Below are 58,163 nucleotides of genomic sequence, written 5' to 3'. Positions count from 1 at the left end.
TCTTATTTTTGTTACAATTTTATTCCTTATTAATAAAAATTTTGGATAATAATGCCCTTATTTTAAAATCAATTTACATAAATCTGGCTTTTACAATTTTACTCAAATTAATTAACTTTTTGGACAAAATTACTCTTAAATTCAAAACAAATTGTAGCCTACCCAAGCCACCACCCCCAGCCACCTGCTGTTGCTGGAACGGCACACAGAAGGCCGCAAATGGCCGTTGTGCATTGATATGGCTATTTTTGTGGCCAAAGATCTGGCCGGAAATGGCTAGATTGTAACAGATCTAGCCAAAAAATGGTTAGATCTAATCTGATCGAAAAATGGCTAGATCTAATTTAGTCGTTTCCAGCCAAATCCATTGATCTAGCCAGAAAATGGACAGATCAATGGATCTAGCAAAAAATGGTCATATCGGCGCATAGAGGCCATTTTCGACCTTTTGTGTGCCGTTAGGTTGCTGGCTGACGATGGCTGTTGGTGGGGTAGTGGCCAGGTTGGTACGGGTGCATTTTTTATTTCTTCTTGAAGCGAAGAGTCCGCGCAAGGCAGTTTTATTGAGTTGAGGAAGTGAATGGATTTCCTTTTTCTTCCCTTGAAGTAATTCTTTTTGTAGTTCTTCTCTTTGTTATAGAGTCAAGGTAGTGGACTTAACACTTAACTAACATCACTGCCAGACTCAATCCATAGAATCCGTTTCGTCTCCAAGAAAGTCTTTGTTCTTTACCCAACCTCAAAATCAAATAGGAATAAATAGAAATAAATAAAAGAGGGTTAGGTTAAGGTGTGAAGGGGGGTTGCTAAGCCCCAGGAATCAAGTTCTTTGATTGCTTAGTAGAAGGGCCTTCCTATATTGAATCTTCCTATTCCATCGATTGGGGTTGTTTTTCTATGTTTTTAAATGTAGGGGGGTTATATAATAATCTGAATAATAATATTTAATTAGATGACAATTCGGTTATTTAAATAACATACCCACCGTTCTATTCTTTCCAACCAAATATATTAATATAATATACCTACCAATTTATTTCAACCAACCAAACATATTTCCCTAAACATTCCCAGTAATCTTCAAGGTAATCTTTCTTTCCATTAATATAACATTTTGAGGCTGTTTGGATCGGGTTGAAATGTTTTAACAAGGGTAATATTTGTTTATGAGTAGATAACCGTGTTTGGTTGTTTCGTACAAAAACATTATCGAAAAAAATGACAAACAGTGCCAAAAACGGGATAAATTGTCGGGAAGAATATTACCTGGGGGGCTATTATTAAAACATTCCTCCAGTAATCATAATTTATGTCCAATCTTACCCCTAAACAGTGGACTATGTGGATAAAAATATGATTTGGTTTATTAATAATTACAAAATAGCCAATTTGCACAAACATACGTATTTGTCCTCAATGTTTTCATTTTTCAGACAAAACTGCCTTGGTTTTTATCATTATTTTCAGAAAGGCCACGAAGATTGGTGTACCTACTTTATCCTCTCATATTTGCACATTGTGACCAATATGCCCTTGAACTTCATTAAAACTACAATATAAAAAGAAAAAAAAATTTAGAACCCCAAATCAAAGATTTCCTTGTGCACTAAACCTCCTTCGCTGCCACTGGAGTCTTCTTCTTGTTGATCTCATTCGCCAGTTCGTCAGTCCGATTGCCATTTTCGGTAAGTCCTTTACCCTCTTTCCTTTATATGTTGCATGATTTGTTTGGATTGCAATTTGAAACCCTAACTCCTCCATTTTGCCTCTGCCTTTGATCCACCAGCTCTGCCGTAGCAACGTCGGGTCTTCGTCGCCATCTGTTTGCTTCCAACAACATTCCAATTGCGGTTTTCGGTAAATTCCTCGCCTCCTTATGTTGTAGGAAGATTATTAAATTGAGAGGGTTGGTTTGTTTCGCTTTAAAGAGGGTAATATTATCGTGGAATAACCAATTTGATGCTGAAATAACATGAAAATAGTTCGAAATGGTAGTAGGTTGCTAGTTTAATGTTGTGATTTGTTGCGTTGCAGTTAGGGTTCCTTTGTTTTTTTCTATTTAATGTTTGGTTGGGTGTGTTTTTTTTTATGTGTCTTGCGGTTGAAATTGTGTGTATAAATTGCATTTTGGGTTACTATTATGGTTGCAACGTGATTCGTTTGGATTGTACTTTCAAACCCTAACTTCTCCATTTTGCCTTTGTCGTTGATCCACATCTCTGTCGTAGCAACGTCGAGTCTTCGTCGCCATCTGTTTGCTTCTAACAACATTCCAATTGCAGTTTTCGGTAAGTTCCTTGCCTCCTTATGCTGTAGGAAGATTATTAAATTGAGAGGGTTGTTTTGTGTCGCTTTACAGAGGGTAATATTTTCGTGGAATAACTGATTTGATGTTGAAATGGCATGAAAATAGTTTGAAATGGCAGTAGGTTGCTGGTTTAATGTCGTGATTTGTTACATTGCAGTTAGGGTTGCTTTGTTTTTCTTATTTTATATTTGGTTGGGTGTGTTCTTTTTTATGTGTCTTAGGGCTGAAATTGTGTGTATGAACTACATTTTGGGTTAGTGTTATGGTTGCAATGGTGGCTAGAATTTCATGTGTTTATGGTTGCATTTTTGGTCGATCTGTGCATGTAATGGTAGCTAATATACTATGTATATATGGTCAATTGACTTGTCAAGGTAATTGCAATGCTTAAATTGATTTATTGTTGGAATTTTGTTGCATTCGGTAATTATTTTAATAACATTGTGGTTGAAGCTTTGACATGTTTGGGTTACTTGTGTTTTGGGTGATGTTGCTTTTCTTTGGACTGTTTTAGTTGGCATCTAGGTAGATTTTTAGCTGCATGGTTGGGTTGGGTTTAGTATGGTGAGATGATGGTGTTAGTAGGTATAAATTTATGGGTATTCAGCATGTGAATGTGGCCATGTTTCCAAGCTTGAATAAGTTATTATTGGAAATGATGTTTTTAGTTGGTATAAATTTATGGGTATTCGGCATGTGCTCGTGGCCATGTTTTTAATTTTGAATAAGTTATTATTGTTATTAATTAAGTTTAGGGTTTTGGGTGTTAACGTCCTATTCTGAAAATAGATTTTGGTTGAGTACCTATTGTCATCAACCCTTGTGAAACTAGAAAGATAGCTTTCAACCTCTTCCCACTTCCCATCAAGTACGAGGTCCTCAAATAACTTTAAGTCAAAATTAATATCCACGTTCATGCATGAGCCTGCACACCTGATGGTTATGATTAAGTTACAAAATAAGCATAAGAATTTGAAGGTGTAAAACATGCATACATGAGTGGATGGGTTAGAGATGAAAGTTTAACATACATGCAAGCACTTTCTTTATAACCATCCTTATCAAAGAACTGTAAAATTAGAAAAACAAGCTATTGGGTAAGAGAATGCATCTATACAGCAGTCTTTCTCGGCTTGAAAGCCTGCAAACAAACCCAAGTCAGAAAATTTGATAAACAGAAATAACTGGGGGCGGGCAAAATTTTAGGGTAGAATTGGAATTGACGGGTACCCGAGTGTCGGTTCCGGTTCCAAAAAATTGGAATCGATACTGTGCAGTTCCGGTTCCGGTTCCAAATCAAAGGAACCAAAACCAGAACCAGGAACCATGACTAAATTGATATAATATTAAAGAATAAGGGTTTTTTTTTTGATATTTTACATATCATATAAATATATAAGAAAATTTTGATCTTAGTATCAAAATTGTTATTAATTTTCATTAAAAGATCAGTTTTAAAAAATATTTTTATTAATATTTAAGTTTCACTTATTACTTGATTAAGAAATTAATATACATTAAGATATTTATGTTAAATAATAGCTTTTAAATATTTATTATCAGTGAAAACAAACAATTAAATACTTATAATCAAGCATCAAACATAAACAAATATATTATTTAATGTTTTGCACTTAATTGTTAGGGGTGTAATTATAATTTTATAAGGGTTTATTTATCATTTTTTTTTAAAAAGGAGTAATTGATATTTTTCAGGGTACCCGGAACCAGAACCTGTATCCGGTTTCAAGTTTTTAGGAACTGAAACTGACGGTTCCACTTCTGGTTCCAAATCAAAGGAATCGGTCAGTTCCAGTTTCGGTTCCTTTGATTTTGGGCGGGTACTTAGACCCGCCCGCCCCTAGAAATAACTAATCACATAAATAATCAACCTTCAAATCAAGTTACGCTCTAGTTGAATGCTAAGAGAAATGATGGAGTTCAAATAATAAAAACTGTTTTGGGGTAGGTTTATCGTCTTTTCGTACTCACAATTTCTATAGAAACAAATGAAAGAATATCAGATTTTATTTTTGGGTAAATGAGGTAATTGTATAAAAGAATGAAAATATTATAACCTAGGAGACCAAACCTCCGCTACCGCTAAAAACCTTTGACATGCCCAAGGGACAACAAACTATACAACGAAAACAAAAAACTGTCTAAATATGTTGTGGTCCGTGAGGTATTAAATACTTTTCAGTATGAGAATCGGAATTCGTTGGTTAGAAAGATAATAAAAATATATTACAATCGTTATTGGAACATTTTTATTGGACAACCTAAGAATTAATCAAAATAGGTAAAGCATGCGTAGTTAAGAAACTAGATAAAATCAAATTCGATTGGATTCCTACGATCAAGATAAACCTAAAAATGTACATACTATAGAGCATGAGAATCAAATTGAAATATTTATTGTCCACAACACAATAATTAACAACAAATAATTAATTTAGTCCTAAAACAAAACTTGTAGTACAATAACCTTAAGAAAGCACAATAAGATAATACCAATTGAATTGCTAAAGAAGATAGTTTTGAGGGATTGATGTGAATTTTTTGTGATGTTTATGTTGGTTTGTGTGATGGATGAGAAATTTTAATGTGTGGGATGTTGAGAATTGTATGAGTGTTTGAGGTGAATTTTTGTTTGGTTGTGAGATTATTAAATTCTGATGTTTATGTTGTTTAGGGTTTGATATTCAGTTTGATTTCTTCCATATACAATTGCTTGTTATTGGTTTAAGGACTTGTACATACTTGATTGACTTTATTATGCTTTGATACATGAATTATGTGAAACAACTATGGCTCGTTTAACAGTCAGGCAGAAGATGCACTTGGTTGCCCTTTCAGTCTTCCATTTGGACATGTTGAAAACCATGTACACTTCGGCTAATGTACTTAATATACGGGGTAGATATGGGGCTGGTATATCATATGGCAGTGAGTCTGCATCTAGGTTTAAGGTTAGCTTGTTGAATTTACACACCATGCTTTTCCAAAGTGATGGGTTATGTTTTGAGAGCTGTAGGATGAATATGGCTCTATTTGATAAATTATGTAATTTACTGATGGGAATGAAAAATATCATATTTACCCCCCTTAATGTTTAGTCTTTTATACGTATTTGTTGCCTAAATGTACTCATTATTATTCTATTTTGATTTAGGATGCAAATGGAAGTGTTAATTGCAAAACGAAACTAATTAAGTGAATTTGGACAGTTTCGACATTGTTTTGTAATCTGGGAATAACGCTCTCATCCGAGCTCCGATTGAGATGATTCAAAATTCTGTGCAACGCTAAGAAATATATCTACAACTTTCATGTTTTGAGTTTTGAGAGATACTCACTGCATCAAGGTTTTAATCGAACTTGAAGTTGACATATCTGCACTGGACGTCCTGGAGCATTTTGCCTTGTCATGCAAATCAATTGGGCATTTTATTATTGGAAGATTTGAGGACATGTGGCACACAAGTTACAGCTCAGAATCACCACTTTCCTATTTTATTTTAGGACTCTTTCTTATTTTAAATTAATTAGAATCAAATTAGGATTAATATTATTTTAGGATATTAGAATATTTCTTTTAGGAGATTGAGTGGGATTCAAATACTTGAACTAGATTTTTGGCTAAGGGGATCAGATTAGGGTTTTTGAGGGGGACCACGCCTCTCTCTTCTCTTCTCTGGAATTTTTCTTTCTTTTTTGAGTTTTGATGATGGCCATGAGCGGCTAGAACTTTTGTAACTTGGTCGAAGGAAACGAAGGCCTCGGAATCAATAAACTGTGAGATCTAATATATTTTTCTTGGTGTTCAATTTTCGAGTTTGAGTATTGGATGTTTTTCTGTGCCTAATTTTATGATTGTTTCGTTTAATTACTAGGGAGGCCTACTAGTTTATTAATTGTTGCAATCTACCGCTAAGTTAGATATTAAATCCGTAATTGTTTGATCCCTCTAACTTGTGAAGCAATTAGGGTTAATAATTCGCTGCGTTAGGAATTAGTAATCTTAAGAAGAACATTCAACTAAATTAAATACAACCGCTTGTGTTTGTGTTGTTTAGCTTCATCGATTTCTCTAATTCTTAAGGCTGTCACTAGATTAAATCTTGAGCGCTTGTGTAGGGTTGTTTAGTGGTAAGATTAATTAAGATCGTCTGTTTCTTGATTAATTACAATTAAGGAGAGATAGGAAAATAGTTCCAACGGTGAATATTCAGGTATGAATTGATTTAATTTTGCATCAATGATCAGTTGTAAGATTCTGATGGTGGATGTTGACGGAGACCAAGTTTCGTTATATTAATTGATTTCAAATTGAATTGTTTTTGTTTTTATTTTTGCTAAGATTGTTTTTCTGTTTTACTCAAAACCCCCCAGCCTTATTCACATCATAGAAAATTCGGCTAGACACTCTTCGTGGGATCGACTCTTGCTTACCCTATTTACAGTTTAGTAGTTAGGTTAGGAAAGTTTTTAATCTTGGTTACTTACGACAGCACACAATTTACTTACTATACATGGAAACTTAAAATCAACTCGTCATTCATCTGTAGAAGAATTAGTAGGGACCTTTCTTCACATCCTTGCCCATAACCAAAAGACTCATGAAACGTCAAATGCGTAGATCCACTAAGACGGTAAGCCGCAATTTTCACTTAGTCTTGAACGCCATGTTAAGGTTGCATACCCTGCAGTTTAAAAAACCAGAGCTCATTCCCGAGAACTCAATCGATAACTGGTGGAAATGGTTCAAGGTACAGTATAATCACTCAGTTTAGGATGCACATGTAGTTCAGTAGCTTATTAAAATCAGACTTAGTGTTTTCTCTAAAATATTTTTCTTGTTCTGTGCTAGAACTATTTGGGAGCCTTAGATGGAACATACATAAAGGTTCACGTGCCTGCTGACGATATATCTAGGTACTAGTCAAGGAAAAGTGAAATTGTAACAAACGTCCTTGGTGTATGCACACCTAACATGTAGTTTATATATGTCCTCCCTCGGTGGGAAGGTTCCGCTGCAGGTGGTAGAGTTATTAGGAATGTCATTATTAGGAGAAGTGGATTAAAGGTCTCCCAAGATAATATAACAAAATAAATTGTATTTTTAATATTAGGGTCTGCCATAATAGTATAGTTATTAATTGTTATTGACTTGAAATTGTTTATTGTAAGGCAATACTATTTATGTGATGCGAGATACACTAACGGGGAAGGGTTTTTGGCCCTTTATCGAGGAAAAATATATCATTTGAGTGAATGGCGGCAAGGTCACCAACCGGCATCACCATAAGAATTTTTCAATATGAAACACTCTCAACCAAGAAATTATATTGAGCGATGTTTCGACATCCTGAAAGCTTGATGGGGAATATTGAAGGACACATCTTACTACCCCGTCAAAACTCAATGTAGAATCATTACTGCATGATGTCTTTTGCACAATTTAATCAGGTCTGATTTGCCCATTGACTCGGTTGAAGCGAAGCTGCAGGAAGAGGTGAACGATGAAGGGCAAGAGGATGACGATGGAGAATTGATCAGGCATGTTGAGCCTAGTGCCACATGGACTGCATTTAGAGACAATTTGAAGACTGAAATGTTCAATACTTGGATGGTTGCGCGGAATGCATGATTGTGCTTGTGTTTAGTTTATGTGTAGTGTTGTGACTTTTTAGTGTATGCCCTAGGAACCAATCGTGTCATCGGTTTCGAGGCATTATGTTTTGTATATATATGTGAATGTGTATAGTTTGTATATACATTTTATCTTATCAATAGAAGAAAGTGTTCTTATTTCACATGTGGTTTATTGCTCAATTTATATATATGTATTACATGTGAAATGTCTGGATGATACAAATCTTTAGAAGATCAAAATCGTCAAAGTATTCCCTACATAGGTAATATTAATTGGGCAATAATATTACATAGTAGGCATGCTGAATGCCTCCGTAGAATATCATGTGATGGTATTGGTGTGGGTGATTATAAAAGTTATATCACTAGGGCATTAGCATGGATACGCGGTTAGTGAACTGTTTATCGAATATGGCCATTTATGATGAATCACATGGACATTTAAAATGTAGTCAATGATTTATCATAAGATCGTACTAGGGTATTTTTAATCCTTAGACCTGAGATATCACGGTTGGATTCTGCATAAACGCATATGGTTCATATGGTGTATAAACATGAGGCTAATCATGCCATGTGTTAATAAGCCGATTTGGCCATGTGTTGTTTATGTGTGAGGACAAGTGATAGTCAAGATGGGATCCGTTGACTTGGTATAGATTGATATCAAGTTCCTAGACAAATGTCAAGATACATTGGAAAAGGGAAATCTCCGGCCGGGGTATATAAAATGTTACATGAAAGGTTGTTTCATGGTGACACGTTCCATATGTATTGAATTAAAATTAAGATAAGGATTTTGACATACCATGAATCCATTCTTAATTGGGATTAGACAACGGAAGGATTTGATTATACAACATGTATGATTGTAAAAGGTTCGTTGGAGTATATCTTCATTGTGACTTAGGGGTTATGGAGCATTGCTAGATGCCTACCATAATCAGTGGGAGTTTTGTTCATAAAGAGTTATGACAAAACATATCGAAATAGTCTGTGATATTGGGCCCACGGCTAGGCCACAGTGAACCTAAGAGGTCACACATAAAAACTAAGGAGAATGAAGAAATAGCCAAAGAGAGTTGATTATCCAAGGTTGGCTAGCACCTACCAAAGGTAATAAAGTTATTTATATTAATCATTTTCTTTATATTAAATTGGATTTTACAAGGGGTTGTAATTGTAAACAATTTAAGGGTTAAATTGTTATGTAAACAATTTAAGAGTTAAATTGTTAATTGTGATTAAATGTTAATCCAATGTTATAATTTAAAGAAGTTTAACAACTTCATAACAATTATGGAATTGTTTAAGGAAGTCCAAAACAATTATTGAATTGTTTACAAGGATTCCTATATAAAGAAAATGATATATGAATTTTTGTGTAGAGAGAAAAAATCTCTAAGAACCCTAAATCTCCCTCTTGGTCAAATCTCTTCTTCCCTTGGTGTGGATACTCTTTTGCTTAATTTCTCTTGAAATTAAGAGTCTCCAAGGTTGCTAAGGACTTAAGGTAACATGTTCTACCTTACTTATTTCAATTTGATTGAATTTTTTTTTTTTAAACTATGACTATACTTGTTATAGCATGATATGCTTGATTCTTCATGCATCCATCTTTCATGACTTTGTTAAATTTCTGTCTTTTTTTATTTGTCATGTATGAATGAACCAAAACACATATGCGTTGTTTGTGGACTTGTACTTTCACTTACATTTGTCGTAATGTGGATAGTTGAATGTTAATTGATCCCGTTCATGTATTATTCTTGTTGATTTACTTAAAATTATGAATATCACGCATATTAGTAGCTCGGACACTCTGTATAAACGAAGTTGTAGCCTAATTTTTTTTTCCTAATATCACTAATCTGCCTTTTTTTGTTTCAGCAATATTGAGAGGTCAACAACACAATCCAATGACTCTGAAAGGGTAGAAAGGGATAGGCAAAGACTAAGGGAAGTAAGCGACAATGGACAAAAAAGGAGGACGCTGTGTTGGTGGAGTGTCTGCTGGAGCTGAAAGAGCAACCACTATGGAGAACTGAGCGGGGGTTCAAATGTGGTTACCAAGCTGAGGTCGAAAAGATGATGTGGGAAAAGCTTCCTTATTGCGGTGTAAAAGCACAACCGCATATCGACTCGAGGATCAAGATGTTGAGGAGGCAATATAATGCAATCAACAACATGCTTGAGAAAGGTTGCGGCTTCAGGTGGAATGATGAGGAGAAATGCATTACATGTACCAAGGATGTCTTCGATGACTGGGTTTAGGTAAGTATGCTTGTGTTGGTTTATTTGTGTACATTTATTTTCTGAACTTCATGTTTATATGTACTCATACAAATGTAATATGTCTTATGATGGTTAACTTTTTTGTAGAGCCATCCTTTTGCAAGAGCATTGCGACATAAACTGTGAGTGCATTATGATTACTTTGTCACCATTTTCGGCAAAGACAGGGCCAACAGAGCTGGTACGGAGACATCAATTGATGCTGTTGAAGATTTGGATAATGAGACTACTGACAACAATGATGAACATATGGACATCGATGTTGATGTAGATCTTGATGTCGACAGGTAGACTAGTGCCCTGTAGAAGGATGATGTGGTTGATTCTACTTGTCAGGCGGTCGTTGCCACTAAAAGTAGAGTTGCAGTCAATAGTAAGAGGAGGAAAAAAGATGTTGGAAAAGCAACAGACTGGCAAGTCACATTGGGCAGGTTTGAGACTGCCTTGGCTGGGACTCGAGCTGAGCTGAAGGGTATTATTGATTATTTCAAGAAGGAGACCCGAGAGAAAAACCGTAAAGGGTAGGTGTATGCGGTCATGTCTCAGTTGGATGGGTTCACAGTGACTGAGATGTTGACAGCCACCATGGAGATTTGCAAGGAACCTCACAAGATAGATATCTTGTTTGGGTTACCAATGCACATGTAAAGAGATTTTGTGAAGATGCAGCTTGGAGTAAGTAATGAGTACTGCCCAACGTTTGATTTCTAGTGAAGTCTTGTAGTGGCGTTTTTTTTTTTTTTTTTTTGTGCACGAGATTATTAGTATGCCGACACAGCGATTGTCTTCCCGTATTTGTATTTTTCCTATATTCTAACTGCATCCAGGATGATATCTTTTGTTATGTTTTTGTCAAAACCATGTTTGTCTAGCAATTAAATGGTAATGCCCTATGTTTGCAGTTAGTACAGGAAGGTATGGATCACTAATATGGAATGTAAAACACTCTTAACTTTGGTAGTGATGTATAAAATGGTGTGTGCATGTCTATGCATTTAATGTTAGTGTTGCCTTAGTATAGTGAATGTGGCATTTTGATTTACTTATAGAAACTGACATTTAGTTCACCAAGAAAGTATGATAAAGGTATACTAGCATTTATGAAGTGTCAGTTCTCTAATTTTTTTTTTTTTTTTTTTTTTTTTTTGCCTCTTTGATGTGCTTTGTTTTATGGGTTGGTATGCAAGAACGATGGAAGGACCACCACGTTGCCCAATAGTGACGACCGAAAGCGCAAAAGTTCATGAACAATGTCAAGAGAGCCACACAGTCTGTACGGATAACAATGTGAAAGGTATTACGATTGGATAGTTATAGAGTTAATTTTTTGTATGGTTGGGAATAATGCTTATTAAGGTAGCTCATAATTGATTGATGTGCAGATGTAGGCGAGACCAGTCATTTAGTACATGAAGAATGTGAGGAGATTCCTTCTTAAAGGGCAGCAAATGCAAAGGTACCAACCTTGCACCTCGTAAACTGACTAATGCTTTCAGTTATGAAAGATGTTTAGAATTGTTTGCTAATGTAAATGAATGATGAACAAGTGTAGGTGCCACAAATCAACGAAGGTTAAGTAATTGATTGGCAAACAGAAGGGGAGGGGGGTTGTTGAGTAGCAGTATGTTTGACCTCCACATGGGGTATGAAATTGTTTTACAATTCAGATGCTTCAGGCCATATTTACATAATATGTTTACCTCATATGATTAAATGCATATTTTTTATCTGCAGGAAATTGTGGAGGAGTTTTAAAGGAGACAACTTGCACAATTTCATCAGCCTGGATTGCATGTAGTTTTTTATGTACACAAAAGAAGTCTACAAAGGGAACATGCTAAAGTGGATTGATGAATTGGACATATTCTCAAGAAAATGTGTTCATTCCTATAGTCCTCTGGTGAGTGAAGATATTGTGTCTATAGGCATTTGTTTTAAACTCACCAAACGCAGACACGGTTTGATTTCAGTTGCTTAAGACTTGACATTGATAATATGCATAAATTATGCTTACAGGGGTCATTTGAGTTTACTGATATTGTGCAACTTTAGTGGAGATGTGAACTTGAAAATTAAAACTCGATGCATGGTGCTGCTTGATTCGCTTGGATCGGAAAACAGAATGAGGCTGCAACCTCTGATTCGATGGTAAACTTTGATTATTTCACAATTATTTGTAAGCACATTTGAGCACATGATGAAATTGTATTGTTGGAGATGTGGTACTAGAATAGGTTTCAAATTGTCCAACTTTAATTATGCAGGTTTGGGAGGGATATTTATGATCAGGAACAATGCCCAAGCATCCAGCTTTGGTTAATAAACTACCTTTGCTAGTGCCTAAGGTGATAAAACAGTATATTGTGTTGGTTGATGGTAATTAGTGGTTGATATGTTCAATATTTCATGTATTTGTTGTGACCGATAAATGCACTCACCAGGTCCCTGAACAATGGAATGACATGGATTGCGGATATTTCGTACTGTATTATATAACCAAGTTTGTAGAAGCTGCCCTAAAAGATTTTTCAATCAACGATGGGTATACTTACTTTGTAAGTACTGCAGTCATTTAATTGATTAGGGTGATTTGTTTATTGTCTCTTCAATTATAATATGTGGGTTATTGTTGTTGATTTTTATTCTCCACAGATGACGCATGATTGGTTTACACTGGATGAATTTACAACCTTCCGTGACAAACTGTTGTGTGAAGTTGAGTAGCATAGGCTGCGTTTTATTCATTTATGTATGACTATTGTGTAATTTGTATTTGTGGATGTCAGATTGAGTTCACTTAAAAAATTGTGGTGATTATGTTCATTGTTGCAACGTGCGGAATTATGTATTATTATTGGTTCACAAATTTAAAGAGCATCGTTATTCTGCTTGTAGTTAATTTATTGGCACATTGCTTGAATTTAGCATAATGTAAATGCACAGGTACTCCAAAATATGTGATATTACAAATGTACCAATAATTCTCACACTTTTCACACATAGTTTTGGTCCAGGATAAGTGGAAACAGTTAACAAATTTTCTCAAATTTGGAAACTTGCATTTGAATTCCAACCATGGTGTAAACCAAAAAAATACAATTTCTCTTTTGCCTTGAAAAAAAAAAAAGGTTTCAATTGGACTAACGTAGAAATCAACATGTACAAACAATGATTTGTGGCAGTACACAAATCATAGTTCTAAATTGGGAGATGGGAACTATATTAGTTGCAATACCAGGGTGAAGTATTGAATGTATACCCAACAGAAATTACAATAGGTTTTTTTTTTAGTTTCAATAGTCTATGTAAATTTGTCAATAAATGACTTAACAATAAAATATTTGGCTAAAATAAAAGAAAAAGAATTTTGTTAATTGATCATTTCTTTTATTAACCAAACACATTAATGATTTATACTCAGTAATCATCTAAAGGGCATTTTAGTTAAATGTAATCAAGACATCTGCTCTTATAGCCAACTCAACAGATTAATTAGTAATACAAGTAATCATCCCAAGGGAATTCTAGTAAAATGGTATTTCAGGACATCTGTTATTACTATCAACCAAACACATTAATTATTAATACATCCCAATTGAACCAAGCACAATAATAATTTAAACTGATAATCTTATTAATAAGATAAAAAAACATTATATGATCCAAATGCCCCCTACTAATAATCTTCAAGGTAATCTTACTTTCCATTAATATAACATTCCTAGTAATACAACATTCTCTGAACCAAACATACCCTCGTGAGATTATCTAATGCCTCTTCTTCAGTTAGTCCAACTTTACCTTTTTGATTTGATTCTATTAGAATAGAAAACTATTGACAAATTTCAGGATATTTAAACATGATAATAGTGACATAATTACACCCCTCCAATTTGAATTGAAAACCTATCTAAGGGGTATACCCGTCGTCACAATGTTGATAAATCCGTGGATTTAGAAACTCATTTTGGACAATTGAACCTTATTAACCTGTTTCTTTTTAAGAACCTAAAAGATTTGTGAAAGAACAAAAGGCCTTGGACATGTAATGGATCTTGAAGTATTATTTCCGCATCTCCTTGCGTAAATCCACCCTTATGTGTGTCACTAAACGCAATGTTATCCGCCTGCATTTTGGCAAAGATTATAAAGAATTGAAACGAATATTTGTTGTGTTCCTTCAAACTTATGAAATCGAGCAGAATTTGCAATATCACATTGCCTTCTAATTAACTAAAACCAAATTGGCAACTAAAAATCTTCTGCCTATTTATCTTTGCCTTTTGCCATATCCATCTTGTTCAATATCACATTGCAAGCAAAGGAGAAATTATTAGGAACTTTTAACTCCTTCAACACTTTTGTCAGAAACTCAATGCAACTCCTACATCTTCTTCAAAGATTATGCATATCACAACAATTTACTTAGGGATGGCAATCGGGGTGGTGATCCACCCTCATCCTCGATTCGATCAATACGGGGATGGAGATGGGGATCCCCAAAATGGGGATAGAGATCCCTACAGATTGAAATAAAAATGATATCTAATTTTTTTTTTTAATGATATTCTATTATTATCAATTTTAATATTAATTTAAATCGTAGTTTATTTTTGGAAGTGAAAAAGATGAAATTCAACACTTAACAAAATATATATAACAAGTAAAAATGAAGTCAAGTTCGTATGGGAAAAAAAAATTAATATAATTCAATGAAATTTTAATACCTATTATTATAAATTTATAATAACGACTCAATCTCACTAATTCGGTTTACAAAATTGAGTTTTCCTTTCGTATGGTCATTTTTTTTTTTTTTTTTTTTTTTTTTTAGAACATCACTTAAATATTTATTAATTAAATGAATTAAATTTATTTAATAATAAATTTATTTCGGGGATCAAGGATGTGGCACTCCCTGAAATCAATTCAGGGATGTGTTTTCATCCCTATCTCAACCCCGTCCCTGAAATTTTAGTTTAAATCCCCTCCTCCCTAAACAAGGCGGGGACCCATCCCACGAAGGAAATTGCTATCCCTAAATTTAGGTAAACATTAATACAACTAATTAAATATTGAATCAATTATATATATAATTCTGAATTTCATGTACAAGTTCATTTAAAATTTAAATAAATAAATAAAGAATAAAGAATTCACTTGAAAATAAGTTTTTGCCAACTTGGAAAAAAGCATGCTAAATATCATTGTTTTAAAACCTGGACCGGAGGGCAACCGGTTTTGCTGCCCGGGTCACGGGTCAACAGATCGGTTGGATCGATGACATCAGCAAAAATTTAATTTTTAAAAAATTACATATTATCCCTTAAATTTTAATATATTACAAAAATTCTCCTAAAAAAGTTCAAATTAGTCCCTAAAATTTTTATTTATTTCAAAAAATACCCCAAAAATTACCAATTAATCTCTAAACTTTTGACTATAAAATTCAATTAACCCTTATAAATTTTAAGTATTACAAAAAAACCCCCTAAGATCTGAACCGGACCAGAGAAGCTACCGGGTCCCAGTCCGACCGACCGGTCCGGTTTTTAAAACAGAGCTAAATATCATTCTATAAAGGTGCACCAAACAAGACTCATATCTGATGCCTCACCTTCTCAATATACAACATTATTTCATGATTTTATAAATCTTATCATATTTTTTAATCCTTCAATGTCATTTTTTTTTCCTTTCTAAAGAACAAAATAACCTCAACAAGAATAAGATGGAAAAAAAAAAAAAAAAATTGAATTGAATAATCGATTGTCACATATTACAAGTTCAAACTATTCAATCTTGTTTTTAAACTACATTTCTTATTCATTGAAAATCTACGTTTGCATTACTAAAAGATTGGAGAAAATTAAAAAGGTGATGAACATTGTTACAATTTTAAGTTAGATTTTTTTTTTATCCCAAAAAGTTCTAATACATATATTATTAGATTGCAGTTTCTCATGAAGGAAGATAAAGAAGATGATTGATCGCCTACTTCAGAATTTTGAGTTAATATGGGGGTAAGTTGATCAAATCTTATAAACTTCAAATCAGATTTTTTGATTCCAGAAATTCTAATTTATTCGTATATGTATATTCTTATAGTTACACATGAAGCCGAAAAGGAAAACTATTAATACAGTAAACTCTCGCGACGTTAACTGAGGGTGTAAGTGTGAAAAGCATCATGTAATGGGAGAGCCTCAAACTGATGAACATGAGTAATAAAAGACTATTATGAACAATAACAAACTTTAGGCTACCGTATACCATGAAGACGCAAACGGCAAAACCTGAACGACAGTCAGTTATACTTTAGCGAGAGGTGTTATTATTTCAATGTGAAATCTGAAATGATTATAATATTTTATTCAATATCTTAATTAATATAGCTAAGTAAGCAAACAAAAACATTGCCATTTAACTAAAAGCAAATTGGCAAGCAATATAAGCTACTTGCCTATTTATCTTTGGTTTTTGCGATGTCCATCTTCTTGTTTCCTACTGGTGATTTAAATTTCCCCAGCCCAGCTTCATCAAAATGTTTAAAAAGTTAAAAATCCCGTCTTTCCTAGTTAAAAGATAGGAACTTTCTTTAATACCCTTTATATGACGTAAAAAAAAAAAAAAAAACCTGAAGTTCTAAAAATTTCCATTTCTTTCAGCATGTATTTTACTCAACTCACGGATATCAATTGTTCAGCATATCCCCTAACACTGCTTTCAGTTCCCGAATCCAAATCATACAATGTTTAATTAAATTTGCCCTGTCTCTGGTCCACTTCTTGTGGCCAAGTGAACGTATTCTGGGAACCTACAACTCAAAGATGTCTTTTTTACCGATGCCATAGGGAAGTCACTGTAATTTACCCTTACCAAAAATTTAAAAAAAATAAAATAAAATAAAATTTTCCAAGCAATATATACATTGAGGAAATGTTCTATTTTAAACATAGAGAGAAACAAACATCAGGTCCTTCATGCCAAGCCTGGAGCTATACATACGAAGGAGTTGAAAAATGTCACAGGCATATTAGATATTGGGTTCCATAGAAAGATACTGTGCGCTTCTAGACCCTAACTGTGCATAAAAGAGAAGAAATTAAAATCTGTATCTGCACCCATGAGAAACTTAACCTACATAATGTTAATATTTCTACGGAGAGTGATTACCACCCTCCTTTCCCGCTTCCACTTCCATCACTTCCCTTCCCCCAAGAGCTTCCTCCACCGCTTGCTTCTCCTTTATCTTTCGACTGACCCCAACCGGATGATTGACCATCTGCATCATTTGATTGATTCCAGGACTTGGGTTGATCACCATCACCACCACCGTTTCTTGTCCCTGTTCCGCTGTTCCAACCTGAACCTTGGTTACTCCAGCTCCCAGCTTGAGCATTTCCACCTGATCCCTTGTTCCACCCACTGCCGCCTTGATCATCAGTTCCTTTAACTTCCTTTGTAGTGTCAGAATCCTTCCAACCAGACCATTGGCTCCCACCTGAAGTATCTGATGGCTTCCAATTGTTTCCTTGACTCTTACCACCAGTTTCATTAGTTGTATCACCTCCTTTGTTCCAACCACCAGCTAGACTGCTACTTCCACCACTTCCTGAATTCCAACTCTTCCACTGGCCCTTATCACCATCTTGGTTCCAACTTCCAGAATCACTATTGTTCCAACTACCACCTTGATCCCTCCTTCCACGGCCTCTACCACCAAATCCTCCTCTATCTGATCCATCCCTACCACCAAAGCCACCACTATTGCCCCTACCACCAAAGCCTCCCCTACCGCCCCTACCACCAAAGCCTCCTCTATCGCCCCTCCCACCAAAGCCTCCTCTATCGCCCCTACCACCAAAACCACCTCTATCACCCCTACCTCGACCTCCAAAGCCTCCTCTGTCTGATCTGCCTCTACCTCCAAAGCCACCTCTATCTGAACCTCCTCTACCTCTAAAGCTCCCCCCGTCAGAACCATCCCTCCAACTTCCTCCACCTGTTTGATCTTCGTTTCCAGAATTCCACTCACTTTTCTTACCCCAATTAGATTCCTGATTAGCATCACCAGATCTTGAGCTCCAATTACCTTTTTGGCCCCAACTAGTTTCCTGGTTCGCATCGCTGGATCCAGAATTCCAGCTGCCTTTGTTACCCCAGTTGGAATTCTGGTTTGCGTCATCAGATCCAGAGTTCCACTTACGTTTTTGGCCCCAACTTGAATCTTGGTTTGCATTACCACCAGAGCTCCAGCTGCCCTTCTTATCCCCAGTTGAATCCTGGTCGGCATCAGCAGATCCCAAGTTCCAACTACTTTTCTTGCCCCAAGTAGAATCCTGATTTCCACCAGCATCACCAGATCCAGAATTCCAACTGCTCTTTTTGCCCCAATTAGAATCCTGATTTCCACCAGCATCGCTAGATCCAGAAATCCAATTGCTTTTTTTGCCCCAATTAGAATCCTGATATCTACCAGCATCACTAGATCCAGAATTCCAATTGCTATTTTTACCCCATTTAGAATCCTGGTCTCTACTAGAATCATTCACTTCTTTCAAACCAGCACTTTGACCAGTTGCAGAACCACCATCTGAAGTTTTCCTATTATTACAACCATCTCCTTGATCTTTATGCTCATTCACTTTGTCAGCAGCAGATTCTTTATTCCAACCACATGACTTATCTTGAGAAGTTTTAAGAGAAGCACTCCAATCACTGGATTTGTTATCCCTGTTTGATGGATTTCCACCTGCCTGACTTGTTCCACTTTTCCAATCAGTGCCATGGTCATCAAATGAAGCCCTGCTGCCTGCATTCCAACTTTTTCCGGCATCCCCATTACTAGTCCAATTGTTTCCTGGACATTCTTTCTCCCAACCTGAAGACTGACCCCGGCCAAACGATCTTCCTGTGCCAGATTGATCTCTACCTCCTCTACCACCTCCTTGTCCCCATCTCCCACCTGATCCACGACCTCCATCAAATCCCTGTGGCTTCTCCCAGCTTTTTCCTTGATCATCTTGCTTGCCCCATGAAGATCCTCCATCTTGCTTGCCACGATAAGATCCTCCATCTTGCTTGCCCCATGAAGACTCTCTGTCTTGATTGCCCGATCCTCCATCTTGCTTGCCCCATGAAGACTCTCCATCTTGCTTGCCCCATGAGGATCCTCCATCCTGCTTACCCCACGAAGATCCTCCATCTTGCTTGCCCCGAGAAGATCCTCCATCCTGCTTACCCCATGAAGATCCTCCATCTTGCTTGCCCCAAGAAGATCCTCCATCCTGCTTGCCCCATGAGGATCCTCCATCTTGCTTACCCCATGAAGATCCTCCATCCTGCTTGCCCCGAGAAGATCCTCCATCCTGCTTACCCCATGAAGATCCTCCATCTTGCTTGCCCCGAGAAGATCCTCCATCCTGCTTGCCCCATGAAGATCCTCCATCTTGCTTGCCCCGAGAAGATCCTCCATCCTGCTTGCTGTGCTGATCTTCTTTATTCCACGAAGACCCTCCACCTTGATTGCCCCATGAAGATCCTCCATCCTGTTTGCTGTGCTGTTTATCAGCTTGTTTACTCCAAGAAGACCCTCCATCTTGTTTACTCCACAAAGATCCAACATCTTGTTTACCAGAAGTACCTCCATCTTCAACCATATCTTTACCTTTACCCCATGAATCCAATTGGTTTTTCTCAGCAGTTGCAGCACCCCAACTGTTAGAGTTACCAACAGTGTTCATGCCTTTGTCCCAGGGGTCTGATTTTTTACAGTTGTCCTGATTACCATTTGCATCATTGTTTTTCCCCCACTCGCTTGAAGCATCTTTAGAAGGGTCAGCAGGGCCTTTTGCATTACCCCAGTTATCATGAGAAGCATGCAAAGAACTGGTTGGATCGCCACTGGGTACCACTGATTTACCCCAACTGCCAGATGCACCGCTGTCAGAGCCAATAACTTCTACAGCAGCTTTGTTCCAACAGTCTTCATTCTTCCCATCGGCCACTGCTGCACCCCAAGATGAATTTTGATTTGCAGTTGCCTTGCACTCCCATGCAGAGTCTTCCTCTTGAATCTGAAACCACAAAATATTCCATGGTACTAAAATTTTCTTAAAAAATTTATTTGAGTATGCTCACAAACATGAGAGAGTTAAACTGAGTTCAAGACTAACCATAGTTCCAGAAGCAGGAAAACTAGGCCAAGAGCTCCTACCATATCAGATTAGAAACATCAGTATCAAGGAGAGAAGAAAAGAGAGTACTTGGAGCAAAGTCACAAATTAGTTACACATTCTAAAGGCAAATTTTAATAGTTTCTTATCAAATAGAAAAAACTAAACATGGATGTAAGCCCAGCAACATCACGACATTCCAAAAAAAACAGGTGTTCACAATAAGCCAAGCATTTAATTCGGTTTAATCGATAAAAACAAGTTCTACAATCCTCACTCTTTCGAGCTTTATCCCAATACATCGGGCTAGCGGCAGCAATTCATGTTTAGAAGCTCAAGTTTGTGTTGTGCCATACAGGTATCATATATATATGTCAACAAAAACATAGCCCATTCAGTTATTTTATATAAACCTAAACACTAATATAACAAGAACAAACACCTTTTTACTAAAATAGAATTAACCAGGCATACTTTAACAGGTGATCTACAAGAATTTCCACATTATATGTAACTACAATGCAAAACAGAAAAAGCATTTTAACAGGTGATCAGTGACTTGAAACTATGGGCAACCATCAAAACTCACAAACATAAGACCAACCAACAAAATATTCAGCAAAATCATGCAGCAAAATAACAGTTAAATTGAAGTGAATCCAAGAAAAACCATGATAAAGCTTACTGAGAAATATTAGGTTGACAAACGAACACCAACTTGAAACAATATTTTACCTTTCACCGGATGAACCTCCAGCATTCCACCTATCACCCTCCGCTGATGTGCCCGCTCCATTCATCCAACCTGCTCCCCCAAAAGAGAAAAGGAAAAATGAAAACATATCAAATCCCAAAGTCAAAGATGAAATCAAAACCCGTCAGAAATAAAACTGTTAAATATAATGCAAAACAGAAAGACCATTTTAACAGGTGATCTACATGAATTTACACATTATAAGTGATAGTTCCCCTCAGTGTCTCATTGTTATATACTAATAGGAAAGATCAATTTAGTGAAAAGTTCAGGGAGAAACAATTTTTTGAACATTTTCCCTTCAAGTCAGGAGTAATAAAACCTATACTAGGTGAAATAAGTGACACCCACCTCCAGAGGAACCTTCAGTTCCCAGCAGATCAAATGGTTTAAATGAACCAGACCCTGGATCATCACTTTTTGAAAGAAGGAAACAACACATCAGAAAAATTTCCAAAAATCATAATGAGAAAATATTTTACCAGCATTTATGCATTGACACTGATAATTTACATTTATGAAAATCATATACCTTGTAGAAGTCGCAAAGCTCTTCCCACGAACCTCAGCAAGGTGCTCACCTTTAACTGCAGAAACATCAAAATATTTGGAAGCATTATAGAGGTGACATGCATACACATTTTACCAGAAGAACACTTTTGATTTACCTGTAAGAACCTTCTGCTGAGAATCAAGCTTCACAGTAATTTCTGAATAGCGTATTGCTAAAACACGACAGAGATACCCCTTCAAAGGACCGACTCGGATTCTTAATGTTTGGCCAACTGAAAACATTCCATCTTTATCTCCTCGTTTGACTGCAATCAAAATAAGCAATTATGAAGAGGCATAAACTTTATCTACTACAATCATTAAACACTTCTAACATAAAGTCACCATTGAATTCCTTTGCTTGCCATGGTTTCTTAGGCGACAGAGGAGACTTGGGAGAAGACACTAGTTCTTCAAAACCAGAAGCACCCGATCCACCACCCTGTGTTACAGGGAAAATTATCTTAGAGAGCATCCGAATAAATGATCCAACAACAGATGATGAAGAGGGTCCCAAGGAAATTTTAGAGACTTCAAACCTTTCCATCACATGCATCAGCAGAAATCTTGATTTTCTCGCAAAGTTGTGATTTGGTGCAGAAATAACCACCATTTTCAGTTTCATTCTCATCATATAAAAATATGATCCCTCTGTAGATTTGCCTAACAATACCTTGCCTATCCTGCAAAGTGCCATAAAAGTAGTTAAAAGCCAGCACATCTATTCATGCATATCACCTACATCAAAATAACTAAAATTAAATCCTAGTTTGCTGATAGGGTCAAACCTTAGTTGGACCTTCCAAAACCCTGACAGTATCATTAACAGATATGATCTTCATGTGCTGATCTAAAGCAGTAAATTTCATATCAAAGGGTCCAGCTTTTAGCATGCGCCGTTCAACAGGAACTACAGCAGGTCCTTCTGGACCCTCTTTCAGTATCTGAAACGTCAAATAATAGGTAAGTGGCTGACATGACTAAGGTTGAGAAGATATTATTAACTTTACTACCTTGTATTGATCATCTTTCTCCATGCTTACAATAAGACCAAAGTCTTTCCGCCTATAAGAGCAACAATATGTAGGCAAATACAGATCAATATAAAGACACAAAACATTTGCTGTACTACGCATATTTAAATTACTTACCCAAAGCATACTAGTTCAAAGAGTTCAAAACTGTTCCCAAGGCTAGATCCCGATGAGCACTCTCCTTTACTACCCCCTTTGTCCATTGGTACAGTCCGCTTTTTCTTTTGTTCACCATAAAGCTGTGAAAGCCACTCCAAATCAACAGACTCATTTCTATCAGAAGGCATAAACTTCAGGAGTTCCTCTTCCGAAGGCACAACACCCCAGCAATTTAATGAGTCAATTGACACTCTTTTGTATAAATATCCATCCTTAAGCATCATTCCATCAAGAATCTCAAAAGCCTGGCCAGTTTCACGGTCACGTCTATATTGAATGAGTGGCCGAAACTCGCTTCAAAGGAGAAAAACAAACAAGTTATCAGGAGCTTAGCACCCCAAAATGTAGCTAAAAATATGAGATTAATGCAACTCACTCAAGTTCACTTGAACTGATCAATCTTGGTGCTGCTGTGGCATTTTTCTTTAGACTAACTCCACCACCCTGTAATAATTAAATGGATTACTGCCAGTAGACTGTTTGGTGCAAACAAGCTATAAAATGAACAGAATATGATTATGCGAAAAGGCAGCACAAATTTCATACAGATAACTCTCCAGTCAAACTCTCAAAGGTCAGTAATTGTCAAGTACTCATAAGTCTCTAACTAGAATAAACCATTACAATCATGATATTAAAATGATTAGACAATGTGCACAGCACTACACCTTCCCTTCAAAATTGGCACTGACACAGAGCATACTCAATCGTTCATCTCTTAGTAACTACCAACAAGCTCAACATTTTATCTTTTTGGACCCCATTACAAGTAGTTGTTTATGGGTTGTTGCCAAAAATTGTACTATACATCAAGGCATGTCATCCTTATGATTTGTCCAACTGTAGAATGCCTATCAACTTGAAGGGTTCCCGCTAACATCCCATTCAATAAAAAGATCTTTCCATTGAGGCTAGACAACTTCACTAAGAGGCCGCTTCAAGAAAGACTATCCTCAAGAGGAGTCAGGCACTACTTTTGCAAGTAAAGAGCAACTAAATCAGTGGTTCTTCACCATTTTTATCCACACGGAGAAAAATTCTTTCCCATTCTGTTGCTCTACTCCGTTCCACTAAGAACATTAATATGGTAAAGATTACAGGGCAGCATGCAGTCATCTATTTATATTAGACTGTATTTAGAAAAGCAACAAACATCAACAGCAAAAACTAAAAAGCAAACTTAAGAGGTAAGAAATTTGATTACAAATTTTGCAGCCAATGCTTGTAAATCAATTCTTGGGATTAGCTTCACAGTCGCTCTTTTCCGTGCATTGTTCACAGCCACGACCTAAAAAAAGAATTGACTTAGCAAAGTACTAAAATCAAGTAGAAAGGTAGTCATGCTACTCTAAAAAATATGACCTGTGCCAAATCCCCCTTATATTTTCCACTCTTCACATAGGCCCATGTGCCCACAGAAACTTCATTATACTTGATGCGGGTAGAGAACAAATGTGAAACTTCATTCTGGGGAACTGGGGCCATTCTCGAAGTATATATACCAGAAAGTCCTTTACACGCCTGAAGTCAAACATATGCATCATTGAAGCAAATGTATTTGTACTGTTAATAACCAAATCATAGACAATCATCAAAACCCAATATGTAAAATACCTCATTAACATCAGCTTGTTTATCAGCTTCAATGTAAATAAAACCCTTTATGTGGTCAATGGAAAATGCGGATATTATCTGCAGTTTGGTACCAAATGATTGCAAATCTACAAACTTCTGCATCAGACAAAAAGCCGAGTGCCTCTCACGTCCAACCTACAACAAAGATGTATAAAGTGAACAAAAGAGAAACAAGAACACCAAAAAAAAAAGTATAATTAAGGAAATCGATTAAAAATTCCATTGAAACAATTATAAAAGCAATATTCCAAATATCATACCATGCATTTGACCTTCCAGACGATTGGATCCTTATGATAAGCCATATGGTAATTACTGTCAACCATTCTTTTGGACTCATAATCATCTCCCACATAACTGACAAAATTAGAACCGTCCTTGTAACGTTCTTCCATCAATTTGTCAAATTCTACCTCATCTATTACCTCTTCCTTGGGAAAGAATGGAAGGTTATAAGATTTTCCTTGTTCGTTATTTACTTTCAGTTGTGCAGCAACTTCTTCTTGCATAAAATCTATTCTCACAAATTCAAAGGAGGGGGTTCAGTTTAAATAAAATGCAAAAATTGGGCAATGTATCAAAAACCTCAGAACTTAAGTTATCAGAAACAAAAATAACCAAAAGGCACAAGAAAACAAACTAAACCAAACCAAACCATTTTCAGAATCCTAATAAACCTCACAAAATACCTATTGCAGAAAATTTTGAAAAATTAAAAAAAAAATCAATCATCATAATATTCATTTCACACACAAGAAAAAAAAAAACACTCTAAACCTACATAAAACCACTAATTCACTGATGAGACCCCTAGTGTGTTGGTCTATTGTAGGAAACATAAGGGTGCAAAGTAGGGGATTTTGGTGCAGTTGGCAGGAAGGTTCTTGTGTGTGAGTTGGGGCAGATGGCATTAACGAAGTGGATGATTGAAGAAGTTTGTCATGAATCTGATTTCTCGCAAAGTTGTGATTGGTGCAGAAATAACCACCATTTTCAGTTTCATTCTCATCATATAAAAATATGATCCCTCTGTAGATTTGCCTAACAATACCTTGCCTATCCTGCAAAGTGCCATAAAAGTAGTTAAAGCAGCCACATCTATTCATGCATATACCTACATCAAAATAACTAAAATTAAATCCTAGTTTGCGATAGGGTCAACCTTAGTTGGACCTTCCAAAACCCTGACAGTATCATTAACAGATATGATCTTCATGTGCTGATCTAAAGCAGTAAATTTCATATCAAAGGGTCCAGTTTTTAGCATGCGCCGTCAACAGGAAATACGCAGGTCCTTCTGGACCCTCTTTCAGTATCTGAAACGTCAAATAATAGGTAAGGGCTGACATGACAAGGTTGAGAAGATATTTTAACTTTACTACCTTGTATTGATCATTTTCTCCATGCTTACAATAAGACCAAAGTCTTTCCGCCTATAAGAGCAACAATATGTAGCAAATACAGATCAATATAAAGACACAAAACATTTGCTGTACTACGCATATTTAAATTACTTACCAAGCATACTAGTTCAAAGGTTCAAAACTGTTCCCAAGGCTAGATCCCATGAGCACTCTCCTTTACTACCCCTTTGTCCATGGTACAGTCCGCTTTTTCTTTTGTTCACCAAATGTTTGCTGTGCTGTTTATCAGCTTGTTTACTCCAAGAAGACCCTCCATCTTGTTTACTCCACAAAGATCCAACATCTTGTTTACCAGAAGTACCTCCATCTTCAACCATATCTTTACCTTTACCCCATGAATCCAATTGGTTTTTCTCAGCAGTTGCAGCACCCCAACTGTTAGAGTTACCAACAGTGTTCATGCCTTTGTCCCAGGGGTCTGATTTTTTACAGTTGTCCTGATTACCATTTGCATCATTGTTTTTCCCCCACTCGCTTGAAGCATCTTTAGAAGGGTCAGCAGGGCCTTTTGCATTACCCCAGTTATCATGAGAAGCATGCAAAGAACTGGTTGGATCGCCACTGGGTACCACTGATTTACCCCAACTGCCAGATGCACCGCTGTCAGAGCCAATAACTTCTACAGCAGCTTTGTTCCAACAGTCTTCATTCTTCCCATCGGCCACTGCTGCACCCCAAGATGAATTTTGATTTGCAGTTGCCTTGCACTCCCATGCAGAGTCTTCCTCTTGAATCTGAAACCACAAAATATTCCATGGTATTAAAATTATCTTAAAAAATTTATTTGAGTATGCTCACAAACATGAGAGAGTTACACTGAGTTCAAGACTAACCATAGTTCCAGAAGCAGGAAAACTAGGCCAGGAGCTCCTACCATATCAGATTAGAAGCATCAGTATCAAGGAGAGAAGAAAAGGAGTACTTGGAGCAAAGTCACAAATTAGTTACACATTCTAAAGGCAAATTTTAATAGTTTCTTATCAAATAGAAAAAACTAAACATGGATGTAAGCCCAGCAACATCACGACATTCCAAAAAAAACAGGTGTTCACAATAAGCCAAGCATTTAATTCGGTTTAATCGATAAAAACAAGTTCTACAATCCTCACTCTTTCGAGCTTTATCCCAATACAGTGGGCTAGCGGCAGCAATTCATGTTTAGAAGCTCAAGTTTGTGTTGTGCCATACAGGTATCATATATATGTGTCAACAAAAACATAGCCCATTCAGTTAGTTTATATAACCCTAAACACTAATATAACAAGAACAAACACCTTTTTACTAAAATAGAATTAACCAGGCATACTTTAACAGGTGATCTACAAGAATTTCCACATTATATGTAACTACAATGCAAAACAGAAAAAGCATTTTAACAGGTGATCAGTGACTTGAAACTATGGGCAACCATCAAAACTCACAAACATAAGACCAACCAACAAAATATTCAGCAAAATCATGCAGCAAAATAACAGTTAAATTGAAGTGAATCCAAGAAAAACCATGATAAAGCTTACTGAGAAATATTAGGTTGACAAACGAACACCAACTTGAAACAATATTTTACCTTTCACCGGATGAACCTCCAGCATTCCACCTATCACCCTCCGCTGATGTGCCCGCTCCATTCATCCAACCTGCTCCCCCAAAAGAGAAAAGGAAAAATGAAAACATATCAAATCCCAAAGTCAAAGATGAAATCAAAACCCGTCAGAAATAAAACTGTTAAATATAATGCAAAACAGAAAGACCATTTTAACAGGTGATCTACATGAATTTACACATTATAAGTGATAGTTCCCCTCAGTGTCTCATTGTTATATACTAATAGGAAAGATCAATTTAGTGAAAAGTTCAGGGAGAAACAATTTTTTGAACATTTTCCCTTCAAGTCAGGAGTAATAAAACCTATACTAGGTGAAATAAGTGACACCCACCTCCAGAGGAACCTTCAGTTCCCAGCAGATCAAATGGTTTAAATGAACCAGACCCTGGATCATCACTTTTTGAAAGAAGGAAACAACACATCAGAAAAATTTCCAAAAATCATAATGAGAAAATATTTTACCAGCATTTATGCATTGACACTGATAATTTACATTTATGAAAATCATATACCTTGTAGAAGTCGCAAAGCTCTTCCCACGAACCTCAGCAAGGTGCTCACCTTTAACTGCAGAAACATCAAAATATTTGGAAGCATTATAGAGGTGACATGCATACACATTTTACCAGAAGAACACTTTTGATTTACCTGTAAGAACCTTCTGCTGAGAATCAAGCTTCACAGTAATTTCTGAATAGCGTATTGCTAAAACACGACAGAGATACCCCTTCAAAGGACCGACTCGGATTCTTAATGTTTGGCCAACTGAAAACATTCCATCTTTATCTCCTCGTTTGACTGCAATCAAAATAAGCAATTATGAAGAGGCATAAACTTTATCTACTACAATCATTAAACACTTCTAACATAAAGTCACCATTGAATTCCTTTGCTTGCCATGGTTTCTTAGGCGACAGAGGAGACTTGGGAGAAGACACTAGTTCTTCAAAACCAGAAGCACCCGATCCACCACCCTGTGTTACAGGGAAAATTATCTTAGAGAGCATCCGAATAAATGATCCAACAACAGATGATGAAGAGGGTCCCAAGGAAATTTTAGAGACTTCAAACCTTTCCATCACATGCATCAGCAGAAATCTTGATTTTCTCGCAAAGTTGTGATTTGGTGCAGAAATAACCACCATTTTCAGTTTCATTCTCATCATATAAAAATATGATCCCTCTGTAGATTTGCCTAACAATACCTTGCCTATCCTGCAAAGTGCCATAAAAGTAGTTAAAAGCCAGCACATCTATTCATGCATATCACCTACATCAAAATAACTAAAATTAAATCCTAGTTTGCTGATAGGGTCAAACCTTAGTTGGACCTTCCAAAACCCTGACAGTATCATTAACAGATATGATCTTCATGTGCTGATCTAAAGCAGTAAATTTCATATCAAAGGGTCCAGTTTTTAGCATGCGCCGTTCAACAGGAACTACAGCAGGTCCTTCTGGACCCTCTTTCAGTATCTGAAACGTCAAATAATAGGTAAGTGGCTGACATGACAAGGTTGAGAAGATATTCTTAACTTTACTACCTTGTATTGATCATCTTTCTCCATGCTTACAATAAGACCAAAGTCTTTCCGCCTATAAGAGCAACAATATGTAGGCAAATAAAGATCAATATAAAGACACAAAACATTTGCTGTACTACGCATATTTAAATTACTTACCCAAAGCATACTAGTTCAAAGAGTTCAAAACTGTTCCCAAGGCTAGATCCCGATGAGCACTCTCCTTTACTACCCCCTTTGTCCATTGGTACAGTCCGCTTTTTCTTTTGTTCACCATAAAGCTGTGAAAGCCACTCCAAATCAACAGACTCATTTCTATCAGAAGGCATAAACTTCAGGAGTTCCTCTTCCGAAGGCACAACACCCCAGCAATTTAATGAGTCAATTGACACTCTTTTGTATAAATATCCATCCTTAAGCATCATTCCATCAAGAATCTCAAAAGCCTGGCCAGTTTCACGGTCACGTCTATATTGAATGAGTGGCCGAAACTCGCTTCAAAGGAGAAAAACAAACAAGTTATCAGGAGCTTAGCACCCCAAAATGTAGCTAAAAATATGAGATTAATGCAACTCACTCAAGTTCACTTGAACTGATCAATCTTGGTGCTGCTGTGGCATTTTTCTTTAGACTAACTCCACCACCCTGTAATAATTAAATGGATTACTGCCAGTAGACTGTTTGGTGCAAACAAGCTATAAAATGAACAGAATATGATTATGCGAAAAGGCAGCACAAATTTCATACAGATAACTCTCCAGTCAAACTCTCAAAGGTCAGTAATTGTCAAGTACTCATAAGTCTCTAACTAGAATAAACCATTACAATCATGATATTAAAATGATTAGACAATGTGCACAGCACTACACCTTCCCTTCAAAATTGGCACTGACACAGAGCATACTCAATCGTTCATCTCTTAGTAACTACCAACAAGCTCAACATTTTATCTTTTTGGACCCCATTACAAGTAGTTGTTTATGGGTTGTTGCCAAAAATTGTACTATACATCAAGGCATGTCATCCTTATGATTTGTCCAACTGTAGAATGCCTATCAACTTGAAGGGTTCCCGCTAACATCCCATTCAATAAAAAGATCTTTCCATTGAGGCTAGACAACTTCACTAAGAGGCCGCTTCAAGAAAGACTATCCTCAAGAGGAGTCAGGCACTACTTTTGCAAGTAAAGAGCAACTAAATCAGTGGTTCTTCACCATTTTTATCCACACGGAGAAAAATTCTTTCCCATTCTGTTGCTCTACTCCGTTCCACTAAGAACATTAATATGGTAAAGATTACAGGGCAGCATGCAGTCATCTATTTATATTAGACTGTATTTAGAAAAGCAACAAACATCAACAGCAAAAACTAAAAAGCAAACTTAAGAGGTAAGAAATTTGATTACAAATTTTGCAGCCAATGCTTGTAAATCAATTCTTGGGATTAGCTTCACAGTCGCTCTTTTCCGTGCATTGTTCACAGCCACGACCTAAAAAAAGAATTGACTTAGCAAAGTACTAAAATCAAGTAGAAAGGTAGTCATGCTACTCTAAAAAATATGACCTGTGCCAAATCCCCCTTATATTTTCCACTCTTCACATAGGCCCATGTGCCCACAGAAACTTCATTATACTTGATGCGGGTAGAGAACAAATGTGAAACTTCATTCTGGGGAACTGGGGCCATTCTCGAAGTATATATACCAGAAAGTCCTTTACACGCCTGAAGTCAAACATATGCATCATTGAAGCAAATGTATTTGTACTGTTAATAACCAAATCATAGACAATCATCAAAACCCAATATGTAAAATACCTCATTAACATCAGCTTGTTTATCAGCTTCAATGTAAATAAAACCCTTTATGTGGTCAATGGAAAATGCGGATATTATCTGCAGTTTGGTACCAAATGATTGCAAATCTACAAACTTCTGCATCAGACAAAAAGCCGAGTGCCTCTCACGTCCAACCTACAACAAAGATGTATAAAGTGAACAAAAGAGAAACAAGAACACCAAAAAAAAAAGTATAATTAAGGAAATCGATTAAAAATTCCATTGAAACAATTATAAAAGCAATATTCCAAATATCATACCATGCATTTGACCTTCCAGACGATTGGATCCTTATGATAAGCCATATGGTAATTACTGTCAACCATTCTTTTGGACTCATAATCATCTCCCACATAACTGACAAAATTAGAACCGTCCTTGTAACGTTCTTCCATCAATTTGTCAAATTCTACCTCATCTATTACCTCTTCCTTGGGAAAGAATGGAAGGTTATAAGATTTTCCTTGTTCGTTATTTACTTTCAGTTGTGCAGCAACTTCTTCTTGCATAAAATCTATTCTCACAAATTCAAAGGAGGGGGTTCAGTTTAAATAAAATGCAAAAATTGGGCAATGTATCAAAAACCTCAGAACTTAAGTTATCAGAAACAAAAATAACCAAAAGGCACAAGAAAACAAACTAAACCAAACCAAACCATTTTCAGAATCCTAATAAACCTCACAAAATACCTATTGCAGAAAATTTTGAAAAATTAAAAAAAAAATCAATCATCATAATATTCATTTCACACACAAGAAAAAAAAAAACACTCTAAACCTACATAAAACCACTAATTCACTGATGAGACCCCTAGTGTGTTGGTCTATTGTAGGAAACATAAGGGTGCAAAGTAGGGGATTTTGGTGCAGTTGGCAGGAAGGTTCTTGTGTGTGAGTTGGGGCAGATGGCATTAACGAAGTGGATGATTGAAGAAGTTTGTCATGAAGAATAGGATAAAAGGGTAGACAGTTCTGTTCTGTTCTGTTCTGTTCTTGTTGATGTTGATTTTTGTTGGTAGAATTAACTAGTGTATCGGCTGGAATTCAATCAATAGATATATATTAATTTCGAATAGTGTTTGCTTGACTGTTCTGGGTTGCTTATCTGTGTTGCTTGTGGTATTCTGGAGTTTGTGTGTTGCTGGGTTCTGAGTAAGTGGTGACTGAAGGTGAGAGTCTGGGTATCTAACATTTCACCAAAATCATCACCTTTTGCAAAAGATAAAGGAACAAGGATTCATTACAGAAAACATCGCAATTATCATTTTGAGTAAACAACTTTTTCCCATCCAAATAATGGCCTAATGACACATTCCCACCCAAAAAGCTTCAAAATTCAACTTTACCACCCAAAGCACAATTCCGTTAATAAATTTTGTTGTGAAAAAGGACAGGATAGTCAAAACTCCGTTATAAGTAAGGGTAGAATGGTACTCTTGCCCAGCCAAACCGACCCCTTTTTGGCCGGCTTTTCACAGCTCCAGCAGCCATTTGTGCTCACCGGCCGATTTTGGCATCATTGTGACCCCACACCACCACCATTCTCTTCCCCGATCATCACTCACCAAAACCCCCTCAAACCTTGCTGCCACCAACCTCACCAATCGCTGGCAATCAAGCAATTTGTGGAAGGCGAAACCGCCCCTCCCAAGTCAGATTCCAACCAATTTCAACCACCAAAATCCAACCTGTCACCACCAAAAGACTCATCGGCCTCCCTCTTCAAAAGCCCCAATAGCCTGAACAGAGTTTACTCTCTGTTCGCCGTCGACAACTTCTAGGGTTTCTCGAGCGAATTTTTTGTTTGGGTTTTGATTGGAGTTATTTAAGAGTTTGTTTAGGCGGATTTGTCTGTCTCTTTGGGGTGATTGGTTGAATTGAAATGTTTGTGTGTTGATTAAGTGAATTTTCTAGCCGTTTTCAACGACTCCGCATCTCGAACGGTCGATTCCGATGGCCAAAATCCAAGCCGTCACCACCACCAGATGCCCTAACCTCTATACTCCAAAACCCACCTCCATACTCCAAAACCCCCTTGACTATTGCCTGATTGCTCCCACCATTTTCTGGCGCCGCTTGGATTAGGGTTTCACCGCTTCCAACCGAATCTGGTGGCCAAAATCCAAGCCGTCACCACCCCCTACTTCTACAAAACCCCCACCACCGCGCTGCCCACTTGCTTGCCATTCATCGTCCGAGCGACAATACCGCCTGCTGATTCTGACTTTGTGGAGTCGGTGTTCCTGTTGCCTGCGTGTAGGGCTGCCCCCCACTCCCGTCCTGAGGTGCTAAGGGCCTTTTGTTTTTGTAAACCGAGACCAAGATGGAGAAAGAGGGCGGATCACTGTATTTTCGTCAAATGATAAAAGATATTTTCATCTTCACAATGAATATCAATGTATTTAATGGAACATAACGTTTGGGTAGTAAAGTTTGTATTTTGAAACTTTTTGGGTGGGAAAGTGTCATTAGGCCATTGTTCGGATGGAAAAAAGTCATTTACTCTCATCATTTTTCACGCTAAGACAAGCTCCAAAATAACCTCAAAACCCTACTTACAAAAACAAAGCTGATAAACACTGTCAATCATCACAGTTCCTCTACCAGAGAGAACACAAAATCCTAAAATTTCCCCAAAAAAATAAAAAAACCACCTGACATTATTATTTTACAGAAACAGCACCCACACTTTCATTAAAGAAACAATTCAAATCACAAAAGACACCACAGTAGTACCATCAAACATACTAATCATCTAAATAATGAGACCCAGAAGCCCTCAATCACCACCATTTTCAACACAAACCCTCGCAATCACACTAAACAGCAAATGAAGACAAACACAACATCAATTTCACAAACAACAACAAACAACCTATATACAACGACATAAAATCCCATCATTCCATAAACATTTTACCTTCAAACCCTAAAATGTCAATCAAAACACAATGCAACCACAAAGCAAAACTCGTAACCCTAAAATAACTAACAGAAAACACAAAATGCAAATAAAAAACTAAAAAATAAAAAATAAACAATACTCCTCGGCAATATACCTTCATCGTTGAAGCCGGCGTCATCGTCGTCACTGGAATCAGATTCTTCGTCGTCGTCGTCGTCCACGGCAGCAGTGTCTTCAAAAAACTGGAGAACGCCAGGGTTTTTCCTCTGCCTCCGGCGAGAGTTATCACCGACGTCTGCGGCTCCTCCAACGGCGCCTTTCCGCTTCCTCTTGCCGTAAGTTTCTCTTCCGACGGCGATCGACTTTCCTTTGTTGTTAACCATTTTGTTTCCGTTAAATCAAACGTCACAATGCGCAGCGATTTAGAGAAATGAAAAACATGAAGCGAGTCGTTTTTGAGAGCGAGAAGAAGACTGTTTGGCTCCCCACTGTTTTGTGAGTGTGACTGCTGGGAAAAGTAAAACTGTGAGCAGGTCTTTACTTGGATTAGTTGGATATTTGGTAGCTCTGTCGTGATTTTACTAGTTTGTCCCTTGTTTGCACGCGAAGGAGTTCTGTATTTCTAACATTTCGATGAGGGCATACGTGGAAGAGAAACACCGAAATGAATCGACTTCTGTCAGAGAAATTTTCAACGGGAATTTTTTGGCAGTTCGAATATTATTACGTATATTATTTTGATTCACTTTTTCTTCTTTCTCTTTTATAGTATTAGATAAAAAATAATTTTAATTGAATAATAATTTATCCTAAATTTCTAATCCATATATTAAGTGAAATGTTTAAAGAGTTAATATCTGTTTGGAACGGCATATTTAAAAAATAATTTTAATTAGATACTTGCTTGATTTGGTTCAATATTATATCCCTATTCTATTCTACTATTATATCCTAAAAATTCAAAAATACATTTATTTCAGGTTTATTTATTTTACTATTTTGGATAAGATTTTGGGAATAATATTAGATAATTGAATAGGGGAGTATTACAAGGTAAAATTTAAAAATTTATAAAAAACCTCCTAAATTTGCTAATTTAATAAACACCCCAATATATAAAATTTTTTTAAATAATAAAAATACCCCCACCACCTACAGTGCCAGATTCCGACTACCACCACCAGAATCTGGCCGAAAAATTACGTTACACCACAGACTGATCGGATCTGGCGGGTAGGGCATTGATATGGCATTTTCCGGCCAAATCCACCACTGATCTTGCCGGAAAAGACCAGATCTATGGCCAGATATGGCTGTCGACGGCCGCAAATGTCCATCTTTGGCCGTCAGCAACGGCCAAAGATATGGCTGTCGTTGTCTATCAACGATGGCCAAGATTCGGTCGTCGTTGACCGTCAACAACGACCTTTTCTTTGGCCGTCGCTAACGGTTAGATTTGGCAGATCTGGCCGGAAAAGGCCAGATCAGTGAATTACCGGCCATTTCCGGTGGTGGTGTAGACCGTTATGACAGATTCCGGCTACCACCGGCGATGGTTGCTGGAATCTGACAAGTATTGGTGAATGGGACTGATTTTGTTAATTTTTAAACTTTTTTCTGGGGGTATTTTGAAATTAATAAACTTAAGGGGTCTAAAAGTAATTAAAAATAAACTAATATTTCTCAAATAATGTGCCAAACAATATTTAGGGAATATGATTAGAAATATGGGTAGAAATAATAAGCCAAACGGAGCTTTCAATATTCTCAAAATTCTATTCTACTTTATTCATCTCACAAAACATTAATAATTATCTTTCTCGTAAAGATAACCCAATTTTACTTTTTTTTTTTCAAAATGCTATTCTAAAAATCATCAAATAATGAACCAAATGAAGATAATTTATGCACATTTTCTTTATCTATACATCAAATGCAATAGTTAAAAATTAAATTTCCATTTGGTAAATATTTTACAATAATTTATCCACAATTTTTTGTTTTTATCTATACATCAGAAGTAATATAGTTAAAAAATTAATATCGATACCGTGTATATTCAAATAGAGTTTTAAAAAAAAAAATAGTTAAAAAGTACTAAAAAAATGTATCTAATACTAATTAATCAAAAAAGTATTAATACACAAGTCAAAATTTTAAAATAGGATTTTTTTAAAATTTAATATTATCTCAAATTTTGAGTTTTTTATTTAAAATTTTATACGTTTAAAATAGTTTATTTAAAATCTTATAAAAAAATTCAAAAAAAAAAATATTTACGGTAAAAAGAATTTCAAAAGTAATTAACTCTTAGAACCGATGTTTATAATTTTCAATTAACTCAAGAAATGCAATAAATCAATGTGTTAGATGAATCAATTTGTATTTACACAAAGCTAATGACATCATCTTATTAATGAATCGATGCAACCTCAGACAAAAAATAAAAACTACAAATTGACACCCCCAATCTCAAAAAAATAAAAAAAAAATAAAAAAAAAAATCAACAACTTTTTGTTAATTATTTTCAATTTCCAGCAGCTTGATTTTTCTTCTCATTAGCAGCAATTTCTTTCCTGAATTTCTCATATATATCTCCGCTATAATATTTACGAGTCCTCATCACCAAAATAAACGTGACGAGAGCTCCGAAAACGTTAACACCAGCGAGAATGGAGAAGGAGAGCCGGTAACATTCCTTCCCAATGCACGTCAGCTCCTTCACCATCGCTCTCGTTAATCCCTTCTCCGCAAGCTGCCTCATCGCCTCTCTATCGTAAAATCTCCCCACAACAACCACATTGAGCACATACGAGCCGAGCGGGCTGGCCAGTTGGCCGCAGTTGAAGAGCGTCGAGTAATATTTCAACCCGAAAAGCTCCGATATGATGATGAAAAGCAGCGTCAATTGCGCCCCAAACGAGAACCCCACGAGTAGCGAAGCAATGTAGACTGAACCCGGAATGGGGAATGCGATTAGGAGGTCGCCAATGGCGGAGAGGATCAGGGCGATTGCCATTATAAGAGGGCGGGGGACTTTGTATTTTAAGAGAATGATTTCGGAAACGAAGCCCGCGAAAACTCTGCCGAAGTAATTCCAAATGCTGACAAGTGAAACAAATGTGTTGACTACGTGTTGTTGATAGCCTAAAGATTCACCGATTTGGCCGAGATTGTCCATTGCAGTTAAGCTGCAGCCGAGTCCACAGAATGTCGCCATGAAAAGAATCAACATGTCCACACTCAAAAGCGCCTGCAAAATTCCATAGTCTTCGCCTCTCTTCGGCTTCTTGAAAATGTTCCCACAGCATGGAACTTCATCATGATCTTCTTTATTCTGGGTTTGTGGTTCTTCTTCAATCTCTGAAATTTCAGATTTTTTCGCTGGTTCATGAACAACAATACTTGTAGGAGCCGGAGCCCGATGTTTTTTGAGTTTCCAAGTGGCGTATTCTTCTCTAAATGCTATCAAAAGAGGCATGCAAATGAAAGCACAAACAACAATGGCGCTTCCTACATAACCATAATGTGAAAAATCAACTTGTTTTTGAGCTATGGTTAATCCCATTAAACACAAAGCCATTGCAATTGTGATATAAAGATATTGATAGAAAACTTTAAGCTCATTCGGATGACTAGAAACCTTCAGCGTTCTGACAGTATAAACAAACACTATAGAAATCAAGGCCGGCAGCCACCCAATAAGAAGAATCATAGATTTCGCATCGTTCCCATAAATTGCAAGATAAAGTTGAGTAAAAACCGCCCCACTCAATCCCACAAATCCTTTCATTATCCCCAACATCATGCCTCTACTCTCAGGAAAATTCTTAACACAAGTAACGAGTGAGCCCGTGTTGGCGAAATTCTGAGAATTTGCGCCGATACAAATGTACATACACATTTGCCAAACCTTCGGTTTGGCGATTTTCCTCATCACGGCGAGCCAGATCATGAAATACCCGGCAAAGTTCATGGCAGCACCGACGAGGAGGACAAACCAGGGAGGCGCAATCTCGGCCAGGAGCCCAGAGAGGACTCCGATATTGGCGCCGAGGTCTTTGCATGTGCTTAGAATATTGAGAGTTGTTTGATCGTAGCCTAGAGTTGCTTTAATCTCTTTGGAATAAACGCCGAATAGATAAGTTGCGCCGGCGCCGGCCATGATTAAGAAGGAAGCGAACATCATGAACCATCTTCCACGTATAACTTGTAGCAAGAACGAGCAACAGCTACCACCAGAGCCACCGCTTTCAGTAGGCATAGTTGTGTAGTGATGTTCTTAAGAGTGATGGTTTTGGATTGAATAGTAAGTGCAAAAATGTTGGGAGGAAAGGTGGAAAACTCGAAATTTAGCTGGATAAAATTTCCGAGGATTATGGAGCTGAATGTGACCCGAAAAGGATTTGGCGTTATCGGAAAATTAGGGCCGTTAATCTGGTAGCTTATTTTGGAAAAATTGCTATCCTGTAAAACTATCTAATATGGATAGGATAAAATTAAACAAAATAGGATAAGATTTTCATAATCTATCTTAAAACTATATCAGAGTTGGATAAAAATTAAAATAGCTATTTTATATATTTTTTTGAAAACATTTTTTGAAAATATTTAGATTTTTTTAACCTTCTACATTTGTTAATTTAACTAAATACCCTCATAATAAAAGTTTATAAATTAACAAAAACACCCCCTACCCAAGCCTGTAAACCTCATGTTATTATTCTGATGCCCTAAGGTATGAAATTTAATTTTTCAAGTAATTTTCTTTTTTTGAATGGAAGGGTAAAATGGTCAATTTGCATACATTTCAAGATGTGGCCATTATAAAGTGTAAGGGGTGATGTCATTGAAGAAAAATGAGGGTAGAATGGTCATAAAGTTGATTGATATGATTAAATGGCGTAAACGGTAACCAAGGGTATAATGGTCTTTTCATACAAATCCATATGAATTAAGTATCCATAAAAGTGCACCAAGGGTAAATTAGTCATTTACCTAATAGGATTGCTTAATTACTAAGTGTTTAAAAGAATTCAAATGACATTAAATGAGTGTTAATCATTATGTTGTAGTAGAAATGACCAAAATGCCCTTATATGCAAAATTTATACCAAATGACCCATATCTCAAACTTTTGATGGCCAATCCCATTTGGGAATTAAAAAAATAAAATATTTATAAGATATTTCCTTGGTTAAGTCGGCCAACACTCTTAGAACATCAAACTCTCTTCTTCAAGTCTCATTCTCCTCCATCAAAGGCTTAAATTCAAGCTCTCTCTTTCTCTCAAAATTTTCATAGGAGTTCAAGTTAAATTTCAAAGGAGATCACCATCCACACTTAAAGAACTTCAATTTTAGGGTTTAAGGTGAGTTTCAAAACCCTAGTTGTTCTGATTTTTAGTTAAAAGAGAAATTCATAAGTGGTTATGTGTGTAAGGTAGAAATGGTGAACCTTTAGAGCTAAGGAGGGGTGTCCTTTGCTTTGAATACTAAGGTAAGGAAAAAATCTCCCTTATGACTACAATTGATAACACCTAGGGTTGATGAAACTTACATCTATTTATGTTATTTTGAGTGTGATGCTATGTTTTGGTTATGGATTGTGTAAATGGGTGTGTTGATTGGTGTATGTGTGCATATGGAGGATGATTATGTCAATTAAGAGATTTGTAGTTGGAGGATGTTTTGGCACTTTTTGGTTATGTAAAAAGGGAGGTTTTTATGGCTTTTCATACTTAGAATGACATGGAAAATACTACGAATGTGCAAATGAATGTGGCATGGCTAAAAATGAATAGAATTCGGATTTGGCTTTTTAAGACTAATACTGCACATGCTTCATTGAATCGGTCACAACTGAAGTGATAAAAGTCTGATTGATCTGATTCTTGAAGTATTAAAAAATAAAGAAATAGACCTAAAACTTTTATGTTTTAGGCAAAAATCAATTCAAATTGTAAGATGAGGAAAACATTGCTTGAAAAGTGACAAACTGTATGGCATCCACCTCCTTAATAGAAATTCCATCTTTTTTTTTTTTTTTTTTTTGTTTAAATTCTAATAATCCACTAAATAATCTTACTATTGAAATTCCTTATGTTGTATGAGAACTTGAATGACTTAAGTTAATGAATTTAATAGGAGAATATTTATGTCATGGAGTTTTGCTAAATTGATTGATGAGCTGTGCAATTGGCCAATGTTACATGTTAAATGAATGAATAGTGTGATTAAGCATGAGAGATGTTATCCCATATGTTTGCATTCATAATGGTAATGCATATAGTTTATTTAGTTAACTTATGAACGAATTCATGAAATGTTAAAAAATGAATTCCATGAGTCTCTTGAGGTATAAACCAAGATCAGAGAAATGGAATCTTTGTGGAAACCATGAGTCCTTTGAGGTGACAACCAAGAACAAGGTAATGGTTCAAATGAATCTGATTGGATAATAAAGACTAATGAAAACATCAAGTACAAAGACAAAAGAAATAAGCATGTCATGTTTATGAATATTGCATAAGTCATATATGTTTTATGTTATAGTATGTATGGGTATGTTATGACTCATGTTTATGAGAAAAGTCCAAAGTGTTTGACATGTTTTATGAACTTGTTAATGTCAATGAACGAAGGTCATGTCTTGTAGATAAGTAAGGTCCTGAGCAATATACTTGTATAATGAACCTTAATAGTTTATAAATGGCCATATTCCTTTACTGAGCGATTAGTGCTCACCCTATGAAATATTTTAAAATGTTTTGCAGGTAAGGATTAAGGGATGAAGCTGGGAGGGGATTCCGAGGGACGCTATTAGCATGAGGGATGTTTTAATAATGACAATTGAATGGTTCTGCTAGTATTTAGTGCAATAATTATGCTCATATTTCATAATGTAGTAAATATGTCCATGTTCTATAATGGAGTGAATATGTTTGTGTTAATAAAGGAAATCAAATTGCTAGTAAAATTTGTAAAAGTGTGTATGTTTCTAGTAATTATTACTATGGATTTTATAATTTACTCCAAGAAAGGAAACTATATTATTTGACTTGTACAATAAACTTATCATAGTTTAGAAATAAAAAAAAGAAAATGTTTTTTAAACTACAAGTTTATTCTTTAAATAGGATTTTAAAATAAACTTCTTTCCAAGGCGCGCGTTTTCTAGGTTCTCAATGGCCAATGGATACTTAGGAAATACCCGGTTAGGGAGGGATTTTATAGTTAGTATCAGAGCACGATTTTGGGTGTTCGAAATGATGTTTTGATTGAATTATTATAGCTATTTTATATTTAATTGATGTTGGAAATGGTGTTTGTAAGTAATGGAAGTATCATTCCTCATACGTCCCTAAGATACTCTCTCCAGCCGATTGTTGTAAGTGTTTTCTTTACTTGCTTAGTGAATAGAATTAGCTAATGCTGATTGAAATTTGTGTGAGTAAAGGGTATGGCTACGAGGTGTTCACGAAATGTTAATAGGAGGGGCGAGGAGAATGTTAATGAAGCAAGCACTAGTGAGCCAGTAGCACCGACTACCAATGCGCCACCATATAGTGGACTAGCTACTTCTATCCAAAATGCTTCTATTTTGGATGACGCTGTAATCAATAGGATGATTCACGCAGCCATTAGTGAGGCCTTTAGGAGGGTTATCCCGGAAAGTATAAGTAACCAAGTGAACGCAAATCCCTCAATTCCATTAGTTTAGCCTCAACTCCAAATACCAGTTCCACCTCCAATAACCGGACCAGTTATGCCGATGGGTGCTATACCTTCTAAACAAGTAGAACCAATCTATAATCTTTCTCAAAAGCACCAACCTTCAGAGTTCAGTGGTTCAAACGATCCGGGGGTGTCAGAGGAGTGGTTAAAGACTATCGAACAGGCAATGGGTTTGTTTCCTATGAGTGACCAGGAAAAAGTTCGCTATGCTTCCTATTTGTTAAAAGGAGATGCTCGGGTATGGTGGAAGCTAATGGAGCATACCTATGTGACGAGTGCCCTTTCTTGGAATGAATTCAAAAGGCTATTTGAAGCAGAATACCGGTCGGCAGACATGTTATCCGTAAAGACTCAAGATTTCACGGAATTGAAGCAAGGTAATATGACTGTTAGAGAGCATGCTACAATGTTTAACTCCCTAGCATGTTTTGCTCCTACCGTGGTGAGTACTCAACAGTGCCGGTTAGAGAGATTTGTTAATGGATTACACCCAAAAGTTGCCCAGATTGTTATAGCGGGTGGTCAACCTCCTCAGACTTACAGTGAGGCCCTAGAATGAGCATTAAGAGCAGAGATTTATGTAAATAAGGAAAGGCAGATGGAGAATCCCAAGTTGGTGATCGGTAATTCTAGTTCGGGCCAGACAGCAGTTCAAAAAGTTGAAGTGGGGAATTCCACTAAGGCCCCGAAGGACAAAGGTAAAGGAAAGTTTCAACAAGGATTTCAAAAGAAGGGTGGCAAGAATAAGAGGACTTCATAGCAACAACAGAGAAGAAATAATCTTCCCCATTGTCAAAAATGTGGGAGGCAGCATAAGAGGGATTGTTTATTAGGGACCAATGTGTATTTCAAATGTAAACAGTCGGGACATATGGCAAAGGACTGTAAAGTTACTCTGGCTACTTCCCTTCAAACTGTTGGAGGTTCGACTGCTAGAGTTTACTGAGTGGCTTAGAAAGAAGCCGAAGCCAATCCATCTGCAGTTACTGGTCAGTTACAATTCCACTCCACCTCTTTTTATGTATTGATTGATTATGGGGCTACCCATTCTTTTATCTCATATGATATTATAAAAAAATTAGTTTTAGAGCCTAGTAAAGTGGAACATGCTATTAAAATTGAGATGCCTAATGGGAAGAATTATTTTGCTGATAAGTTGTTAATGGGGGAAACTAGGACTGTTCAACGAGGCGAGCCGCTCGCGAGCCGACTCGGCTCGAGTACGGCTCGTTAACGGCTCGTCTTGTCTGAAATCAAGCCGGCTCGGCTTGATTCGTGAGAGAACACGAGCCGAGTTCGAGCCTGCCTCGACTCAACTCGTTAGGCTCGCGAGCTGAGTCAGGCTCGAATTATTAGGCGCGTTTTAGGGGTTTTATTAAGTATAAGGGATTAAACTAAAATTTTTAAAACAAAAAGTTTGCAAAAATGACAAAGAACACCCCGATGTTAAAATCCCTAAAAACGCGACTAAAATCCTTTCTCCTAAAACTAAACTAAATCAAACCATTTTAGGCAGTCGGCGTCAGATTTGGTGGAGAGTGCAGGGAACAAGGAGAAAAAAGGAGGAAAGAAATCAGAGTTGGTGGAGACTGGAGAGTGCCAGGGAAACAAGAAGAAAGAATGAAAGGAAGAAAGAGAAAATAAGAAAAAAGGAGAAAAAAAAGGAAAGAAAGAGAAAATAGGAGAAACAGGCGTCATTAGAAAGAGAAAATAAGAGAAAGCAAAGAGTAATAAAAAGAGGACCAGAATAACTTCAAAGTTATGGAGACTGGAGAGATCAAGGGGAACAGGGAGAAAAGGAAAAAAAAAAAAAAAAGAGAAACGTGAACCATTGCCATTGAGTTTGGAGAGAGAAAAGAAGGCAAATCAATAATAAATTAGAGAGGAAAGAAGTGAAAGACAGTAATAAATGAGAGAGAGTGAAAAGAAAGAGTAATAAATGAGGGAGGAGAAAAGCTGCACCGAATTTTGAAAAAAAAATTGCATGCTTTTTACTTGGTTCGCGAGCCAGCTCGTTAAGTTGCCCAAATTTTTGTAAAAAAAATTGAATAAAAAAAAAAAAACAAAATTATTTGGAGATGGCTCGCAAGCTGGCTCAAACTCGGCTCAATAAGCTGGCTCGAAATATGCCAAATCCATTATCGAGTCGAGCCGAGCCACATAATTTCTGACTCGGCTCAACTCAGTCTCGGCTAGTTTACTCTTCCTCTCTCACGAGCCAAGCTCAATAAGCCGAAAACTCGGCTCGATAACACCCCTAGGGGAAACTGTAGCAATTGATAGGCATGAGTTGAATGTTGATTTGATTGTTTTTTATATGCCTGATTTTGGGAATGGACTTCATGAGTAAATATGGAGTATTGATAGACTGTCGAAAGAAGAAGGCCAAATTTAATTTAGATGCTGAAGACAGTTTCACTTTTGGGGAATGTCATCTACATAGTCTGATGATAAGTGCAGTGAAGGCAATGAAGATGATAAGGAAGGGTTGTACAGGGTACCATAGCTAATGTGGTGAATAAAAAAAAGTTTCCAGACTTTAGTGTTCAGGATGCACCCATAGTACGAGAATTCGAAGATGTATTTCAAGAAGATTTGCCAAGACTTCCTCCAAAAAAGGAAATGGAATTTTTATAGAGTTAGCTCCTGGTACGGCACCAATATCTAAGGCCCCATATAGAATGGCTCCAGCAGAGTTACAAGAGTTAAAGAAACAGCTTCAAGAGTTGTTAGATAAAGGTTTCATTCGACCCAGTCATTCTCTATAGGGAGCTCCTATTTTATTTGTCAAGAAAAAAGATGGTTCGATGAGAATGTGTATCTATTATAGGGAGCTCAATAAGCTAACAGTGAAAAACAAGTATCCATTGCCAAGAATTGATGACTTGTTTGATCAGTTAAAGGGAGCTCAGGTGTTTTCCAATATTGATCTTCGGTCAGGCTACCATCAAGTGAGGGTCGCTGACAAGGATATTCCCAAGACTGCATTCCGAACCAGATAAGGGCATTATGAATTTATAGTGATGCCATTTGGATTGACTAATGCACCAGCGGTATTCATGGATTTGATGAATAGGATTTTTCATGATTGTCTAGATAAATTTCTAGTAATTTTTATAGATGATATCATGGTTTATTCCAAAACAAAGGAAGATCATGAAGAGCATTTGAGATTTGTGTTACAAAGACTAAAGGAGAAAAAGTTATATGCTAAGTTCTCCAAATGTGAGTTTTGGTTGGATCAAGTAACATTCTTAGGACATGTTGTTTCACAAAAGGGTATTTCAGTGGACCCAAGTAAGATTGAAGCAGTGATTGAATGGCCAAGACCAAAGACTGTAAAAAAAGTTAGAAGTTTTCTTGGTTTAGCAGGATATTACAAGAAATTTGTGGAAGGGTTTGCTAGATTAGCTTCTCCACTCACAGCTTTGACAAAAAAAGAAGCCCTGTTTAGATGGACTGAAACTTGTGAGAAGAGTTTCCAAGAATTGAAAAGAAGATTAACTACTGCTCCTGTTTTAACTCTTCCAGAGGATGGAGTAGATTATGATATTTATACTGATGCTTCTCACAATGGTTTGGGGGCAGTATTGATGCAAAAAGACAGGGTGGTTGCTTATGCCTCTCGTCAGTTGAAAGACTATGAAAATAGGTATCCAACTCATGATCTCGAATTAGCAGCTGTAGTTTTTGTTTTGAAGATTTGGAGACATTATCTTTTTGGGGTGAAATGTCATATTTACACAGATCACAAAAGTCTAAAATACTTTTTCACGCAGAAAGAATTGAATATGAGGCAGAGAAGATGGCTTGAGCTGGTGAAGAATGTGATATTATGTATTAGCCAGGGAAAGCTAATGTAGTTGCAGATGCCCTTAGCAGGAAAGTCTCATTAGCTCAGCTAACTTTTCAGAAGCACCTACAACAAGAGATAATGAAGGAGGGGATAGAGTTGGAGATTGGGAAATTGTCCAAAATTGAAGTTCGGTCTAAGTTGTTAGAGGAAATTAGAGAAAAACAAGTGGATGATGGGTTTAGTAAAGGAATTGAGCAGCAGTTGAAAGATGGCAGAAAATCAGAATTCAAATGGGTGAATGGAATCCTGAAATTTAGAGACAGGGTGTATGTTCCTCAGGATATTGAATTGAGAAAGAAGATTTTAGAGGAAGCACATAGTATTCTTTACACTGCTCATCTAGGGAGTGTAAAGATGTATCAGGATTTGAGGAAGAGCTATTGGTGGCCAGGGTTAAAGAAAGATGTAACTGAGTATGTTATCAGATGCTTGGTGTGCTAGCAGGTTAAAGCAAAACATCAGCGCCCTTCAGGATTATTGCAGCCCCTTAGTATTCCTTCGTGAAAATGGGAAGATATTTCTATGGATTTCATTTTAGGTCTTCCTAGAGTGCAAAAGGTCTATAATACCATTTGGGTGATTGTAGATAGATTGACTAAATCTGTTCATTTCATTCCAGTTACAGACAAGATCTCCTCTGATTAGTTGGGGCAATTATATGTCAAAGAATTAGTAAGATTACATGGAGTACCTAGTAGTATTGTCTTAGATAGGGATGTAAAATTTATGTCATAGAGTAGCATGCAGAAGGCATTGATACTAGGCTTAATTTCAGCATAGCCTATCATCCTTAGACAAATGGACAGACAGAAAGAACGAATCAAATATTGGAGGATATGTTACGGGCTTGCTGTATGGATCACAAGTTGAATTGGTGTGACATTCTCCCTCTAGTTGAATTTGCTTATAACAATAGTTATCAAGCAACCATTAAAATGGCACCACATGAAGCATTATATGGAAGGAAATATAGATCTCCATTACATTGGGAAGAAATAAGAGAAAAGAATGCATTAGCTCAAGCTCTTGGTCCAGAAATGACACAAAAAATGATAGAAGATGTAAAGTTAATCCGAGAGAGAATGAAGCAGGCCCAAGACAGACAGAAGAGCTATGCAGATCCGAAAAGAAAGGATATAGAGTTCCAAGTAGGAGACAAAGTGTTTGTGAAAATCTCTCCTTATAAGGGGATGATGAGGTTTGGAAGAAAAGGGAAGCTTGCCCCTAGATATATCGGTCCATATGAGGTATTAGAGAAAGTGGGCAAAATAGCTTACAGACTTGCCTTACTAGCCAGTATGGACCGGATCCATAATGTTTTCCATGTTTTCCTATTGCGAAAGTATGTTAGTGATCCTTTGCATATACTACAAGCAAATGAAGTGGAGTTAAAAGATGAACTAATTTATGAAGAACGTCCAGTTCAGATTCTGGATAGAAGAATAAAAGAGCTCCGAAATAAGAAAGTACTGCTTGTTAAAATACTGTGGAGGAATCATAATGTAGAAGAAGCGACATGGGAGGTTGAGCAAGATATGAAGGAAAGATATCCAGACCTCTTCAACTGAATTTCGAGGACGAAATTCTTATAAGTGGGGATGATTGTAAACCCCATGTTATTATTCCGATGCCCTAAGGTATGAAATATACCTTTTGAAGTAATTTTCTTTTTTTGAATGGAAGGGTAAAATGGTCAATTTGCATGCATTTCGAGATGTGGCCATTATAAAGTGTAAGGGGTGATGTCATTGAAGATAAATGAGGGTAGAATGGTCATAGAGTTGATTGATATGGTTAAATGGCGTAAATGGTAACCAAGGGTATAATGGTCTTTTCATACAAATCCATATGAATTAAGTATCCATAAAAGTGCACCAAGGGTAAATTAGTCATTTACCTAATAGGATTGCTTAATTACTAAGTGTTTAAAAGAATTCAAATGACATTAAATGAGTGTTAATCATTATGTTGTAGTAGAAATGACCAAAATGCCCTTATATGCAAAATTTATACCAAATGACCCATATCTCAAACTTTTGATGGCCAATCCCATTTGGGAATTAAAAAAATAAAATATTTATAAGATATTTCCTTGGTTAAGTCGGCCAACACTCTTAGAACATCAAACTCTCTTCTTCAAGTCTCATTCTCCTCCATCAAAGGCTTAAATTCAAGCTCTCTCTTTCTCTCAAAATTTTCATAGGAGTTCAAGTTAAATTTCAAAGGAGATCACCATCCACACTTAAAGAACTTCAATTTTAGGGTTTAAGGTGAGTTTCAAAACCCTAGTTATCCTGATTTTTAGTTAAAAGAGAAATTCATAAGTGGTTATGTGTGTAAGGTAGAAATGGTGAACCTTTAGAGCTAAGGAGGGGTGTCTTTGTGCTTTGAATACTAAGGTAAGGAAAAAATCTCCCTTATGACTACAATTGATAACACCTAGGGTTGATGAAACTTACATCTATTTATGTTACTTTGAGTGTGATGCTATGTTTTGGTTATGGATTGTGTAAATGGGTGTGTTGATTGGTGTATGTGTGCATATGGAGGATGATTATGCCAATTAAGAGATTTGTAGTTGGAGGATGTTTTGGCACTTTTTGGTTCTGTAAAAAGGGAGGTTTTTACGGCTTTTTATACTTAGAATGACATGGAAAATACTATGAATGTGCAAATGAATGTGGCATGGTTAAAAATGAATAAAATTCAGATTTGGTTTTTTAAGACTAATACTGTACATGCTTCATTGAATCGGTCATAACTGAAGTGATAAAAGTCTGATTGATCTGATTCTTGAAGTATTAAAAAGTTAAGAATTAGACCTAAAACTTTTATGTTTTAGGCAAAAATCAATTCGAATTGTAAGATGAGGAAAACATTGCTTGAAAAGTGACAAACTATATGGCATCCACCTCCTTAATAGAAATTCCCATCTTTTTTTTTTTTTTTTTATAAATTCTAATAATCCACTGAATAATCTTACTATTGAAATTCCTTGTGTTGTATGAGAAATTAAATGACTTAAGTTAATGAATTTAATAGGAGAATATTTATGTCATGGAGTTTTGCTAAATTTATTGATGAGTTGTGCAATTGGCCAAGGTTACTTGTTAAATGAATGAATAGTATGATTGAGCATGGGAGATGTTATCCCATATGTTTGCATTCATAATGGTAATGCATATAGTTTATTTAGTTGACTTATGAACGAATTTATGAAATGTTAAAGAATGAATTCCATGAGTCTCTTGAGGTATAAACAAAGATCAGAAAAAAGAAATAATTATGGAAACCATGAATTCTTTGAGGTGACGACCAAGAACAAGGTAATGGTTCAAATGAATCCGATTGGATAATAAAGACTAATGAAAACATCAAGTACAAAGACAAGAGAAATAAGCATTCCATGTTTATGAATATTGCATAAGTCATATATATTTTATGTTATAGTATGTATGGGTATGTTATGACTCATGTTTATGAGAAAAGTCCAAGGTGTATGACATGTTTTATGAACTTGTTAATGTCAATGAATGAAGGTCATGTCTTGTAGATAAGTAAGGTCTTGAGCAATATACTTGTATAATGAACCTTAATAGTTTATAAATGGTCATATTCCTTTACTGAGCGATTAGCGTTCACCCCACGAAATGTTTTAAAATGTTTTGCAGGTAACGTTTAAGGCATGAAGCTGGGAGAGGATTCTGAGGGACGCTATGAGCATGAGGGATGTTTTAATAATGACAATTAAATGGTTCTGCTAGTATTTAGTGTAGTAATTATGCTCATATTTCATAATGTAGTAAATATGTCCATGTTCTATAATAGAGTAAATATGTTTGTGTTAATAAAGGAAATCAAATAGCTATTAAAATTTGTAAAAGTGTGTATGTTTCTAGTAATTATTACTATGGATTTCATAAGTTACTCCAAGAAAGGAAACTATATTATTTAACTTGTACAATAAACTTATCATAGTTTGAAATAAAATAAAAAAGAAAATGTTTTTTAAACTACAAGTTTATTCTTTAAATAGGATTTTAAAATAAACTTCTTTCTTAAGCGTGCGTTTTTTAGGTTCTCAATTGCCAAGGGATACTTAGGAAATACCTAGCTAAGGAGGGGTTTTACAAAGCCACTGCCGACAGCCAGCCACCACCGTCGGATAACAACCAGCAGTCGCCGGAATGATGCACGATCGATTGGATTTGGCCGGTCGTGCGACGATTTGGCCTTTTTCGGCCAGAATCTAGCCATCGTTGACATCCAAATTTCTGGTCATCGATAATGGCCAAAATCTAGCTGTCAACGACTACAAAAATCTAGTTGTCAACGACTGCAAAAATCTAGTTGTCAGCGACAGTCAAAATATGCCGTTGTCAACGACCATATCTCTAGCTATAGATATGGACGAAAACGGCTAGATCAGTGCATGACCAGCTAGATCCAGCTGGTCGTGCGTCGTTTCAACGTCGACAATAGTTGCTAACGATCAATAGTGGCTTGGGTGAATGGGGGTATTTTTATTAATTTATAAACTTTTATTGTAAAATATAATTGTTTTTAGTTGAATAGAATTGGAAAAATATTTGAATAGGATAATAGAAAACAAGTTCCATCCTTTTTTTGAATCAAAATACAAAATTTAACCACAGTTTGTTTCACTCTTTTCAATTAATTTTCTGTTATTCTATTTGGATTAAAAAAAGAATATGAAAAAATCTTATTTGATTCAGATTGATTTTTAAAATAATGATCCCAAAAAGCAAACAAACACATATTCTTTTTTTAATCCAAATAGAATAACAGAAAATTAATTGAAAAGAGTGAAACAAACTGTGGTTAAATTTTGTATTTTGATTCAGGTTTTTGATACGTTACAGGCTCAAACACAAAAGGAAAGCATACTGTAAAGAACATGTTGTCAATTGGCTTTGAATTTATTACTTTAAATAAAATTTCATGGATTAAACACTTACTTAATTGGTTCAAAATTATTAGATTTTTTTTTTCTAGTAAAATAGTCTCCAAATTAAATCAGTTACTGTATTTTAAAATTCTCCTGATTCGTTTACATAGAGTTTTGGTAAAATTTAAAAGTTAAATACATGATAAAACTCAGAAAAAATACTTAAAAAAAAAATTGTTGCATATTGTTGCTCTTACCTTCCACATTTAGACCTCAACTTGGGCCCAAATAAGAGCCCAAAACGTCCAATGCTGCATTTATCAAGGGGTTGGGCAAAATTCAAGGTCTTAAGAGAATTCATTATTTACCCATTTCATGCGTTGCAAATTTTTTTGGGTCCCAACCTTTTTTTTTTTTTTTTTTTTTTTTTTTNTAAATACCTTTTAAGAATATGAAAAAAATTCATTGAGATTATCAAAAACACTGTTATTGTGCCTAATTTATTGGCGATCAGATTTGTGTCACGCGTCCACAAGGTATACCAAAGCCTAGCAGCTAAGATCATTCTACGTATTATCACATCAACGCTTATCTTCTCTTACAAGATGATTACAGTCATAAACATGGGTTAAGGTGCTATTAGCATGATTGGATTACTGACTTAAATCGTGATTAAGGGATATGCATATATGCAATCTCGTAATACTCATTCTCAACTACTATCAAACGAACAAAATATAAAAGGAGTTCATAACCCCCGTTTTAAAGGAAGACTCCAATTTTAATAAAATTCACGAGAAAAACATTACATTTCCTTTGTAATTTCGCTTGTACTGTTGAATCACTAAAAAAATTCTCTAATGTTCTTTACTTGTTTAAGCCGCTTTATTGATGTTGTTGGTTACAGGTAATCACATGCATATCTTACTTCAATGGGTACAAATTTTCTCATCAACACCTTATAATATAGGCCATTTAATAGTTTAAAAAAATGGTCGGAGAGATCATGAATGAAACTATCTGTAAAATAATTGAGATTTAAGAATCTATACATGGGGTGACAGCTAATGCATTGATGGCCTCGTAAATCTGAGGAAAACATTACTTATCGTCAACTTGGTGTTGTAGGCCCAAACTTCAACCCTATCAGTAGGAGTGAGGTAAGGACATATTTGTTTTTCTCTCATTCTAGAAAAGATCATCTATGTTTTCGAGTTTTAAACTTTTCAAACTTTGACTATTCAAGTTTGGTGTTCACTGACTATAACTTTTATATATAAATCAATGCATAGCTCCATTTTGGGACCAGAAAAGCAGAAATGAATTGGACAAAGACCTGTTAGTCAAATTAAACCGCTCAAGTACTCAATCAATATCTACCCAACAGCAAGTCATCCTTTAATTTGGGACAAGTCTAAAAGTGACTTAATCACATTTTACCCTTTGGGGTTTCGGTCAAAGAAGTTCAGACACCACCATTTCAAATATTAGGAAATTTCCGTATATTATAATAATAATTAGTTGAAGTTTGTAAACCTTGTCGAATACTTTGATAGAAACTTTTGTCTACATTAATTAAAGAGGTTTTGACTTCAAGTTTTTCTTTAGTTATTAATAAGGTAATCACTGAAACTCTTATCTGATTGGTAATTTTAAGGTCTTGAGAGATTTGTTGAGATACACATAATCTATCTCGAACATTCTTGAATAAAGATTTTGAATTTGAGTCTTTTCTTAATTGCTAATAGAGATAGTCACTAAAACTTTTATCTGACTGGTAGTTTCAAGGTTCTGAAAGATTAATTGAGATACTCATAAATTGGTTCAGACACCCCGAATAATAGACTGAAATGAAGGATTGATATAGTATTTCTTTCTTTCAAGTACCCATTTAATAGATTGGTATAGTGTTTCTCTCTTTCAAGTACCCATTTAATAGCTATCCAATAAATCATCCTTTACTTTGTCCCAAGTCTAAAAGCGAAAATAAGAAAAAAATGCGATTATGTCATATTATCTCACTTCAAGGTACGAACATCGAGAGCCCAAGAGATAAAATATACAGATAAAATCCAAACAGTAACATGAATGTGGAATTGTGGATTACATTTCAATGCTTCTATAGTCAAACTATCTATTATAATCTTTGCAATTTGTCTCCTATGATCGAACTCCGTTTTGGTTATCCATCGCCATTTCCATTTCTGCAGTTTTGGCAGCTTCTCTGAACTTCTTATAGATGTCACTTTTGTAAAATTTCTTCGTCCTCATCACCAAAATCAGAGAAATTAAGCAACCAAACAAAGTTGCCGCCGTAATTATAATAAAAGACAACTTGAAGCACTCAACTCCGACACAACTCAGATCTTCACCGGCCTTCCTGGTGAGCCCCGAAGCCACCATTTGCTTCTCGGCTTCTCGGTCATATAAATATCCGGCCACCCTCACGTTGAGCAGATATGAGCCGACGGGGCTGGCGGATCCCCCGAAATTGTACAAGGTTGAGTAATATTTTAGGCCGAAAATTTCGGAAATTATCGCGAAAACTAATGGCCATTGAGCGCCGAAACAGAAGCCGATAATGATTGATGCTACGTATAATCCACTGGGGACATTGAAGGCTATGAGAAGATGGCCAACGCAGGATAATAAGAGGATGATTGTGAGCATGAGAGGGCGAGGAAATTTGTATTTGACTAGAAAGATTTCGGAGACAAAACCGGAAAAAACTCGGCCGAGATAGTTCCAGATACTGACTAGTGAAACGAATGTGCTTATGCTTCTTTTGGGGTATCCCAGTGAAGTTCCGATCTGACCCAGATTGTCGATTGCCGTTAAGGTTCCACCGACGCCGCAGATTGTAGTGACAAAGAGAATCAGCATGTCGATACTAAAGAGTGCTTGCAGAATTGTGTAGTCGTCACCCCTGTCTGGTGGCTGGAAACAAGTTGTCCAACATGAACGTTGTTTCTCTGGTGGTGGCAGTGATACTGCAGGTTCCATTGAACTTTTTTCGGTGTTCGTTGATGGTGGCAGTTGCGGCTGCGGTGGTGTTGATGAGGCCGTCTTTTCACTCGGTTTCTCATTAGAGACTACGTTGATCGGAGAAGGATCATTCATGATGATTTGTTTCATCTTCCGTCGCTTGAATTCTTCTATGAAAACAACAAGAATTGGCAAAAAGAGCAAGAAAAGAACCATGGCGCCACTTCCGCCATACTCCCCTTGAGTGAAAGTGAACTGTTTCTCTATTATAATTATGAACATTAAAAACCCGGCAAGGCCTAAAGAAATAAAGAGAAAATTGTAAAACACTTTCAGCTCATTCGGATGGCGCACGACCTCCATTACCCGAATAGTCCTGAGAAAAATAAAAGAAATGGCAGCAGGAAGCCAACCGATAAGCAAAATCAAAGATTTAGTATCATCCCCATAGAAGGCATGATACAGCTGAGTGATTATGGCGCCACTGAGACCAACATAACCTTTCAAAATCCCCAACACAACGCCGCGACTCTCAGGAAAATTCTTCACACAAGTAACGAGCGCACCAGTGTTCGCGAAAGACTGAGAATTGGCACCAATGCAAATATATAGACACATCAGCCAAACCTGAGGCTTGGCCATTTTTTTCGCCACGGCGAGCCAAATCATGGTGTACCCGAAAAGATTCATTATCGCGCCGATGAGGAGAACCACCCACGGGGGAGTGACCTCGTTGATGAGACCGGAGAGAACGCCGACGTTGGCGCCTAAATCTTTGAAGAAACTGAGGAGATTGAGAGTGGTTTGGTCGTAGCCGAGAGCTGATTTGATGTCGTTTGAATAGAGGGAAAACATGTAAGTTGCACCAGCGGCGGCCATGATGAGCAATGAAGCGAAGATCATGAACCACCGGCCGGTGATGACTTGGATAGCAAAGCCCCTCATGTTGGCCAAATTATGGGCGGTACCGGGTGAGGCGACCACCATTTTGGGTGGTTTTTTGGGATGTGTTTAATTTGGTGAGTGTGTAAGAAGAGCGGCGTTTAGATTGTTGGAGAGTAGTGTAGAAGTTGAAGGGTATTTATAGTCATAAAATGTGTATGCTTCTGAGTATGTTAAAAGAGAGAGAGAGGGAGAGGGAGAGAGAAGTGAGAAAGACTTCCATGGTTGACTTGCAAAATGCATGCTGCAGAAAATAAGGTCAGGGAAAAAGGAGATGGGGATAAAAAATATTAGGCCGAACAACTTGTGCATACCCAAGGTTTACAATAATGACAAGTTGATATCCAAAAGGTTTTAAAACGATAAATAGGTACCTTCTGTCATATTCGGTTAGTGATTTCTGTTGATTAATAGTGAAAAGACTAAAATGCCCTTGAAAGTTTGAATTTTAGTTTTTTTATAAATTTAAAAATTTCTAAAAAACCCCCTAGGTTTACAAATTTAACTAAATACCCCAATATATAAATTTTTTGTAAAATAACAAAAACACCCCCACCACCCGTAGTGCCAGATTTTGGCCACCACCGTCAGAATCTGGCCGGAAAGTTACGTTATCGGATCTGTGTCGTAACGTGCCGATCTTGCCTTTTCCGGCCAGATCTGCCACAGATCTGGCCGTCGAAGTAGCAGCCAGATCTGGCCTTTTCCGGTCAGATCCATGGCTGATCTGGCCGGAAAAGGCTAGATCTATGACCAGATCTAGCCGTCGATGCCGCAGATGGAGTTTTGCGACGTCGACAGCCAGATCTAGCCGTAGATCTGGCATTTTCTGGCCAGATCAGCCACGGATCTGGCCGGAAAAAGCCAGATCGACGCGTTACGACACAGATCCGACGGGTCTGTGTCGTAATACAACTTTCCGGCCAAATTCTGGCGGTGGTGGCCAGAATCTGGCACTACGGGTGGTAGGGGTGTTTTTGTCATTTTACAAAAATTTTATATATTGGGTTATTTAGTTAAATTTGTAAACCTAGGGGGTTTTTTAGAAATTTTTAAATTTATAAAAAACTAAAATTCAAACTTTTAAGGGCATTTTAGTATTTTCACTATTAATAAACAGAAATCATTAACAGAACATGACGGAAGGTACCTATTTGTTGTTTTAAAATCTTTTAGGTACCAATTTGTTGTTACGGTAAACCTTGGGTATGTATAAGTCGTTCTCCCAAAATATTATATGGAAACATGTTTCACTAGAGTTTAAGCTTATTACCATTTTTATCTCTTAATACAGTATTATCTAATTTAATACACGTCAGAATCCTTAATAACTCGTAATTACTCAAGTGAATCCTCTTAAGACCAATATAATATTTATTAGAATCTTCATATATACTTCTGGATAATTACTTATTAATTGACAAATATTGTAAAAAGTAAATAAAATCTATTTGTATTATTATTAGTTGCTTGCCCCCACGAACTTTCTCTCAATCCTCAATTATTCAATTAAATTAAAACAATTATTAAACTTCCTATAAAGATGGATTTATAACCTAATTTTACAAATTTTCTTTCATTATCTTGAATTGACAATTCTCAATTGGTCAATTCACAATTAAATAGATGACAGTGACACTCGTAATTGGTTAAACGAAACTCATTGTGAGCTGTTATGGATTGTGAGCTCACAATTGGATAGACGAGATTCGTAATTGTCTAAGCAAAACTCATTGCAAACTATCACGAATTGTGAGAGTTTATAAGATTGGGTTGTAAAGGTAGTATTGCCCCCTTAAACTTATTAAAATGGATTAATTAATTTGTTTTCTATTAATGAATTTCCTTTAAATTAGTTTAAGACATGACAATTGAATATTCAGGTTTTAATTTTATTTAAAATATCATTCGGTACACATTCATCATATTCAAATGTGACGTGTCAATAAAATCCTGCCACTTGAAATTATTAATTTAAAAAGTAATATGAAATTTGTATTATATATATATATAGTGTTAATAACTCATAAAATATTGAATTCTGGTAAATAAATAATTAAAAAAATTTGTTTTGATTTAAAGTAAAAATTTATTATCTGAAGTAAATAATAATAATGAATAAATAAATAATACATCTAGGTGTCATAAGAGATACTTCTCTTGAATTTTAAATCAACGTTTAAATAAAATATTAAGAGGGTGACAGTGACATCAAAGATTAGAAAATAGATACAGTGAATTAATAATGTAGCAAAAACTTTCATTAATTGGTTAATATTTAATTCCTTAAGAATAGGAACTAGGTTGCAACGGCCAAGGAATCTAATTAATTATATTAATATTTAAATTATATAAAATAAAATAAAAATTACCTTGCTGTGTTGAAATTAAGTGGTTTCTTCTTCCCTTTTTCCATCCAAAAAATTTTAAAATAAAATTTCATTAGTAAATTTCGTTGTGAAGAAGTTTCAAAATAAAATTTTATTATATACAATAAAACTCTATTAGTAAATTTCGTTCTAAAGAAGGGTAAGATGATCAAAGTATGTTATAAGTAAGGATAAAATGGTAGACTAACATTTGCTCCCGTAGGATCCTGCATTTTCTCAAAATAAGTATAAGAGAGAAGCCAGATGTGACCACTGCATAGAAGTCTTGTTGCAGCCAGATTTGGCCTTCATGTGACTGAAAAGCAACGGCCAGATGGCTGCTTCTTGGCCCTTACAGTGGCCAAATTTTGGCCACCACGTGAGGGCTTTGTGGAGGCAAAATCTAGCCGCCATGAGGCCCTCACGCGGTGACCCAAACCCACCGCTGGGGCCAAGCAACCATGGCGAGAAGGAGATAAGAAAGAAAAGAAGTAGAGAAGGAAAAAAAAAGAATAATGTGAGGGGGCAAAGAAAATTTAACTTTAGTGTTTTTATTAAAAAATTAAAATGTCAAAATTAACTTTTAAATCGTATTCATAATGAATATCATTTTATTTGATGGAAATTATAAACAAAACATAACATTTGAGTAATAAAGTTGTATTTTGAAAGTTTTTGGACAAGAAAGTGTCATTAGGCCAAATCTTAGGTAGGAAAAAGTCGTTTACTCTTGATAGTTTTGTGGTTTGCTTGAGACTCTTGAATATAATACTTATAAGGTCTTGAGTTCAAATCTCCACGACTACTAATAAAGAATAACCACTACAGGCTTATCTGACCGTTAACTTCAATGTCTCGAAAGATTAGTTGAGGTACGCTCAAACTGGCCCAAACACCGCTGGATCAAAAAAAAAAAAAAAAAAAAAGTCGTTTACTCTAAAAATAATGGTAAAACATTTCTTTTTTTATTTAACTTTAAATTTTAGTTACAAATGGGTAAATAAATTTCTTCAAAAAATTACTGAAAATTTTATGATATTTATAAATAAGCTTAATTAATAAATTTTATAATTATTAATCAAACTTTGTTGGACTATTTCAAGAATCATATAAGATACTTGTAAGATAAAAACATTAAAAAGCCGACATCAATTATAAAACTAATAAAGATTAAACTTGAGTAGGTGTATTCCGGATCAAAATCAAACTAGTATGTGAAACCGATTGATTATGATTTCTTATGGGTGTTGTCAAATATTAGGTTTGACTTGAGATATGCATTGAAATCTCATCAAAACAAAAATTCAACAATAATTGGTGTGAATATCAATCAAAAGATATGAGATTAAATAAATAAAAGTTTATTTATTTATTTATATTATTATTGGACCAACCACTTGGAAAAAGAAGTAGATAAGAAGAGATCCATATTAGGTTTTAATCGAGGGAGTTATCATAATTAAATTTAATAATTTTTATTTCAAATTTTAATTAGAATG

The 58,163-nt window shown here is 36.1% G+C and overlaps 5 protein-coding genes across 5 annotated transcripts; 2 read left to right on the top strand and 3 right to left on the bottom strand.

Annotated features, from left to right (window-relative positions):
- Window positions 1-17,433: 17,433 nt before the first annotated feature.
- Window positions 17,434-34,371, bottom strand: LOC116116969 (protein RNA-directed DNA methylation 3-like). The gene is made up of 18 exons (XM_031403000.1): window positions 34,021-34,371; window positions 31,223-31,476; window positions 30,942-31,097; window positions 30,690-30,848; window positions 30,532-30,615; window positions 29,704-29,771; window positions 29,286-29,621; window positions 29,148-29,199; window positions 28,924-29,079; window positions 28,675-28,818; window positions 28,481-28,577; window positions 28,252-28,401; window positions 28,116-28,170; window positions 27,935-27,999; window positions 27,565-27,634; window positions 26,831-26,867; window positions 26,206-26,731; window positions 17,434-19,814 (listed from the first exon to the last, which is right to left on the bottom strand). The coding sequence occupies exons 1-18, from the start codon at window positions 34,247-34,249 to the stop codon at window positions 17,434-17,436; spliced, it is 5,019 nt and encodes a 1,672-aa protein (XP_031258860.1). The 5' UTR covers window positions 34,250-34,371.
- Window positions 34,372-35,849: 1,478 nt separating this feature from the next.
- LOC116116968 (protein NUCLEAR FUSION DEFECTIVE 4-like) lies at window positions 35,850-38,077 on the bottom strand. Its single transcript, XM_031402998.1, has 2 exons — window positions 36,410-38,077; window positions 35,850-35,873 (listed from the first exon to the last, which is right to left on the bottom strand). Exons 1-2 carry the CDS (start codon window positions 38,054-38,056, stop codon window positions 35,850-35,852), a joined length of 1,671 nt encoding a protein of 556 aa, XP_031258858.1. The 5' UTR covers window positions 38,057-38,077.
- A 3,563-nt stretch (window positions 38,078-41,640) lies between these two features.
- On the top strand, window positions 41,641-42,162 carry LOC116116967. The gene has a single exon (XM_031402997.1). The coding sequence runs from the start codon at window positions 41,641-41,643 to the stop codon at window positions 42,160-42,162; it is 522 nt and encodes a 173-aa protein (XP_031258857.1).
- Window positions 42,163-46,394: 4,232 nt separating this feature from the next.
- Window positions 46,395-47,027, top strand: LOC116116962. The gene has a single exon (XM_031402994.1). The coding sequence runs from the start codon at window positions 46,395-46,397 to the stop codon at window positions 47,025-47,027; it is 633 nt and encodes a 210-aa protein (XP_031258854.1).
- A 5,328-nt stretch (window positions 47,028-52,355) lies between these two features.
- LOC116116973 lies at window positions 52,356-54,509 on the bottom strand. Its single transcript, XM_031403008.1, has one exon. The coding sequence runs from the start codon at window positions 54,338-54,340 to the stop codon at window positions 52,529-52,531; it is 1,812 nt and encodes a 603-aa protein (XP_031258868.1). The 5' UTR covers window positions 54,341-54,509; the 3' UTR covers window positions 52,356-52,528.
- Between the last annotated feature and the right edge of the window lie 3,654 nt (window positions 54,510-58,163).

This window comes from Pistacia vera, unplaced genomic scaffold (assembly GCF_008641045.1).
Source record: "Pistacia vera cultivar Batoury unplaced genomic scaffold, PisVer_v2 Contig791, whole genome shotgun sequence".
In the NCBI taxonomy this organism is placed as follows: domain Eukaryota; kingdom Viridiplantae; phylum Streptophyta; class Magnoliopsida; order Sapindales; family Anacardiaceae; genus Pistacia; species Pistacia vera.
The sequence above is the reverse complement of the archived record's forward strand: the minus strand, read 5'-3'. Positions and strand labels throughout refer to the sequence as shown.

Bases quoted from the DNA above. Each gene is read 5' to 3' on its own strand.
- LOC116116967 (XM_031402997.1), top strand. From the start codon at position 41,641: ATGGGTGCTATACCTTCTAAACAAGTAGAACCAATCTATAATCTTTCT.
- LOC116116962 (XM_031402994.1), top strand. From the start codon at position 46,395: ATGGCACCACATGAAGCATTATATGGAAGGAAATATAGATCTCCATTA.
- LOC116116973 (XM_031403008.1), bottom strand. From the start codon at position 54,340: ATGGTGGTCGCCTCACCCGGTACCGCCCATAATTTGGCCAACATGAGG.
- LOC116116969 (XM_031403000.1), bottom strand. From the start codon at position 34,249: ATGGTTAACAACAAAGGAAAGTCGATCGCCGTCGGAAGAGAAACTTAC. The intron at 31,098-31,222 runs GTATGATATTTG...TCTTTGTTGTAG, and splicing joins TCTGGAAGGTCAAATGCATG to GTTGGACGTGAGAGGCACTC. The intron at 28,578-28,674 runs GTTTGAAGTCTC...CCTGTAACACAG, and splicing joins CTGATGCATGTGATGGAAAG to GGTGGTGGATCGGGTGCTTC.
- LOC116116968 (XM_031402998.1), bottom strand. From the start codon at position 38,056: ATGATGTTCGCTTCCTTCTTAATCATGGCCGGCGCCGGCGCAACTTAT. The intron at 35,874-36,409 runs GCTGCTGGAAAT...TCTGATGTATAG, and splicing joins CTAATGAGAAGAAAAATCAA to ATAAAAACAAAAAATTGTGG.